General features: G+C 42.4%; 2 protein-coding genes across 3 annotated transcripts; both read right to left on the bottom strand.

Moving 5' to 3' along the window:
* Positions 1-13219: 13219 nt before the first annotated feature.
* On the bottom strand, positions 13220-14557 carry LOC309395979 (D(1) dopamine receptor-like; the record flags this gene model as incomplete). Its single annotated transcript, XM_081960691.1, has 1 exon — positions 13220-14557. The coding sequence occupies one exon, from the start codon at positions 14555-14557 to the stop codon at positions 13220-13222; it is 1338 nt and encodes a 445-aa protein (XP_081816817.1).
* A 15697-nt stretch (positions 14558-30254) lies between these two features.
* Positions 30255-57162, bottom strand: CHMP7 (charged multivesicular body protein 7). 2 transcript variants are annotated; one of them, XM_081960799.1, is made up of 10 exons: positions 56760-57162; positions 51439-51613; positions 45674-45859; positions 43764-43897; positions 40985-41033; positions 40442-40561; positions 38681-38779; positions 37212-37272; positions 31877-32053; positions 30255-30416 (listed from the first exon to the last, which is right to left on the bottom strand). In XM_081960799.1, exons 1-10 carry the CDS (start codon positions 57047-57049, stop codon positions 30352-30354), a joined length of 1356 nt encoding a protein of 451 aa, XP_081816925.1. In that variant the 5' UTR covers positions 57050-57162; the 3' UTR covers positions 30255-30351. The 2 variants fall into 2 exon arrangements, with proteins under 2 accessions (XP_081816925.1, XP_081816924.1); XM_081960798.1 differs by having other exon boundaries at positions 31877-32056; positions 56760-57161.
* Positions 57163-72089: the final 14927 nt, after the last annotated feature.

The following is a 72089-nucleotide window of genomic DNA, read 5'->3' as shown; positions in this document are numbered from 1 at the left end:
TTTTGAGCTCAACTATAATCACAAGTCGAGGACTACCTGCATTATCTATTTGTCTGGATGCCCACAGAGACAGAGGAATGCCACATCCTTCTTGAGGGCTTGATTTTCCAAGACAAGGAAGGCTTGTTGTAGGGCAGTGTTAGGGATCACCTCTAGCTCTTAACTGAATAAACCATAGTTAGTTGTGAACAAACCATCAAGGAAACCCCACTTTTTTCTAGCTATGGGGCAGTGACGGCTAACGTTTTTGTGCCGAGTGCCGAAAGCGCTTGCACCCATAATGCGATGTGCGTGGCTACCCGCGCGCCCTGCCCCCCCGCGCATGCACTCGCAACCCCCACATGCGTATGTGACCTCCCTGCATGCACCCCACCCCATGCATGTACCCCATCCCCACACATGCGCACGTGACACCCCCCATGCGCGCCCTATGCCCACATTCCCGCACAACACTGGTTGCACACGCATGCACCCTGCCCTGCACATGCGACCCCCGCATGCATGCATATGACCCCCACATGTGCACCATGCTCCCCCCCCCAAATCAGCTGGCCGACAGCATGCACACATGCACGGCGGAGCTGAGCTGGGGTGGCAGCTCATGTGCCTGCAGAGACGTCACAGCTATAGGGAGTGGGGAAGGGAAGGAGAGCGCTCACCAGACCTGTGCTCCTTCAGAGGGGCTCTGAAAAGAGGCTGAAGACTGAGAAAATAGGCAACTGGTTGTAGGTAGCCGTAGGGCCAAAGATCCCCCACCCTTGCATCAATCAGGAAGGGAGGGTGTGGTCTATGGCACCCAGCTCTTCCCCACGTTTGAGCATTCACCACTGAGTGGCAATCACCGCTTTAAGAGAAAACTTACTCGATCTTCAGTTGGTAAAGGGTCATCCCTCCAGCGGTTCTGAGCTTTCTAGTTGCTGATCTCGGCATTGTTTGCTGGGTTCTAGAAGGCCCATTGTCTCCCTTAAAGGGCCCGTGGCTGAATTCGCACGGAGCCCACTTCCCAGCAATGGAGGTTCAACTAAGCCATCCTTGCAGGTTAGGGGTGTCCAACCTTGGCAATTTTAAGACTCGTGGACCAAATATGTATAAACATTTGAGTTAAGATATCAGAGTTAATATGGATTATACTTGATGACGCTAGAAGAGATGCACAAAAACCTTTTGTAACCAACTGATACACTTTCTACAGTATGTAAAGAAGGAGGATTTTTATCTTTGTTTTGAAAATTAAAAATAAATAAAAAAGTTTTTTGGGGAAAAAAAAGACTTGTGGACCTTTTTTTAAAAAAAAAGGTTTTTTTTAATTTTTCCTTTCAGATTCACTCTTAGATATACATTCTTACAATTGTTATTTAATATTTGTCAATTCAGATCATTTTCAAACCTGTATATTTCACATTTTGATATTTTCTTATTTCCCCTCCCCCTATATTAATCATGTGTCGCCTGAGATACTTATTTCACGTTTTCTTCCTTTTTCTTTTCTATTTATATCTTTTTTCAAGCCACTCATAAAATCGCCCCCGTGTCCTGTAGTACACTTGATTCCTCCTTGTCCTTTATTCTCAATGTCAACCTGTTCATTTCTGCGTAGTCTTAATTGTCAGGCCTGCAGTTATATTCCTGGACTCTGATTTAATTCTGCATGATATTTGGAACACTGACAGTAATACCTTCTTTATTACCTCCCCTCCCGATGGGATTTTGTTTGCTTTCCAGTTTCGTGCAAACACAATTCTAGCTGCTGTTATTATTGGTACAATCAAATATGAATCTTCTTTACTGTATTTCTCTGGTGGAATACCCAATAAAAATGTCTCTGGCTTAAACTCCACGGGTTTATGTATCGTTTTCTCTAACCGTGTTTGTATTTTAACCCAATAGCTTTTTGCATGTGATTTGTGGACCTCGACTCCCAGAATTGTCCAGCCAATTGGACATCCCCGCTGCAGATTATTCTATCCAGTATTCTGAATCGTGCACTAACGGCATCATTGGATTTTCTTGACCTGCTAGATTGGGGGTGTCAAACTCCAGGCCCACGAGCCGCATCCAGCCCACGGGATGCTTAGATCTGGCCCACGGGGCCACCCTGGAAACAGCAAAGGGCCGGTCCACGGTGCTTCTGCCAGCTCTGTTTTTGGCTGCAACAGCCTCCTGCAACTCTCTGCAGCAAAAAAGGAGCTCAGCAGGGCGACATGTGGGGCTGGGGGGATCCATTGTATCCAGGTGAGGAAGTCAAGACCAGGGAGAGCACCAAACCCTTGTCCTCCAGAGGAGCCTTGCCATGTTCTGGTGGCTTCCTTCCTTCCTTCCTTCCTTCCTTCCTTCCTTCCTTCCTTCCTTCCTTCCTTCCTTCCTTCCTTCCTGTTCTTCTTTCTCCTTTCCTCTTCATTCTCCTTTCTTCTTCCTTCCTCTTTCCTTCTTTTTCCTTCCTTCCTTCCTCCCCCTCCCTTTCTCCCTCCTTCCTTCCTGTTCTTCTTTCTCCTTCGCTCATTCTCCTTTCTTTCTTTTTTCTTCTTCCTTCCCCTTTCCTTTTTTCCCTCCCTCCCTCCTTCCTTCCTGTTCTTTCTCCTTCCCTCTTCATTCTTTCTTCTTCCTTCCCCTCTTTCCTTCTTTTTCCTTCCTTGCCCTTTTCCCATCTTCCCTTCTTTTTCTTCGTCTTTACTCTTTCCCTTTCTCCTTTCCTGTCCCCTTCTTGCATGCTCAAATGCAAAAAGGGTAAACAATTCTCCTTTTGTTTTGTTTTGCTTTTAGTTTGTTTTGCTAGGCCTCTGACAGCAAAAATGGAGCCCGGAGGAAATGCACGCGGGGGGGGGGGCAGGCCCCATTTTCGGCCTGGACGGCCTCCTGAGGCCCTCTCCATTTTCACTGGCAAAGGCACCCGCAGGCCGATCCTTCGCCATTTCCACAGCTGCCCCACAGGCCAGAATTAAGCACCCTGTGGGCCGGATCTGGCCCCGGGCCTTAGGTTTGACACCCCTGCTCTATATATTGAGCCCTGAAGCACCTGTGGAAAAAACAGGACCTAAATATAATGGGTCCATTCAGGGGTGGGATTCAAAACATTTAACAACCAGTTCTTTGCCCAGTTGCTAAGTGGGCGTTACCATGGTGGGCGTGGCCTACTTAGCCTCCTGCACCATGGGGGGGGGGGGTGAATTTTTGTCCTCTCCAGGTTCTGGAGTCTTTGCTTGAGCCTCTGGGAGGATGAAAATGGTCTCCCACGGGCTCCAAAGACCCTCCGGAAGCCAGAAACAAGCTGGTTTCCAGACTTCCAGAACTTCCGGGAGGCCATTTTTCCCCTCCCAGATCCTCCGCGCAGGCCCTGCACTTACCTGGAATCCAAAACGGGCCACTTGGAGACTCCTGAGAGGGGCAGGGTGGGGTGAGCGGGGCCAGCCAGTCCTTGCAACTACTGGTTGAGCAAACCAGATGTAAAATTAGCATCCAGTTCGCCCGAACCCATCCGAACAGGTCCAAACCGGCTGAATCCCACCCCTGGGTCTATTATTCATTCGCAGACATCCCCCCCCCCCGCTTCCCAGTTTCCTGTGGCCTTTTCGGAGCTTATCAAGCAAACAGCTGAGCCTTTTTTATTCCACCCTGTTGCTGCCATGCCTCCCTCTCCGAGGTTCAATGCAGGAGACGCCTTGCCCTCCGCAGGTTAAGTGCTCTGACTCTCTTCCTCTCCCTGGACTGGCGCTGATTGCCAAAAATTAACATACAAATTGCGAAAGCCAATCTTGTGATTGCATGAAGCGTCATTCCTTTAAGCGGTCAAGACCTTCAGCATCTTCTAGATTGACTTGCCTTGGCGTCTCTAGTTAACAGGTCCTTTGCATAAGCGTAGTTCCTTTTCTTCCTGATGAGAAGAATCTCAAATGTTGGAAAAGAACAGAAAATTAGTGTGAGAAGCTCGTGGGCTTCTGGAGAGCTACTTGATTTCCAGTGCCAGACAATATTGTTTGTCTTTTTCCAGCCCTCTGTCTCATGAAATCATGCTGCTTTGGGGCTTGTGGGCAGTATTATCCAATATACCTATATAAGTTACCCAAGTGGGAAAGTGACTTCCAAATGCCCCAACTGCTTTATAAACATTGGTTGGATTCAGTCATGGTCCTAAACTATGTAGGTTGAAATAATCAGGATCTCACAGAATAGAACATAGACTAATTAGATTGGAAAGGACCTTGAAGGTCTTCTAGTCCAACTTCTTGGTCAAACAGGAGACCCTATATCAGGGGTGTCCATGCTGGCTGGGTAATTCTGGGAGTTGAAGTCCATAAGTCTTAGAGTTCCCAGGTTTGGACACCCCTGCCCTATACCATTCCAGGCAATGGCTTGCTAGTGATAGAGCCCCATAACTTCTGGAGGCAAGACTTTCCATGGGTTAGTTGTTTACACTGTCCGGGAATTCCTTCTCACTTCTAGGTGGGATCTGTCTTTAATGATTTTCTACCCATTACTTCTTGTCCTGCCTTCATTTGCTTCGGAGAATAGGTTGACTCTTTCTTCTTTGTGGTAGCCCCTCAGCTAATGGAAGGCCACTATCATGTCACCCCTAGTCCTTCACTGCATGGCACACCATAAAACATAGGTTGCTAGCTCCAACAGCTAGGTTTATCCATTGGTCTAAGTCAGAATTACAGTATATCAGCCTTAATGTAGCTTATTATGATAGGTGAATGTAGACATCAGTATGATGATCCTGAGAACCAGGCTCTCAAACAAGACTGAGAGAATCTAAAAAAAACCATGGCAACTGACTGTTGTTAGTTTTAAAGTCGTGTCCGACCCATCACGACCCCATGGACTACGTTCCTCCAGGCCTTCCTGTCCTCTTATCATCCTCTGGAGTCCATTGAAGCTCATATCTACTGCTTCGGTGATTCCATCCAGCCACCTCATTCTCTGTCGTCCCTTCTTCTTTTGTCCTCAATCGTTCCCAGCATTAGGCTCTTCTCCAGTGAGTCCTTCCTTCTCATTAGGTGGCCAAAATATTTGAGCTTCCTCTTCAGGATCTGGCCTTCTAAAGAGCAGTCAGGGTTGATCTCCTCTAGGACTGACCAGTTGGATCGCCTTGCAGTCTAAGGGACTCGCAGGAGTCTTCTCCAGCACCAGAGTTCAAAGGCCTCCATTCTTTGGCGCTCAGCCTTCCTTATGGTCCAAATTTCACAGCCATCCATTGCAACTGGGAAAACCATAGCCTTGACTATATGCACTTTGGTTGGCAGGGTGATGTCTCTGATTTTTAGCTTGCTGTCTAGATTTGCCATAGTTTTCCTCCCCAGGAGCAAGCGGACAACTGGACCAAAGTTTATTGAGAAGTTTCATCACACATCCAAGTAACTTCGTCAAAATTAAAAAAATAAGGCAGAGAGTCATTGGAATGTACCAACTCTTGCCGCACGAACTGCAGGGGTTTCCCCCCAAAATGTATTGTAATATATTGATGAAAACTCAATCATCCAGGACGAAGGTGTCTAAAATAAATGTTAAATCATGGCAACTGAGAGATGCCAATGCTGGCTAAAGAATGTATGGGAGAGATTTCCTTTGAACTGGCAATTTCAATGGTTCCTTCAGACACATCGAATCTTGAATCAAACCAAAGCCACGGATGCAAAAATGAGAATAAATGAATGCAATTTTACACCAGCTCATCGTGGTGATGCTTGATATGTTTATGAGAATCCTTGATTTAGGTTTTGTTGGAAGAAATATCCATCTGGTTCAGTTCCAAGTGGGGAGAAAGACACTGGAAACATGGAGGCTGATTGGAAAGATGGTTTAATGGTGGACACCACATGGGTGCAACCACATGGGTTTTAGGTTCTGGGCAGCTGACCATCTGGGGTTGAGAAAGAAGAGAGTATTTATACCCTCTCTTGGGCCTTGCCCTTGAGCTTCCTGTTTCTGTGGCAAGGACATGTATTCTATTGGTTGCCGTCAGACTCACATGGGGCCATGTGGAGTCATGTTTGTCTGAATCAAGTTTGGTTGGAACCTGGGCTGATGTAATGTCCTTAGGAAGTTTTGCTATACATTATATATATATATATAAGTATAGATCTATTTCAATCTATTTATGTCTCACAGCTAGCTGATGAGACCTAAATAGGTTGAAATAGATCTATAATAGTCTCCCTTTATTTATTTATCAGCACAAATACAACATATATATAAACTTTACATCAGCACAAATACAACAACATATATAAACTTTTTATATATATATAGGAAGTTTTGCAATGCAGTGAGCCCTGCTGCTAGACGGGTTAATCCTATTTTGTCCTGGAGGGTCTTGTCTTAATCCCATCACCCAGTCCTGCTGAATGGGCACCAAATATCTGCTGGGGGCAGGGAGCTGCTCCCTGCTGCTTTTTGTCTTTTGAAAACACATTTCTCCTTTTCTCCTCCAGGGAATTATAATATTCGGCCTTTTTAATATTTCCTAGAATATTTCATTCTTCTGGAAGCGGGGTGCTAACCTTCTACAGTTTCCGTTTTAGTTTTATCCTGAACAGCAAAGTTCCAAAGTCTCTTCACCAAATGCTGGGCTCCACACTCCACTTTCTGGGCAGTGAGAAGGGGGCCATTTATAATCACCTTTACAATTCGTCTCTGGTCAAGAGGCATGACTCATCATAGTCTGACCTTTGTGTCTCTAACAGCATCGAGTCCAGCGTCTTCAGTAGCGGCAGCCTTAGATCCTCCAGTCCGTTTCCTGGTAACTGGGGACATTGGGGAAATGTCAAACTTGGTTAATTATGCATTCCACCCCCAACCCCACCCAAAAGTCTGAGCTGAAAAGAGGTCTGTGGATGGCTCAAAGCTCCTATAAAAGGCATCTCTTTTCCCAGGTGAATGATTGTTTCAGTACCTTCCCTCTAGTTTTGAATTTAGAAGCAATTTTATTTCTCTCTCAGGAAAACTACTTTCCTGAAGTAGCTCGGTAAATGTTCATATCTGTGTCTTATTAGCCTTTGTTAATACAGTATCCCGGTGGCGCAGTGGTTAGAGTGCAGTACTGCAGGCTACTTCTGCTGACTGCAATTTGGCAGTTCGAAAAAAAATACTGAAAATGAGAAGGTGAAGTTCTTGTGGGACTTTCAAATACAGACGGATCAGCATTTGGAACACGCCAGATATCATGGTTGTAGAGGGCCGAAACATACAATTTATTGGCATTGTGGTACCAGGAGATGCCAGAGTTGAAGAAAAAGAACTGGGGGAAAAATCACAAAATACCGCAACCTGTCCATCAAAACTACCCGATTATGGATGAAACATGTAACAGTGATACCATTATCACTGGGGCACTTGGTACCATGTCCAAGAATTTTATAATATACATCAACAATTTGCAGCTTCCTGCAATAACACCAGAGCAACTGTAAAAAACTGTGCTGCTTGGGACATCGCATATTTTAAGAAGGTACTTGGTTGATACCTAGGATGCTGGCAGCAAACCGTATCAACCATTAACACCAGTCAATGGTATTTGTGATGCAGTTTTGAATGTTCAGTTGACTGAGTTTCATGTTTAATGAATTAAGTATAATAGCAACAACCACAACAACTTGGAACTGGTTAAGATCAGGAGTACTGAAAAAAAAAGGCTTTATTTTGGCAGCTCAAGAACAAGCCTTAGCCACAAATTGCATGAAGGCAAACATTCAACATGTTACCACCAACAGCAAATGTCGCCTCTGCAATGAGAAAGATGAGACAGTCGACTATTTGATCAGTGGGTGCAGCAAAATTTCACAAACTGACTACCTACAACGCCATGACCGAGTTGCTAAAATCATTCACTGGAAATTGTGCTAGAAGTTTGGATTTGAGTAGAGCAAAAACCATTGGGACCATCAGGTTGAGAAGGTCCTAGAGAATGAAAAAGGCAAGATCTTGTGGGATTTCAGAATTCAGACTGACAGGCACTTGATCTACAACACACCTAACATAACAATAGTTGAAAAGAAAAAAGTTTGGTTCATTGACATCACAAAAGCTCGTGATGCGCAAATGAAAATAAACAGCAAGAAAAAAAACACAAAGTACTGGGCCTTGCAAATTGAAGTTGAGCAACTGTGGGGGGGGAAATCGAGTGTTGTCCTGATTGTAATTGGAGCCCTTGGAGCAATACCTAAAGGGCTACCTCGCTATTTGGAAATTCTAAATTTATCGGACTTGAACATTCTGACTATAAAAAACCACCCTACTTGGAACAACTAATGTCCTCCGATGTTACCTTAACAGTTCCTAGGTCCTTGGTTAGGACTCAAGCTGTTGAGCTACCAACCAGCCCCAAAGGCTGTGAATCTCACCAAAGTTTAACATAATAATAACAATAACAACAACAACAACAACAATAATAAATAAAATGGCTGTGAAAAGTAAAAAATGAATTGTATCCTAGAGAAGTGTGTGAAAAGTATTAGGGTGTGCCAGTTACCTTACATTAATATGCTCTGATACTGAGGAGTTAGACATTCTACTCCCTCTCCCCACCTGAAAAGAACTCTGTTCCAACTGCCAGTTGCCTCACATTCCATTACCGCAGTTCAAACTGGCAGATGTTCCACTCTTTCACTCAGGAGTGGCCTGGGCCTCCTTAAAGTACTAAACGTTGGTACCTCACCAAAATGTCTACACTTCCACCTATTGAACTGCTTCCGGACTCAAAGCAGCGGGAGTGATATTCCCATGTGTTTCAATCTCTGACCACCACTGAGGCCAACGGATTGTGAACCAAATTTCTCCTGCAGAGCCCAATCACATAGTTTTGTCACAAAGCACAGGTATCCAGCTAGTTAACAATAGTTTAAATAATAAATTATTTAAATTAGGGGAAGGATTCGATAGGCAGACAAAAATGCCAAATCCGGTCTGAACATCTGGCTGACTTTGTGACGAACCAAAATAAATTAATTATATCAATTAATGAGAGAACTTCAGTTACCTCCAGCAACTAAGTAGATTAGATCCGTCACAATAATGCAGCAGTAAAACCCTGGGACAATGTCTTCAGAGGGCCATAAAAATGCTTCAGCCTCCCACCCCAGCCATGCCGCAACCTGAAGACGATTAAGGAATGATGTTGTCATTCCCGTTCTGCAGTCATTTGTCCAGTTCTGATTATTTGGTCACTTTTTCCTCGAAGATGGTCCGAAGAAGAAAGTGAAAAGTGATCTTGTTGGTTTTTTGCAAATGATATTTAGCAACAGTGGAATGTCAAGAAAATGGAGCATAGGAATCGGACTCTTGAAATACTTTGTTTAAAAATGGTAGCACAATTGTCTCTTTGATGTCACACTGAATATGGAAAACAATCAGCTGTCCCCCTTTCCGTTTCTTTCCTCTTGCTACTCTAAATTTAGCAGACAGGATGAGCGTACATAAAGAGGAAATAATTAAAAGTCGCAGAGAGGAAAAGCTACGTAAAAAGGCATTGTTATTGAAATAAGGTACAGGGGTGTTATTAACAGCCAATCCAAATCAAATGTTCAAAAAACATTAAATTCAGGGCTGAACTAGACATGTGTTAAACTGCGCGTGCTCTGGTTTCTTTAATCAAACTTTGAAGAAGCTACATTTAGTGTCATGAAAAAAACCATGGTGTTCCTTTCCTTTCTATTTCCTTTCCTGGTCTTCCAAGCAAACAGAGAGATTCCTAAGATCAACTATATGATGCCCCTTTTCAATATTTGCTTCCCCATATTGGTGGTACAGCAGTAAATAGTTGGCCTCCTTTTGTCTCTTCTCATTTAATGAAGTTTTGGGGGGATTCTTTTATGAGAATTTTCCTTTGCAGCCTCCTTCATCTTACAGTCCCTCTTACAGAACTAATCTTTGAGAAAAGCATTACTGAAATGAACAAAATGTGACTGCTTCCCCTTCGCTTGAGACTTATTCAATAATATTTTTTTAAAGTTCCAGTTTCAAAATGGAAAAGTGGACCTCTTATCTGCTTCATGTGCTGGCACAATGCCACATCTCTCTCTCCCAGTCTGTCAGAAATAGCCTGGATTTGAGAAAAATAATTATTAGGATTTCTAATATTGATGGTGGTGCTTCTACCAGCAATGCTTTCCTCTTGCAGACAAGAGTCTGGGGTGTACTATGTGATACATGTTCAATTTGCTTCAAAGGTGTTTTGGAATTGATTAGACTAAATGCATGGAAAAATACTCCCTGGGTCTATGTCAGGGGTGTCCAAACTTGGGAACTTTAAGACTTGTGGACTTCAACTCCCAGAATTCCCCAGCCAGCATGGACACATATTAATTTCCTTTCCAAAGATCAGGAAGCTTAGTTGAGATATGGCCCTGATGTACCACTCAAAACCCCAAATCTGAGCCCAGATCTTTCTGGAAACTTCAAAGCGATCCTTGATAATGTATGACATTTGACAGCATGTTATAAAAAGAGTTTGTTGTGGTATGAAAAAGGTGTACAGCATCATAACTACCAGAGGGGGTATTCAGCCAGTTCTGACCAGTTCTGGAGAAACGGTAGCGGAAATTTTGACTAGTTCGGAGAACCGGCAAATACCACCTTTGGCTGGCCCCGCCCCCATCTATTTGCTGCCTCCTGAATCCCAGCTGATTGGCTGGGTCTTCTTTGGTTGCCCTACACAGGAGAACAGAGCTGGAAAACAGGTTGGTGGAGTGGGGAGGAAATTGGGATTTTACAGTGTCCTTTGGCTTGGTGGGCCAAACCCACCAAGCCACGCCCACCAAGCCACACCACACCCACCAAGCCACACCCACAGAACCAGTAGTAAAACTTTTTGAATCCCACCACTGATAACTACCCATCTTACCTGAAGAACCATTATTAAACCCTGAATTTTTTTTCAGTCACATTCTCCTGATTCTCAAGAGTCAAGAACGAATAAATAAGAATTAAAAAGGAGGCAACCAGCCACAGAAAGTTTGTCCAACTCTTGAATGAAGGAGAAGCAAGAAATGACGACACCTTTAGACTTCTAGAAATAGAATAACAGAGTTGGAAGGGACCTTGGAGGTCTTCTAGTCCAACCCCCTGCTTTACATAATACTGTATACAAAATACTTCACACAATACTGCCTTTCCTACACATTCATCATGACTCTTTTGAGATTAACATAGCTTGTGTTTTCTTCATCTAACAATACCTCTTTTCTCCTAGCTGGTGCCCTCCAGATATTTAGTTTACTGCTTTATTTAGAATTTTATTTTATTTTTTGCCTGCAGCAATCAAGACACATGACAAAGCTGCAACATTATTTGACCATATTAACTATCACATATCGCATATCAGCTATGTGATGCTCTCCCAGCCCATCCAGAGGACAGTAACTGGTCCTTTTAATCCCACCGTAAAAATAAGAAGTTGGAGGTGAGTTTTGGATACGAAATAGTCCAACTTTGCTTACACATGTTCTGTATATGTCTCATGCGTGCAGACTTTATATATTTAAGTTATAAATAACATTTACTCCTTTTCATCATAAGGACAGTTGAAATCACACATTTTTAATTAAAACAAGACACTAAACCAGTCAATTTCGGTGATTGGTTAGTTGTAATTTCTTCCCAGGGGACAGGAAAATCTTTCCCCTATCTTCTTTCTTCAAAGAACTATCTTAAAAATGATCCTGTAGATAGAACCTAGTTTGGTGTTGGCATGTCAAAAGATGTGAAAATTATCTACAATCTGTCATTTAAGAACTGCGACTGACTTCAGGAAAAACAACCTTCAAAATGAAGGCAATGACACAAACCAGAATTACTCTTCATTAACACAGCATATCTCTAGTTCTTGCAAACCCTGTGGAAATTATCATCCAGTAGGGTCATTGTGTAATTCCAACCTCTATCTATAGGTAAGGTACAGGTTCCCCTCGCACATATGTGCTAGTCATTCTTGCCTCTAGGGGGCAGTGCTCATCTCCATTTCTAAGCTGAAGAGCCAGCGCTGTCCGAAGATGTCTCTCTGGTCATAGCCAACATGACTAAACACCGAAGGCACACGGAATGCTGTTACCTCCCCACCAAAGGTGGTTCCTATTTTTCTACTTGCATTTTTACATGCTTTCAAACTGCTAGTTTGGCAGAAGCTGGGACAAGTCACAGGAGCTCACTCCGTTACGCGGCACTAGGGATTCAAACTGCCAACTTTTCTGATCGACAAGCTCAGCGTCTTAACCAGTGAGCCACCACATCCCATCTATAAATCAGCTCAATAAAATCACGTATTTTGGAAGTTATGTCCTAACGGCCAACATTTCTATTTTTTCCTTTTTTAAAAAAATGTGGTATGAACCAGATTTCATTTTAAGTCATGCAAAGAACTGCTGCACGAAATTTACATCTATTCATAAGAGAGAGAAAACACCATTTTTAGAGTAATCTTCTCTTTGGTTCTATCTAATGATTGAAGATTGTCAGCTTCATAATTACTAAAAATACCAAGTAAAGTCTTGGGACACTTTAAAAGCCAACTATTTATTTTGTCATAAAGGTTTCTGAATAATAATTCCTCACATACATGATGTAGTCCTGTGGTCCATGAAGCCTCATGCGATAATAGCTTTTAAAATGCCACAAGACACTTTTTTGTTTTGTTTTGCTGCAACAGACAAACATAATTATCCCACTAGAGCAGGGGTGTCAAACTCAAGGCTGGGGGGGTGGGGTAAATCTGGCCCGCGGGATGCTTAGATCTGGCCTGAGGGGTGCTTAAATGTGGTCCACGAGGTCACCCTGGAAACAGCCAAAGTCCGTCTGCAGTGTCTCTGCCAGGGAAAACAGAATTCAGGAGGGTCACATGCGGCCCTCTCGATCTCTGTTTTTGGCTGGGACAGCCTCCTGCAGCCCTCTGCCAGCAAAAGCAGAGCTCCATTTTCACTGGCAGAGGGCTGCAGGAGGCCGTCTCGGCTGAAAAAAGGATTTCAAGAGCCCGTTTTTGCTGGCAGAGCGCTTGGGCCACAGGCGCCTCCAATACAAGTGACGTCAAGCTGGCCACGCCCACTCTGCCCCCCTCTCCCTTCGAGGTCAAACACAACCCAGCTGCGGCCCTCAATGAAATTGAGATTGGCACCCCTGCTCCAAGTCTAGAAATACTTTCTAATAAGATACATCAATATTTGTTTTCAATGAGATAGATATACAAAATGATTTCATTAGGCCCGATCCCTTTTCTCCTCACGCGCAGCCACCCATTTCATCCAACCCACGGAAAAGGTTCATGTTCACTGCTTCCGTCTCCCTCTGCATGATCATCCTTGGTTCTCCCATCATCCAACGCATTGGTGGCAAAGGGAGTGATCTTCTCCAGTGAGAGATCTGTTTCATACTCCACATGAATAATGGCCGACAAAACAGCTGCGCTGCTACCACGAGAGGATCGAGGGGCCTTGTCCAACACCAGATCCTCCTCCTCCTCTCCTGGGAGAGTTATAGCATGAGGGAGAAAGTGTGGGTAACTTAAGGTCCCGAGGTCTTTCTGGCAAGTGGTGTCGTGGTGGTAGGAAACCAACTCATTGCTGAAATTTACGGTCTCCACAGCATTGCTGGGACACAAGCGACCGCAGCCCAAGATGGCTGAAAAAGCCTTCCGGAAGTCCGCATTGAAGGCATAGATGATGGGATTGAGAGAGGAGTTTGCCCAGCCAAACCAAACAAAGATGTTGAAAGTGGTATCGCTGATACAGGGGAGCTTCCCGGTCTTCTGAAGGTCGGGATCGCAAAAGGGCACAATGCAGTTGAGCACAAAGAAAGGAAGCCAGCAGAAGACGAAAACTCCCATGATGATGGAGAGAGTCTTCAGGACCTTGGTTTCTTTTCTGAAGGAGTTCTTCAAGGAGACCTTGTGAGAACATTCACTGCTTTGGCAACTCTGGGCATGTTCCACAGCCCTCTCCAGAGAAGAGATCCTTCGTATCTGTCTCTGGGCAATGCAGAAAATCCGGGTGTACGTCACTATCATGATGGCGACGGGAATGTAGAAACTGATGAAGGAGGAGGAGATGGCATAGGTTCTGTTGAGGCTAGAGTCACAGTTGGCTTCGAGGGTCCAGGTGAGGTTGGAGCCTGATCCCTCACTAGGAAGGAGCTCCCCGGCTTTGTGCCATCTCAGATGGACGGGTATGAATGAGATCAGAACGGATAGCATCCAAGCCACCCCAATCATCACAGAAGCTACCCATTGGGTCATCTTCCGTTCATAGCAGAAGGGGCTGGAAATGGCCCAGTAGCGGTCCATGCTGATGATGCACAAGTTGAGGATCGATGCTGTGGAACACATGATGTCAAAAGCCACCCAAATGTCACAGAAACCCCCAAAAGGCCAGAAACCGGCCACTTCGACCACCGCTTTCCATGGCATCACCAGCACAGCCACCAAGAGATCCGAGACAGCCAAGGAGATGACGAAGAAGTTGGTCACCTTGGAGCGCAGGTGTCTAAATTTGATCACTGCCATGCACACCAGCGTGTTGCCCAGTAAGGTGAAGAGGATGAGAAGCACTAACAAGGCAGCCATCACCACACGCAAGGACATTTTGGTCTTCTTAACTTGGCTTTTCTTCATGAATGAATCATTAGTCGTGGGGGACGCTCCGTCTCTTCCTCCTGAGAAGCTGAGTCCATCCATGTCTACCTGGGAGCCTTCGGTGCCCATGATGCAGTGTGTGCCATCCACTACATCCTTGCTCCTCCAATAGTCACCACGAAGCCCAGCTTCTCCACTCGCATTTCAGAAACAATCACCCCGCACTCCAGGACTTTCCAGGCTCACGGGCACAACTTGAGCTAAAAGAAGCGGCGTTCAACATTTCGCTCCTTTTCAAGAGTCCAGCAACGAGCCAGACATTCTCTCTTTCGCTGCATTTTTGCTTCCCCACCCCCTCTCCCCGGGATGCCACTCTCAGCCAGCTAATTTTCACCTTCTACACTTTTGGCAGAGGGGATTCGTCATGCAGGCTCTCCTTCAGCTCGCTGCTTCCCACCTTCCCCACAAAACCCATCACTTTTGTCTCCGCTTGGCAAGAGTTTAGCTAGAGCTTAATCTGTTTTCTGCTGCTCAAGATGGGATGGGGTAGAGCAAGACCGGGAGATGCAGAGAGGCAGAGAGAGAGGGAGAGAGGGAGAGAGGGAGAGAGGGAGGGAGGAGAGAGAGAGAGAGAGAGAGAGAGAGAGAGACTGGTTTTCCTCCCCCTTTTTTTACTGATGTTCCTGCTGCTGATGCTAGAAGCTCTTTCTTGCATTTGAGCTCAACTGTTGTTGCTGTACTTCTGCTGGTCACCCCATGCCAAGGTGCTTCTGTTCAGGTGAGGTTCAGGTTACCTCTTTCTTCACGATTATCAGGGGGCTGAGATGAGGCGTGTTCTGCAGAACCGAGGGCCTCTCCCAAAAATTAAAAATAAAAAGCGAAGGAGTGGAAAAGCCAGCAATTAGAGGAATTGCAAGGATTCCGAATCTTTTGATTTAACGTGAAGGCATCAGGATGGAAATTCTTTCAGGAACGATCTTCTCTTTGAAGCAGAGCAAATGTGGAAGTCAGAAAAACTGCAGGGGTAAGAAAGGGCTTTGACCCAAACTATTGTCTTTGTTATGTTTTGGGTGGGGAGGGGATATGCAGAAATGAAGCATCGCCCACCCACCCCCATTTCTCTGCCCTCTGAGCCCCAGCTCATTTTCAAATCCTCCTTTTCGATGACTTTCGTTAGAAACAAGTCATTTGAGTTGAAGGAGGAATTCTTTGCTTTGACAGGAATGGATACGTATATTTTCGCTTTGTTGGGAAAAAGTATCTCATCCAATAGCTAGCCAATGGACAAAATCAGGGATCAAATTTCTCTGAGAGTTGACTATTTCTGCTAAAAGGAAAAAAAATCTTCCCTGCCTTTCAATCAGTCTGTTTTACTCTCAAGTGGCTTTATTTTAACATTTAACCAAGGCAGGTTTTTCTTATAAGGCAAGCCAGACAGTTCAAGTTTTACTCTCTACAGCAATAGAACCAAATCAACTATTAAGAGTTCCAACTTTTGAACCTCTATGGTAAAATTGGCATGCAATCTATATATAAAAGTGTGTGTGTGTGTGTGTGTGTTCCAGCATAACTCTGGAACGCCTCAACCAAACTTGGTACACATATTTCTTACCCTCTGGAAACAAATACTGTGGGTAAGACGCCCCTATCACCCATTGGGGTGTGTGTTCTGTTAAGATACAGCCTGTTGTGCCTTAAAATGGCTTCTACTATAATGCCTTAAAATGGCTTCTACTGTACAGCGCTGTGGAGTTGCCATGGTAACAGCTTCACAGTACTCCACAAGGGGGCTCCCTCTGGTAAGGGGGAAAATCCAACATTAGAAATTGCAGCGACATTCGTGGAAGGAGGGTTGGGATAAATAAATACCTGGGCAGGGCCGGATTATCAGCTAGTAAGCTATTAAAAAAAACGTCTATTTATAACATCAATTTCACTTGCAGGAATGCCTTCAATGTTTCACACACGTCCCATTGGGACTATATAAAGCATGCAGTGGAACTAATCACATTTTTATTAACGTCTGTTTTGTGTCTGGTTATGACCCTGGAAGCAACTATGGGAAGCCTCATATTACTGCCATTTTGTGAGTGTGCCCGCCACCCACTCTTAAAGTAACAAATGTGCTGTTGGCCCAAATCAGTTTCTTTACACCAACTATAGAATGTGTAATGATATAGTAGCACCTTCCCTCCCTTCCTGTATATTGATGTCCCTGTTCATATCAAGAGATCAGAGAAAGACACCAGTGCATAGGTAGTCCCCAACTTATGACCAGTCACTTAGCAACTTTTCAAAGTCACAAGGGGCCTCCACGGAGTTACTTTCAACCCGAATTCAAAGTTCTGATGCCCCCTTCCTATAGGAAGACGTGATTGCAATTTAGGCACTCAATAACCAGTCCACATTTATGGCCATTGCCATGTCTCTCAGCCACATGGCCACAATTTATGTCATTTTTAAAATGGAAACTGGCATTTACGTCTATGGAGATTCTCCGTCATCCAGGTCATGGTTGTCCCAAAGGTGCTATTTTTTTCAAGAGGCAAGTGGACTTTCTCTTTTTTTCTTTGAAGACGTTTCACTTCTCACCCAAGAAGCTTCTTCAGCTCTGACTGGATGGTGGGGAATTGAAGGATTTATACTCCTTGTCGACAGCTGGTTTTTTGCGTTCTGCAATATAAATCTTTCCATTCCTTTGGATTGGAACCATTATTCCTTGTCTGGCCTTTGGGTACCTTGGAAAATAGCTTGACCCCCTTCTCTCTGTGGCAGCCCCTCAAATATTGGAACACTGCTATCCTGTCTCCCCAGGTCCTTCTCTTCACTAGACTAGCCATGCCCAGTTCCTGCAACCGTTCATTGTATATTTTAGCCTCCCCTAATCATCCTGGTTGCTCTTCTCTGCACTTTTTCCAGTCTCAACATCATTTTTTTATAGTGTGGTAACCAAGACTGGATGCAGGACTCTAGGTGTGGCTTTACTAGACTCTAGAAAGAGTGCAGAGAAGAGCAACAAAGATGATTAGGGGACTGGAGACTAAAACATATGAAGAACGGTTGCAGGAACTAGGTATGTCTAGCTTAAGAGAAAGAAGGACTAGGGGAGACATGATAGCAGTGTTCCAATATCTCAGGGGTTGCCACAAAGAAGAGGGAGTCAAACTATTCTCCAAGGCATCTGAGGGTAGAACAATAAGCAATGGGTGGAAACTAATCAAGGAGAGAAGCAACTTAGAACTAAGGAGAAACTTCCTGACAGTTAGAAGAATTAATCAGTGGAACAGCTTGCCTCCAGACCTTGTGAATGCCCCAACACTGGAAGTCTTTAAGAAGATGTTGGATAGCCATCTGTCTGAAACGGTATAGGGTTTCCTGCCTAGGCAGGGGGTTGGACTAGAAGACCTCCAAGGTCCCTTCCAACTCTACTGTTGTATTGTATTGTATTGTATTGTATTGTACTAAGGCTTTATAGAGTGGTATTAGTACCTCCCTTGATCTTGATTGCATCCCTCTGTTAATGCAACAGGACTGCATTTTCACTGATCCGGCGACAGGGAACTTCAGTGGCTACAACATGATGCTTTTGTTCTCCTGCCATCAGGTCTGCCAGGGTGATTAAAACAAGCCCATCAACCTCAATTCAAGTGCATGTACCTTTTCAAATTAACGGTCCATGTTTGCTAGTAACTTCAGCAGCGGTCCTGCAAGGCTACGCCATTGTCCTCCCCTAAATGGGGTTTTAATTCCATGAAGCAGCAAATGAAGAAGCGAGCTTTTAAAAACATTTTTTTGCCTCTTCCCCTCGGTTGCTTGGCTTATCCGCGCCCTCCCAAATTTCCCTTTGTGATGAGTGGCCCGTTTAAGGCATTGGTTACTCTCTCCATGCTCTTTGCAGCCTGAGAGAGCCGAAATGCCAACCTCACAAGGCATTTTAACGTAATCTGTTTTCCTCCTGAACAAAGCAGGGATGAAGCCTGCATTACAGGGTTGATGAAAAAGGAGAGAGAGTCATCAAACATTGCACGATTGGAGTACGATAGTTTGGCTCCCGGGCATTTTTTTTTGGTCTGAAAGACTTGAAACACAAGTGTAAAGGAATAAAGAATGGGAAAACCATAAACCAAATCCGAATTCATTTTTCAGGTCTTCATAACACATCATCACTCTTTGGGTACTTAGCCCAACGTGGAAGCGAGGAAGACTGAAAAAGATGAGTATGCACAAGCTGTGTTGTGGTTGAATTGAGCTTGGAATCAGTTATTCATCAGTATTTCTCAACCTTGGCAATTAGAAAAACGATGGACTTCCACTCCCACAATTCTATGCTGGCTGGGAATTCTGGGAGTTGAAATCCACACATCTTCAAACTGCCAAGGTCGAGAAATACTGAATCATTTCCAAGCATTTATTTTTATCAGAGTGATGTGGTGGCCTAGAGGTAGAGCACTCACCGTACAATCAGGAGGCTGCAAGTTCAATCCTAGGTAGAGACATATACTGTATTTTTTGGAGTACAAGACGCACCCTTTTCCCTCAAAAAAGAGGCTGAAAATCTGTACACAGAATACAGCATTTTTGCCTCCCAAAACTCTGCCCCCTTCGCAAAAATGGCCGTGCAGAGCCTTTAGGAGGCTAATAGAGTGCTCCTGGGGGCTGGGGAGGGCAGAAATGAGCGAAAAATTGGCCTGCCTTTTGCTCAATTTTGCCCCCCCCCCAGCCTCCCAGGAGCACTCTGCAAGCCTCCTAAAGGCTATTCATGCCCTTTTTTTTGACAAAAAATAGGCCTGTTTTTGTGAAAAACGGGCTGTTTTTGTGAAGTCTGCAGAGTGCAAAAACTTTTTTAAAAAATTTGCCTCTTCAAAATCTTGGTGCGTCTTATACTCCTGTGTGTCTTAGACTCTGAAAAATACAGCATTTCTCTCTCCGGGCACACTGAGAATATATCTGCTGAACAAGACTTTGCATTGGTGATGGGAAGGTCATCTGGCCATTAAAACCCACTGCCAGCTCCATTCAGATGCCCAGACTCCACCCCGCACATGATTATGGGGTCGTTAAATGACCAAGATGATGATGATGATTATGTTTATTCTTATCTTTGAGATCAGGTCATAGAATCATAAAAGTAGAAGGGACCTTGGAGGTCTTCTAGTCCAACCTCAATTGTAATTGTTCAATGCATATGTGAAGCCGCTGGGGGAGATCATCCGTGGTTTTGGGGTGGAGTATCATCTGTACGCTGATGATACGCAGCTGTACATTTCCACCCCAGACCACCCCAACGAGGCTGTCGAGGTGATGACCCGGTGCTTGGAAGCCGTCGGGGTCTGGATGGGGGACAACAGATTCAAGCTCAACCCCTCCAAGACTGAGTGGCTGTGGCTACCGGCACCCCGGTTCAGTCAGTTGATTCCATCACTGACCATAGGGGGCGAGCAATTGCCCCCTGTGGAACGGGCGCGCAATTTGGGCGTCCTCCTAGATGCCCGGCTGTCAATGAATGACCATGTGGCAGCCGTGGCAAGGGGGGCGTTCCACCAGGTTCGCCTGGTGCGCCAATTGCGCCCCCTACTGGACCGGGATGCCCTACGCACGGTCACTCATGCACTGGTGACGTCTCGGCTGGACTACTGCAATGCCCTCTACATGGGGCTTCCCTTGGGACACGCTCGAAGACTGCAGCTAGTCCAGAACGCAGCCGCGCGGGCTATTATGGGGAGTACTAGGTACTCCCACGTAACACCGCTCCTGCGCGAGCTGCACTGGCTGCCTGTGGTCTTTCGAGTGCGTTTCAAGGTGTTAATTACTATCTTTAAAGCGCTCCATGGCTCAGGACCTAGGTACTTGCGGGATCGCATCCTACCACACACTTCCCTGCGACCAATTCACTCTCACAGGGAAGGACTCCTCCGGGTGCCGTCCACTAAGCAATGCCAACGGGCGGCGCCTAGGAGTAGAGCCTTCTCTGTGATGGGCCCAACCCTCTGGAATGATCTCCCCCCCCCCCCCCGATATCAGAACCACCACCGACTTCCGCTCCTTTCGACAAAAACTGAAGACTCACCTGTTCCGTTTAGCCGGCCTGGCCTATTTATAGTTTTATTCTGCCTCCTGGCAGATATTTTAATTGGGTATTTTTAGGGTATTTAAATATTGCTTTTAACTACTTTACTTCAGATATGTACAGTTTCTTATTGCCTCCTCTTTGTGTTTGTATTTTCTATTTATTGATGTGTTTTTATTTGACTGTACACCGCCCCGAGTCCCTTTGGGGAGAGGGGGCGGTATAAAAATCTAAATAAAAGTAAAGTAAAGTAAAGTAATTGCCCTAGTGTATGTTTTGTTTGTTCCCCATACTTTGAGCAGGGAATCTATGCAGCTTATGGCTGACCCCACATTTGCTTCCTGCGTTTATTCCTGCCTTTTTACTAAGACCCCGGTTTAATGGAGGTCAAAGCAAGATCTGTAGGGATTCATTTATAAAACACTTTAAAACCCAGCTTAACAAAACAGTTTCTGTCTTCATATATAAATATCGAGCCCCTTATTCAGAATCACCAGAAGAATGTTAGCAGGCAGCAGCCTTTCCTAAAAACTTTCACTGGAGCATTGTGAAATATTTTGATTAAAGGCCAATGTCCCAAAAGTGCTTTTGCCAAAAGGCAGCTGGACTTTCTTGATTTTCGGTCTCAGTTCTGAATAAGATTCTCAGGTGAGAAGCAAAACATTTTCAAAGGAAAGAAAAAAAACCCAAGAAAGTCCAGGTGCCTTTTGGGAAAAAAGCACTTTTGGGATAACCATGACCTGGACGATTGAGAAATTCCCTAGGTGTTAAAGGCTAATGTTACGCTATCAAGCACCTTTTAAGAATTTAATTGGAAGTGTGGCAAAAGCATAACCTTCAGGGATGAGATCCATGTTCAAGGAGGTTGCAATACACCTCACATCCCTAACACCCACCCTTCTTCCTGATTTGGGGACATCTACCTGCTTTCTAGCACCCACAATACTATATTTGCTTCCTTCCATCCCTATTTTTCTTATTCTGAGGTGGCGCAGTGGTTAGAGTGCAGTACTGGAGGCTACTTCTGCTGATCACCAGCTGCCAGAAGTTTAACAGATCAAATCTCACTAGGGTCAAGGTTGACTCAGTCTTCCCACCTTCCGAGGTGGGTAAAATGAGGATTGTTGGGGGCAATGGGCTGACTCTGTAAACTGCTTAGAGAGGGCTGTAAAGCACCGTGAAGCGGTATACAAGTCTAAGTGCTATTCCTTCCTTCCTTCCTTCCCTCTGCCCACTGACATCAGTTCAATCCTGACTGGCTCAAGGTTGACTCAGCCTTCCATTCTTCAGAGGTGGGTAAAAGGAGGACTCAGATTGTTGGGGGCAAGAAGCTGACTCTGTAAACTGCTTAGAGAGGGCTGTAAAGCACCGTGAAGCGGTATATAAGTCTAAGTGCTATTGCTATTTTCCTTCCTTCCTTCCTTCCTTCCTTCCTTCCTTCCTTCCTTCCTTCCTTCCTTCCCTCCCTCTGCCCACTGACAGCAGTTCAATCCTGACTGGCTCAAGGTTGACTCAGCCTTCCATTCTTCAGAGGTGGGTAAAATGAGGAGCCAGATTGTTGGGGGCAAGAGGCTGACTCTGTAAACCGCTTAGAGAGGGCTATAAAAAGCACCGTGAAGCGGTATATAAGTCTAAGTGCTATTGCTATTGCTATTCTCATTCTCTCTCTGTCTCTCTCTCTCCCCACCTCTCATATTCTACCTCCATTGCCCATCGGCATCTCACCCTGCTTTTCTACTTGGCATTTCAGATAAAGAGCTTTTGGACCTTTAATTTGCTCCTGCACTGAAATGCAACCAAATTATCTTTGCTGCTGTTGTTCTTTACAAGCTGTGGCATACTATGTACAGTAACTTATCACCAACTAATATAAAAGCACAATGTCTTATAGTATATACACAGTGTGTCCCCTGATTGCTTCTAATCAAACAGTTCTTTTTGAGGACATTTTAAATATCAGGATACTTTGCTAAAGAAAGCATCTTTGGTAAAGCCAACAAAGATTTAGAAACAACGCTTCTGTCCAACTGCTGCCAAGATGAAGGAAAGCTATAATTTTTCTCTCGCTGTAGCTTTGTTTGTCTTCTAGGACAAAAATATACCCTTTTTTTTTTACAACAAACAAGAAAAGACCTCCACCACTTCCTAGATTATTTTTCCCCTCAAACCCTAATCATTGACTCTTCTCGGGAAACATTTCTCGAAATCAGCGTGAGGTTTAAATGACTAAATCAATAACCAGATTAAAATTAATGACTAAAGCAATACTTGTAATTGCTTGGGACGAGAGGGCTTAACCTGAATGAATGGCTTTATTATACCGAATCTGGGTCTAGGGGGTAAAGTTAAGACATGGTAGAAAAGAAAGGTTCAAATTCCTGCTTTAAAAAATTGAGTCTACCAAATGTTCTTTTAGCCCTTGACTCTCTCTGAACCCAACTCAGCTTCTTAAGGTTGATTCATGTTAAAATGAGACAAGGTGAAGTCTCCATCGGGTTGCCCTCTGAGTGACTTCATAGACCCCCATCTATGCCGTTTTCCTGCAGTAGTATGGAACTGGTTTGCCCTCTTCAAGCATATTTTCTATTTTTTCACAATCTAGCATACAGTCATGAGCTTTTAGTGGTCTCTCATCTCTAGTACTCATCTGCTAAACCAGGGGTCAACAACCTTTCGGACAATAGGGACCACTAAATTCATAATTTTAAATCCCATGGACCACTAATATGATCTGTCAAATGACCGGATGAGTAGGCATGGCTAGGTGATCAAGGGACTGGGTGAGCATAGCCAATGTCTTTAGGGCCCCAATAGGAAGCAGTTGCTGGAGCTAAGCAGCCACCATGAGAAAGAGTTGGCAAAAGGACTCAGTCCAAATTGGATCTCACCGAGTAGGAAGCTCAGCAGAAGCACCTCACTGAGGACTACAAGCGTAGGCTTTCCAAGCAGAGGAAAGACCTCAGGGAGTGCAAGGCCAGGTACCGGCACCTGGAGGCTCAGTGGGCTGAGATGGTCAGCCAGTTCCAGACCATGAGGCAGTCCCACTGGAACAAGGCCTTCCACCTCTTCGCCACCACTTCCCTCCAGCCTTTGCCCAAAGCCCCTCACCAAGAGGCTGAAGCAGACCCAAGTCAGAATGTCTGCCCCCCTCTGCCCCACACAAAAAGACCCAGAAGGGGGACACTCACTGCAGCAACACAAGCATTCATTGCACGTATCCGGCCCAGGGGCCATAGTTTGACGATTTAGTGCAATATATTTATATTTAGTGTGATATAAAAAATGCAAATAATTTTTCTGCAGACCACCAAAATTTTCTCACAGACCACCGGTGGTCCATGGACCACCAGTTGGTGACTACTGTGCTAAAGCTTTTCAAGATCAGCCATGCGGGCTAGGTGTTAGTAATATTAAAATTTCATTTACGTGCCAATTTCATATTGGAGATGAGGTAAACTGAAGTGGGAGAATGGCTTAGTCAGAATGTGCCATCTCTATTATTATTTCAAATTGTATAGCCATTCATCTCACAATTATGGCTTTCACAAACATGGGGTTAAAATCAAATCAAAAGAACACAGCAGAAAATGTATTAATGGCAGCTAAAGACAAACCCAAAATCCATTATGTGGATATCCACAGGTAAAGTTTCTCCCACACGTGTGCTAGTCATTTCCAGTTCTAGGGGCGGTGCTCATCTCTGCTTCTATTTTTCTACTTGCATTTTTTACGTGCTTTCGAACTGCTAGGTTGGCAGAAGCTGGGATAAGTCACGGGAGCTCTCTCCGTTACGCGGCACGAGGGATTCGAACTGCTGAACTGCCGACCTTTCTGATCAACAAGCTCGGCATCTTAGCCACTGAGCCACCCCATGAAAGCCCATGAAACCACACCCATAGGCTCACCTAATTTCCCAATTCCACGTCCAAGAGAACATCCAAGGATTTCCAAAATCCAGCAGATCAGGATTCACGAATTTCAGAAGGCTCGGTGTTCTAAAAGGCAGATGCCACCTGAGATATTTTAGAAAAGGGGCAGGATAAACACTTGAAGAGCTGGCTTCTATAAATAATTGCTGAAGAACTTATAAAGGGAACTGGAATTTTGGTGCAGTGAAAGAACCCAATAATAGTAGCCGCAGCTTTATCTATTTTGGACAGCCGTGATCTGGGCAAAGCAATACTAGAACAAGGAATGATCTGCTCTAAATTAAGGAACTGGATGCTTAAGCAGATGAAGGAAATTAAATTCATCTGTCCTCAGACTACCTTTCCTGCATCAAAATGATGAGTCCCAATGCTAATATTATGCTAATTTACCACATAATTTTAAGTCTTCCCCCAATATGTTCACCAGAATTGCTCCCTGCTAAGCAGAAAGATATCTTGGAGAAGTGTTCACTATGGTGGAGCTTCATATTTTATACTTTGGCATTAGAAAAATCAAGCGAATATATGAAAGTTCTTAATTCATAATGCTCAAGAAGCCCAGGCATCCAAAGATGACAAAATGCTGCAGATTCTGAGCTCACCATTTCAACCACCCTGTTTTCCCAAGCTTTGTCCATGATCTCCTTAATATCTTCTATTCTGACAGCATAATTGTTTCTTTAGGCAAATATTTTACAATCCAGACTCCCCAAAACATGCCGGTTAATTCCCAGGAAAATAAGAATGTTTGCTCTCATTTAAAGCACCAAGTTAGAATAGTTTTGGTACACATTCTGGAAAAGCATTAAACAAAGCATCAAACCCTTGAATGCTAGTGGTGATATATGTACCCAGGGTAACATAAACACACTTATTTTTCCCATTTTCCAAGGGCCACTAGCACATTTAAACTTGCAATTAACCGTTAATCTCTTCTGCTCTCTCTTCTAAAAGAAAATAAAAGGACATTCTCTAGATAAATTGCCCTTTTAGTAACCAGGGCTTTATAATTTCTTTTTCTTCATTCGTCTTGATTACATTCGTTTTTAGGGCCAGAGCGTGAAAAATTACTGACCACTTCAGCGAGGCACAAATTGTTCGGCATTAACCACTGAATGCCTCTGCCAGCCTTTCTGAAGTAGCAAATCTTTCAGATCCAAATTCAGCAGAGATTGACATAAGACGACCTCCTTGTCTCTTACACAGATTAAGGGGAGAGGGGGATCCTCTCCTGCAGGTTGGATTGAACATTATGGTCCCCCCAAAATCTACCACTCGAAGCTAGAGAGAAAATAGACTTGCATTATCCCTTCGTAGAGTTTACATCAAGGAACATGGTGGCTCAGCGTCTAAGACGCTGAGCTTGTCGATCAGAAAGGTCGGGCTGTTCAGTGGTTCGAATCCCTAGCGCCGCGTAACAGACTGAGCTCCCGTTACTTGTCCCAGCTTCTGTCAGCCTAGCAGTTCGAAAGCACGTAAAAAATGCAAGTAGAAAAATAGGAACCACCTTTGATGGGAAGGTAACAGCACTCCGTGCGGCTTCGGCATTTAGTCATGCCGGCTACATGACCATGGAGACATCTTCGGACAGTGCTGGCTCTTCGGCTTTGAAATGGAGATGAGCACCGCCCCCTAGAGTCAGGAACAACTAGCACATATGTGCAGTGGAATCTTTACCTTTTAGAGTTTACATACATAATAAAAATAGAGCTATTTATTACAAACATTAACAGAGTATAAATAAATCCCTTGGAGTCAGCGGTATAGGCAGTCCTCAACTTACAACAGTTTAAGTTAGTGGTACTGAAAAAAGCGACTTATGACCGTTTTTCATACTTGCGACCATTGGTCACATGACCAAAATCTGGACAATTGGTAACTGGCCTGCATTTACGACAGTCACAGAGTGAACCCCTTTTGTAAACTTCTGCCAAGCAAAGTCCATGAGGAAGCTAGATTCATTTAACAACTGTGTCACTTACGTAACAATGGCAGCGATTCACTTAACAACTGTGGCAAGGAACATCGCAAAATGGGGCAAAGCTCACTTAACCAATGTCTCACTTAACATCAGGAATTTTGTGGTCATACGTTAAGGACTACCTGTATAAGTAGCTAATGGGTAGACGGCACAAATTCAGCTTCCTTGTAAATCTTATGTTTTTTAACCATTGGTTCTTGAATCCATAAAGTTTAAAAGCATGTCGGCATGTACATATCCACAGGAAGGAAGGATCTCTACCTGTTCTTTCCATAGCCAGCAAAAATTATACTCCAGAAAGACTCTAGAGTGCAGAGAAGAGCAACAAAGATAATTAGGGGACTGGAGACTAAAACATATGAAGAACGGTTGCAGGAACTGGGTATGTCTAGTTTAATAGAAAGAAGGACTAGGGGAGACATGATAGCAGTGTTCCAATATCTCAGGGGTTGCCACAAAGAAGAGGGAGTCAAACTATTCTCCAAGGCACCTGAGGGTAGAACAGGAAGCAATGGGTGGAAACTAATCAAGGAGAGAAGCAACTTAGAACTGAGGAGAAATTTCCTGACAGTTAGAACAATTAATCAGTGGAACAGCTTGCCTCCAGAAGTTGTGAATGCCCCAACACTGGAAGTCTTTAAGATGTTGGATAGCTATTTGCCTGAAACAGTATAGGGTTTCCTGCCTAGGCAGGGGATTGGACTAGAAGACCTCCAAGGTCCCTTCCAACTCTACTATTGTATTGCATTGCATTGTATTGTAAATGCAGAATTCCCCAGATTTGCCCCATCAGATCATCCCATTCATTTTTCGAAATATAGAAATGCAAATAGGGTGTAGCATTAACTATTTTGCCAACGGCAAAGGTAGTCCAGCACTGATACTACTTTTCCAAACAAAAAACAACCCCCAGGAATTGATTAATATGTACTGGGATGAGAATGGGGAATCATCTGATTCCTATATGCAGCATCCAATGTGGGGAACGTGTGCATAGTTAATCTCTGATGAAGTACAGAAACCGAATCCACATTGATTTTGCTAGACGAATAGCGAACCAGCAATGAAACCTATTCAAACTGCTGGGCTCAAATCAATGGTAGGGGCCCCCTCTGGCGTGGAGGGGCAGTGGGGATCGAATGGCTTGCCAGTGCAATGCTCAAATGAGATAAAATAGATGAAGGCATTCTAATCAAGAGCCACGGAGAACAAGATGCCTTTACAAAGCATGCGAACCTTTGGAAGCGACTACAATTCCTGTATACAGATGATTAAATAGCCATTGTTCGGGCCAGTGATATCTAACCTTTTTTGTTGCCGCGTGCCAAAAGCGGGCATGCCCATAATGCAATGCACACATGACCCACCCCCGGCACTCCCTGCGCATGAGTGTGAGCCCCCGTTAATGCATGCGTGTCTCCAGCTGGCCTGTGGGAGACGTGTGTGCATGCGCGGTGGAGCTGAGCTGGGGCGACGGCTTGTGTGCCTGCAGAGGGCCATGTGTCACCTGTGGCGCAAGTGCCATAGGTTCGCCATCATGGGTTTAGGTTTTGCCTGAGGTCCAGCAGGAATTCTCACCCAGAAACCCCAAAGGTTGAAGGAGTAATAATGAGTTAATTGAATATTGTTATATGGAATGACAAGAGGACTAAACTCCAGGATTCTTTTCACTCCTTTATTGTATCCTTGTTTGGAGAGAGAAAAAATAAAGAGGGGTGGAGGGACCTTTTTCCTCCCTTTCCTTTCTAAACCAATCGAGCACAAAGCCCTTAAAGTAACATAAACACAATTCTTGAATTTTGTTTAAACATGTGGTTTATGAATCACCCGCTTTGGGGGGGGGGGGGAAGAGAGCATGTTTTGTAGTGAACTTACAGGGCAAACCCTGACACGGATTTATTTATACGTTCCGTTTCTCCAATTTTAGCGGATGTCTTCCCTGTGAATAACGCCTCCCATCACACAGTCTAAATCAGTGTTTCTCAACCTTGGCGACTTGAAGTCCACAGGACTTAAAGTCGCCAAGGTGGAGAAACACTGGTCTAAATCAAAGCTCGCTTCAGAGAACAAAAGCAAAAAATAAATAAATCGTTATTCTCAGAAGAGTTTATGAACAGCGGAAATTTGTTAATCTTCCCCCCCTCCCAAATTATTCCGGCAGGTGCCGATGCACAAGTCAATCACCAGCTTTTCTTCGGTCCGTTTCTGTGGCCTGTTTCTACGCTGTCATTAAACAATAAAACACACAAACCGCTGCCTGGATGTACACAGGTGCTTTCTCACGAAGTGAGAAAAAGGAGAGGGAACCATTGCCAGTCATCTCTGGCAGGTCTAAGTGTGATGTGATTCAGCAGCTCTTCCACCATCTTAAATGAGTGTCTTCAAAGGTGACATCCTCCACCGTTATTGTTAATGGCGCCGAGACAGTGATCCAAACCGCTGCCATTGTTTAAACCTTATTCCAGCACAAGTGACGGAAGACCCTCTTGGATGTTAGAGGTTAAGTTAACCAACCCTCTGTGCATTCCTGATTCAAGAGAATAGCTTAAATCTCCCAGTCACTTAAATCTCCTAGTCAAGAGAGCTCTTCCTAACAAGGCGGCAATGTGAATGGCTCGCTTTGCAGCTAAACTGAACGTGTTTTAAACATCCTCTTCAAAAAGCAACAACAAAAATAACAGCCTCCTTAAAGTTCCTTTAAGGCAAAGTCAGTTTTGAACAAGGGCTGGCAACCTGTGGCTCTGGAGCCACATGTGGCTCTTTCATCCCTCTGTTGCGGCTCCCTGTTGCCGGTTGGCACAACAATTTTGAGAGGAGCTTTTGGTTTGGGGGGGGGAGGGGAAGCACAGCCTGCCAAAAGGAGATTCTATGGCAAGGGGCGGGTTTTCTGGTCAGCTCCACAATTGATAGGGCTTTCGGTTAGGACAGGTAGAGGAAAAAGGATGCCACGCTAGAAGGAGACTCTATGGTGGGGGAACCGGACTTCCAGTCAGCAGAGGAAATAGGACGCGGTGCTAGGAAGAGACTCTATGGTGGGGGGAACCGGATTTCCGGTCAGCTCCAGAATTGAAAGCGGGGGGCTTCTGGTTAGGACCTTTGTGGCTCTTTAAGTGTTTAAGGTTGGCGACCCCTGGTCTTGAAGTAAAGGGGATCCATAAGCTGAATTTTGTGTCGGCAGATGCTCCATACCTGTGGTAACAAAACAAACTCTAAAACCGTCAGACCTCAACCTTGGTTATCCCCAACCGTGCAAATACAAAGAAGAAATATAGAAAAATCATCAATATATATATGTTTGTGTGTGTGTGTGTGTGTGTGTGTGTGTGTGTGCGCATTTACTTGCTGCCTAGTGCAGCACACTGCTATCAAAGCCAGCTTCTTACCTAGTGCATCCACTAAACGGTTTTGCACAATTGCACAAAACAGCAGGGATGCCAGACAGAGTGTGACTTTATTGCCTTTTTCAAGTTGTCGCAATGTGGAGTTCCGTGAAGTGGCAAAGAAACCCTCAGGATGTGTGGAACGAGACGTCGTTAGGCTCAGCAAGACGTCAACTTGCCAGGGAACGAGCAACCGTGAGTGGCAATACAGGTGAATCAAATCAACCAGAGACACTGTAATTTGGCACTGGGGGAGAGGTGGGGCGTATGACAACAGAGCAATTTTCTGTGGAGAGGCTTGGATTGTCATGGCAGAATTCCCCGCCTGATAGAAAAGTGCAGTCTAGCAAGAAGCTAATAAGACTCATGTTCCAACAAGTTATTTTCCGAATTATGATCAGCAAAGTCAAAGACAACTTCACGGCACAAAGGAGGGTGTTGAGTCATTAAAGATGCAGCTCCAGAACTCTTTGGCGGTCAGAGGCTTTCCGGTCAGTCTTTTGTGCCAATTCTGCAATTAAAGCCAATGCAATGCACACGGACACACCCAAAAGAGAAAGAAAAAAGAAATGTGGTCAAGCACACTTTCAAACAGTACAGAGAAATAAATACGTATCATCTGATGTATTTCTTTGTTACTAGAGCCTCCAGCATCTACCATGTTTTCCTGAAAATAAGACAGGGTCTGATTTTCTTTTGACCCCCGAAATAAGCACTTGGCCTTATTTTCGGGGAGGTATTATTATTTTTGAGGTGCAGGAGGCAGCGAGCATGGTCACCTCATGGCTGCTGCAGTGTTGCAATATTTTGAGGAAGGGCTTATTTTGGGGGAGAAGGCTTATTTTAGCGCCTGCGCTCAAAAGCCCAATTGGCCTTATTATCCGGGGGAGGTCTTATTTTCAGGGAAACAGGGTATTAAAAATTGGATTACATGTTATTTTTACTGCCGTTCTGTAATGCATGATGTATGATGTACACACACGTCTAGATTGCTCTGTAAAAATAATGATAATAATAATAATAATCTTTATTGATTAGTCTATAGGCCATATCAAAGCACAAGGTCCAAACACATATCACCAATAAAATCCTATACGGACAATTTAAAATAAGAGTAGAGTAAAATGCAATAGCTGTAGGACAAGATACAATATAATTTAATACATGCATATGTAAAAGTAGAATAAAATGACACAAAATTATATTTCAGTGTCACCCTTACAATCTACCCCAATCAGTCCCACATATGCAGATCTCAACCGAACCATTTTGTTGTGCTTTGTAAAATGTTACTTTATTTGTAAGTTGTTTTGATAGGGGGATCCCATGTGGGTCCTTCGTTTGGTATATGGACCAAGGTACCTGCCTCTCACCCCCTTATACAAGCAACAATCCAGTAGGATGTGAGCCAGGTCTTCTCCCTCTGTGGAGGGGGTGGCGGGGGGGGCTGTTTTCGCCCTCCCCAGGCTCCTATAAAGCCTATAAAGCTCTAGGGAGGGCAAAAAATGGCTTTAAAAAAGGTTGAACCCAGCAGCTGACACGGCAACGCCTTGCATGCCCTGACAAATGGCTCCATAGGTTCGCCATCCCAGATCTATCCCATTGTTTTTTAACCTTAGCAACATTAAGACATGTTCATTTTGTTAGATGGGGCCCAGTGTTCAAGTCTATCAAGATCCATCTGGATCTTGAGCCTATCTTCTAAGGCAGTGTTTCTCAAACTTGGTGACTTTAAGTCCATAGCTGGCTGGGGAATTCTGGGAGTTGAAGTCCACAGGACTTAAAGTCACCAAGTTTGAGAAACACTGTTCTAAGGTGTTGGCTATTCCTACCAGCTTAGTTTCATTACTTGCTTAACAAAAAAAAAAAGGCTTATAAAATTGGGCATAAATCATGCAACAACTGCCTCGCTTAGGGATGGAAATTCTGGCCTCCATTAGACACAGGAAAGCTGTACAAGATCAAGCTTACCTCCATCTGAACAAGTGAGCTTCTCCAGCTCAGCTTCAAGCTCAGCATCTGTGAAGCTGGGAAGTCCTACGGAAGCTGGAGACAGTAGATTTTGTGGAACAGAAGGCAGGTACGGCTGTCTTTTGGGGGAGTCCATCAGAAGGCTGTCCAATTCTCTTTCAAGTTCCTCTGTATCAGCTTCTAAGGTAAGAAAACAAATTAATTGATCTCGGTCTTCATAGACATTGATTCACAGTCCAATGTAAGTTCAATGGAGCTTACTCCCAAGTATTTGTACATAGGTAAAGGTTCGCCTCGCACATATGTGTTAGTCATTCTTGCCTCTAGGGGGCGGTACTCATCACTGATTCAAAGCCGAAGAGCCAGCTTTGTCAAGAAGATGCCTCCGTGGTCATGTGGCCAGCACGATTAAATGCTGAAGGCGCACGGAGCACTGTTACCTTCCCATCAAAGGTGGATCCTATTTTTCTACTTGCATTTTTTAACATGCTTTCGAACTGCTAGGTTGGCAGAAGCTGGGACAAGTAACGGGAGCTCACTCCGTTACGCAGCACTGGGGATTCGAACTGCCGACCTTTCTGATCGACAAGCTCAGTGTTTTAGCCACTGAATCACCAAGTCCCATTTGTACATAGGACTGAAAAAATATAAATGATAAACTTGGTATTGAAGCTGAGCTTTGGGGTACAAAAATACACAACACATAATCTTAAATTCTACATGACAGCAAGAGTTTGAAACAACTGTTCTCAGCATTTTATAGTCGTACCACTGTTGTTAATGCAAACCTTGGTTGTGGTTATTTTTAAGCTTTCACATTGTTGGGGGGAAAAAAATCTAAGAAACACTGATCACACATTCAGATCAGGTACCAAGAATAACTGAAAATTGTCTTAAGTGGCTTTCTCATGCAAAGATAATCAACCCATATCTGACCACACAATCTACAGTATATGCTCATCCAAAGCAAAAATCTTAAAGCATGTAATTCATATTTAATAGAAGCATTTTTCAACCATGATTCTTACAATTAATGCATGTGCAAAGCAATTATGAACACCCATTAGGTCTTGAAGAAACACAGAAAGTAGAGGAATCACAATCATTAAAGCAAATATACCGTATTTTTCGGAGTATAAGATGCACCTATTTCCCCCCAAAAAAGAGGGTGAAAATTTGGGTGCATCTTATACACTGAATACAGCATTTTTGGCCTCCCAAAACCCAAACTCAAAAATGGACACGCAGAGGGTTGGGGAGGCCTGCCAAATGCTCCTGGGGGCTGGAGAGGACAAAAAAGAGCAAAAGAAAAGTGCGTTTTTTGCTCGTTTTCGACCCCTCCCAGCCCCCAGGATCACTCTACAAGTCTCCCAAAGCCTACCCATGGCCCTCTTTTTTTGCAAAAAACGGGGTGTGCAGAGGATTTGGGAGGCCTGCAGAGGGCAAAAACATTTTTTAAAAATTTACCTCTTCAAAATCTTGGTGCGCCTCATATACCGGTGCGTCTTATAGTCCAGAAAATACGGTAACATTATTTAAGCCAAACAACTTTTTCCCTAATAAAGATGGTATTCCTTTATGGGTAACCTGCTGGGTTCTGTGTGGAAGCAGTAAGACAGACTCTACCAGCCATGGATTGGCTTGTTCCTACTTGCTCTACCAACAGACTTTGTCAGGAAAAGGGGAGTTTATTCTGATGAGAAGTCTGAACTGATTGTTTACAGGTGGTTTTTGAAATCACGCCAAAGGTTGCAGACTGCCGTAAAGAATAAACGTCCTAGATAAATACTTCACAATCACAAATTCAACTCATCTGGGGAACGAGATAGACATTAACACAGCAGGCCCGCTGAGGTAAAATGGGCCTATACATTCTCAAATGATCCATTTGACAAAAGAAATTGCTTATCCAATATTGAACTGTCACCTAATGAATATTCTGCAAACAAGGTTAAGAACTTCATCCACAATTTTAATTTAATCCACACCACATGTGGACTTTTACAAATAATACTGAAAAGGAATCTCCAGAGAGCAGGAGAGTGAAATGTAACCTTGAGAGAAAAGGACATAATTATTACCGTGTTTCCCCCAAAATATGACATGCCCTGAAAATAAGGCCATGCCAGAATTTCGGAGTGGGCAAAAATATAAGCCCTCCCCCGAAAATAAGCCCTAGTGAAGAAGGGGTGGGTATGGCCAGAAGAGGCGGCACCGCTTCCTTTCCCCGATCACCTCAATCGGATCCCTTAATCGGATCAGCTGATCTGCTCCATTCACGAAACAGCTGATTTGCAGGTGCCCTCAGGCCTCTGCCTCCAGCAAGCGCTGGTCACTTTTGCAGCCAATTGTGGCTGCAAAAGAAGCCGGAGGTCAAACGACACAACCCACTTGCCTCACACCCTCCTTACCTAAGGGTGACAGTCACAGCAAACAATTCCGTCCACGGAACAGGAAAGGAAGGCATGGAAATCAATACACGTGGGACATCGGAAGAAGCCCTGCAAGGAGACGCCGCTGCCGAAGTGCAGGAAATCTCCCCCCCCCCACCTTCAGAACAGGGTAAGAGCAGGAATATCCCCCTACACGTTTTTCAAGCCATTTGCAAAAACGCCCCCATTTCGAGCCCTCAATGTGAATATGCAGGTGAGAAGTGACCTCCTGTAGGCATGGAAATCCATACACCTGGGACATCGGAAGAAGCCCTGGGAGGAGACACCACTGCCAAAGTGCAGGAAATCTCCCCCCTCCCCACCTGCAGATCGTCCTTTCAAAGAGGAGTTTCACCAGGATGAAGAGGTGGCTGACGGCGGCGTTTGTGTCTCCTTCATCCTGGTGAAACTCCTCTTTGAAAGGTCGATCTGCAGGTGGGGGGGAGGGAGATTTCCTGCACTTTGGCAGTGGTGTCTCCTCCCAGGGCTTCTTCCGATGTCCCAGGTGTATGGATTTCCATGCCTACAGGAGGTCACTTCTCACCTGCATATTCACATTGAGGGCTCGAAATGGGGGCGTTTTTGCAAATGGCTTGAAAAACGTGTAGGGGGATATTCCTGCTCTTACCCTGTTCTGAAGGTCAGCACAGACTGAGAACAGGATAAGAGATAAATCCACCCTTCCCATTTTTCAAGCCATTTGCAAAAACACCCCATTCTGAGCCTTTAGATTTTTCCAGGATTGCAGGATTTGAAGGCTCGGAATGGGGCATTTTTGCAAACGGCTTGAAAATCGGGAGGGGGGATTTTCCTTCCTCTCACTCTGTTCTGAAGTTCAGCACAGACTCAAAACAGGATAAGAGGCAAAATCCCCCCCCCTTTCCTAGCAATCGTTCTTTCCTTGGGATCTCAGCGCAGACACACATCCCCCAAATGCTCTATCCGAAGCCTTCAGCTTTGCAATCCGTGCATCTCTGCAGAGCTCCCAAGGAAAGGACGGTGTGTGTGTGTGTGTGTGTGTGTGTGTGAGTGTGTGAGAGAGAGAGAGAGAGAGAGAGAGAGAGAGAGAAAGGGAGAGAGAGAGATCCCTAACCCACCCACCCCAAAGCAGCCACATCCCTCCACTAACCTGCTCTCCTGCTCCATTCTCCACTGCCATGTGCAGGGCAAGAACAGTAGTTTGTGGGACTACTTCCAACTTTGTGAGATTTTTATTTTTTATGAGAAGTTGGAAGGTATTTTCTGGTATTTTTTTTACCATAGTTACACAGACTACCATAATTTTCAGAGTATAAGACACACCAAGGTTTTAAAGAGGCAAATTTTTAAAAAAGTTTTTGCACTCTGCAAACCTCCCAAAACCGGCCTGTTTTTTATCAAAAAAAAAATTTGCCTCCTGAAACCCTGCCCCCTTCACCAAAATGGCCGTGCAGAGCCTATAGGAAGCTTATAGAGTGCTCCTGGGGGCTGGGGGGACAAAATTGAGCACAAAACGGCCCATTTTTTGCTCATTTCCGCCCTCCTCAACCCCCAGGAGCTCTCTGAAAGCCTCCTAAAGGCTATGCAGGCCATTTTGGTGAAGAGGGCAGGGCTTCGGTAGGCAAAAAATGCCGCATTCAGTGTATAACACGCACCCAGATGTGTTATACACTGAATGCGTAAGAGTGTAAGAGAGAGAGAGAGAGAGAGAGAGAGAGAGGGAGGGAGGGAGGGAGGGAGGGAGGGAGGGAGGGAGGGAGGGAGGGAGAGAGAGAGAGAGAGAGAGAGAGGATCCAACTTCAGAGAGTTACCATATACCAGGACTGGCGGTGGTGTGTTCTCTCTGTCTCTCACACACAGAGAGCTTTGCTCTTTCACTCTCTCTCCCTTCCTTCCTTCCACTGTGAGGTTTTGCATGGAGGAGCAGATCACTTCCTGCAAGGTTGGCCTCGGCACCCGCTTCGGACGGCAAACGTAAGAGCTTTGCTCTTTTTCTCCAGAGCCTTTGAAATCCGCCCCACCCCACCCCTCTTTTCTGCCATAAAATTCTGGGCTCTGGCAGAATTCCCCGCACAGTTCCCAGGGAGGGAGAAGGAGCGAGAGAGGAATGGGGAACAAACGGAAAGGACGCCTGGACTCGCAGCGCTTTCTTTTGTTTACACGCTGTGTCTCCTGAGAGTCCCCATAGTGAAGCCGTCTGCCAGGAGGGCGAAGAACAATCAGCTGTTAGGCAGCCAGCCAGCAGCAAGGTCTGCCAGCAGGGCAGGCGAAGGCCAGGGCGCAAGGAGAACTTGGGTCATTGCGGCCGCAGGCAAGCAGGGGGTGGGACGGAGAGGGTGGGGCCGATGGGCTTGCTGCATCCAGCACCTGAAAAATAAGACCTCCCCAAAAATAAGGCCAAGCGCCCTTATTTCAGGGGTCAATAGAAAATAAGACCCTGCCTTATTTTCAGGGAAACACAGTAGATTAAGAGGAAAATGTGTAATTGACCAGACACTTTTAGTCAAGAGTTCAAGAGTTCTTATGCATTACAACTGTAAACAGGACATATGCCTATAACCTACAGCAGGGGTGTCCAAACTTGGGAACTTTAAGACTTGTGGACTTCAACTCCCAGAATTCTGGGAGTTGAAGTCCACAAGTCTTAAAGTTCCCAAGTTTGGACACCTCTGACCTACAGTGAAAGCTATACAAAAAAAAAATCTGTTACTGGCAGAATTAATTTCGTTCTTTAACAAATCTGTTTTAAGTGTGCTGTAGAGCAATGTTTTTCAAATTTGCAACTTTAAGACCTTAAAGTTGCCAAGTTTGAAAAACACCATACAGAGAAAGCAATTGTAACTTTAGGAAAACTGCATTTCTCGCGTGTGGCTTTTACGCAGAAAGATGAATCAGAAGACAGCAGGAAGCAAGTTTTGACTCACCCGAGCCGTTGATTGCCACGCCTGCTAAGGTCTGAGCTACTTCATCCTGGGTATCGCAGAGCTGTGGGAGAAGGGAAAATTTTAATTACAGATATGTGCTGAATTTTTTGTGCTATAAGATGCTCTGGACTATAAAATGAACATTAGAGCTTTAGAGGAGGAAAACAAGGGGAAAAAAAATCTGCCTCTGCCTCCCAGCATCCATCCGGTATTCATCCGGCTAGCGTCCTTGCGCTTCCACCACTGCCAGAGAACACGGGAGCCTTCGCTGCCGAGCAGCTGATTAGCGGTTGGATCGGCCACCCGGAATACCGCAGTTCAGCTATTCTAGGCAGCGGGGATCGGCGCCACCTATCGCCGTTGAGCGCTGCCTCTGCCGATCGCCATTCCGCGGCGGCAGCGAAAGGCGGCAATCCCCGCAGCCTAGAACAGCTGATCGGCGGTATTCCAAAAGGCCAGTCAGCTGCTTGGAAACAGCTGCTTGACAGTGAAGGCTCCAGCGTTCCCCGACGGTGGGGAACCAACACCCCCCGCCACCTGAATATTCACTCTATAAGACGCACCTACATTTCTACCCACTTTGGGGGGAGTGGGAATGCACCTTGTAGTGCGAAAAATACGGTAATTAGCGTACAGCCTGGAGGACAGAAGGGAAAGGGGGGGGGGGGACATGATGAAACCTTTAAACATATTACAAGTGTGAATAAGGTTCTAGATGACAACATTTTTAATATTAAGCAAACATCAAGAACACAGGGGCATAACCTCAAACGGACAGAGGGAAAATACTTTCATGCTAAAAAGTATTACTTCACAGAAAGAGCAATGGAAGCTGGGAACCAACTTCCAGCAGAGTTGGTGGGTGAATCATCAATACTGAGTTTAAACATATTTGGGATAAACACGTCCATCATCTGACAAAAACTAATTAAATAAGTATAAAAATAAAGAACCTCAAAGGGCAGATGGATTGCTAGATTTTTTTTCTGCTGTCAGTTTTCTATGTTTCTATATGTTTTTTATTTTACCCGTGTATGTCACCTTTGCATGAGCAGCAGAGGTAGTCCTCGGCTTATGACCACATTTTAAGCCCAACGTTTCTGTTGTTAAGTGAGGCACTTGTTAAGTGAGTTTTGCCCCCACTTTTATGACCTTTCTTGCCACTGTTAAGTGAATCATTGCAACTGATAAGTTAGTAACCCGGCTGTTAAGTGAATCTGGCTTCCCCATTGACTTGGCTTGTCAGAGGGTTGCAAAAGGGGATCGGCTGACCTTGGGACACAGCAACGGTTATAAGTATGAATTATTTGCCGAACGTTTGAATTTTGCTCACAAAATCATGGGGATGCTGCAAAGGTCGTAACTGAAAAATGGTCGTAAGTCACTTTTTTCGGTGTCATTATAACTTTCAATGGTCCCTAAATGAACTGTTGTAAATCGAGGACTACCTGTACCCACTTCTAACATACCTCTTGAATCTGATCCACGAGACTCTCTGCCTTTTCCACAGTTACATCCTTCATGGACAACTTCAGAGCTCCTAGTCCAGCCTGGTAAGCATTAAATACCTTTGGGGCAAGAGAGAAATCACACTTATTTGTTTTTTATAGTACTAGCCGATAACGTGCTGTTGCCCAGGTACTTATTTATAGAGGGAAAATGTCCGGACCAAACGTAATTTCTAATGTTGGATTTTCCCCCTGACCAGAGGGAGCTCACTTGTGGAGTAGTGAAACCATTACCATGATAACTTCACTGCGTTGTACAATAGAAGCCATTTTATGGCAGTATAGTAGAAGCCATTTTAAGGCACAACAGGCTGCATCTTAACAGAACACATACCCCGAGGGGTGTCTTACCCCCACAGTGTTTGTTTCCAGGGAGTAAGTCATCTGTGTACCAAGTTTGGTTGAAACTGCTTGAGGCATTCCAGAGTTATGCTGGAACATACACATACACACAGGTGTGTGTGTGTGTGTATACCTGGCTCAGCTGATAAGGAGGAGAGCCTGTGGCTTAGTGGCTAATACATCTGCCTAATATGTAATACAGCCCAGGTTCGAATCCCAGTAAAGGTATGGCTAGCTGATGAGAGCTAAATAGCTTGAAATAGATCTATACTAGTCTCCCTTTATTTATCAGCACAAATACAACATACATACATACATACATACATATAAAAATTTGTGTTGTATTTGTGCTACATATATATATATATATATATATATATATATATATATATATATATATATATATATATATATATATATATATATATATATATATATATATATATATATATATATATATATATATATATGTGTTTGTGTTATTTTATCAGCACAAATACAACACATATATATATATATATATATATATATATATATATATATATATATATATATATATATATATATATATATATATATATATATATATATATATATATATACACACATATACATATACAAATGCAACAAGAATATGGTTTTCTGCCTGGAAGGCTCCTAGGGTGGAGCTGAAAGGCAAAAGGGAAGCAGTATGTTCCCTCCCTATTTGGGCATACCAGGTGCTTGACATCATAATACTTAATAAGTAAATAATATAAATATAAATAATAATATAAATATAAATAATATAAAATAATATAAAATAATATAAAATAATATAAAATAATATAAAATAATATAAAATAATATAAAATAATATAAAATAATATAAAATAATATAAAATAATATAAAATAATATAAAATAATATAAAATAATATAAAATAATATAAAATAATATAAAATAATATAAAATAATATAAAATAATATAAAATAATATAAAATAATATAAAATAATATAAAATAATATAAAATAATATAAAATAATATAAAATATAAATATATACACACACACACACACACACACACACACACATATACCAGATGACTGCTGATTTTAGACTCCCTTGACAACAGTTCCAAAGTGTGTTGAGCGAAATATTAAATAGTATGACTCCCAACACAGCACTGTGCCATAAAACAAGCAAATGTATTATGAATTAGCTGCTGAAATGCGAAATCCAATACATATATTGTAAAAGGAGAGCAGAAAAGAAGAAGAGTTATTCCTTGTTCATAAGACAATGAAAGTGAGGTCCTCTGTGGATTAGTTAAGAGTGCTCCTGAAAGAAAAAAAATGCTAAAACTCCCCCAAATAAATGTCAGGCAATTAAGAAATACCATTTGATCGGTCTGGGAGGCATATATCCGATCTAGGATGCCTTGCACCACGTCCAACTTGGAATGAAGCTCTGCAATGCGCCTTTCTACTCTTTTTCTGGACTTCAAAGATCTCAGGGCCTAAGAGCAGAAAAAGCAGACTTTATTCAAAAGATAGGAAAAAAACAGGAAGACAAGACTGGGCAAAGTGGTGCTGGGTTGGTCAGATAAGAGACAGCATAGCCCACACCTGCATAATGGGCAGGAGGCTAAGCTATTGGGCTGTGACAGTGAGAGGAATGTGACTTTGCACTTGAAGGTTCTGTTAATGTAGCTTTGCAATCAAGTAGAACTAGTTTATTTAACCCTGTTTCCTGTAGGATCTACCAGGTGAGTCTATTATTATTAGCGTTTATAGCGCTTTATAGCGTCTGACAAAAACTGACCACTGTCTTAACAGACTCTAAAAATTCATGACCAGAATTTTGGAAATCTGCAACGGGGCAGTTTGGAGATGAACATACTGATTGGGGCACCATGTACCTGACTTCCATCAGTACCTACCTGCTGCTTCTTCCCAGCTTTGCAGGCACTCCGAGCTCCCTCTTTATACCTGAAAAAGCAAGAGATGAGCTTGTCTATTTTTCAGACTAGGAATAGCTACAATCCCATTATTCCCTCTGTATCTTCGACCCAGCTCACTATAACTAGAAGGCAATTACAAATAGGCTCCCCTCAACACACACACAGATTTTTTGGCATCTGTGTATTATTCAATTATTATTCAATAAGGGTGGCTCAGTGGCTAAGCTTGTCGATCAGAAAGGTTGTCAGATTGGCGGTTCAAATCCCTAGTGCCGTGTAACGGAGTGAGCTCCCGTTACTTGTCCCAGCTTCTGCCAACCTAGCAGTTCGAAAGCATGTAAAAAAGCAAGTAGAAAAGTAGGAACCACCTTTGGTGGGAAGGTAACAGCACTCCGTGCACCTTCGGCATTTAGTCATGCCGGCCACATGACCACGGAGACATCTTCAGACAGCGCTGGCTCTTCGGCTTTGAAATGGAGATGAGCAGCACCCCCTAGAGTTGGGAACGACTTGCACATATGTGTGAGGGGAACCTTTACCTTTTTTTTTTTTTTTTGGTTTTTCAACATTTATAGGGAAAAGGGTAAATGGACAGGTATACAAATTTTGGCAGTTGTAAAATGTGACAGGCGCCCCTCCCTCCATACTCATAGTATACATTTATATATAATGCATTGGTATATAATTGATTACAATCAGCATATTAGTTCTATTACTAAATTCAATCAGATTAGACATTACAGTATAAAATCCAGATATAATTCCATTATCACTTTCGGTCAGTTTATAATAATATGATTTTCTTGTTTATTTTTGTGATCTGAGTCTTCTTGCTATTGCCCCATCTCCCTCCACTGGCAGAGCTCTGGCCCCTCCCGTGTCCTGCGTGTCCGTTGTAGTGTCTCGTGTTTTTTCTAGGAGTGTTTTGTTTTTTTCCATAAAGGCATGCGCCTCTATGGGTGAATTGATTCTAATTCTTGTCTCCTCCCAGAATATCAGCATACCTTCAGGCATCAACCATCTAAACCACACCGCTTTCTGGTATAATTTATTCGCTAATTGCGAATAATTCTTCCTTTTTTCTCTAATCTTCTTAGGGATCTGCTTCAGAATGGTTATCTCCATATCATGGTATGTCAATGCTTGCCCCCTTTGTACACCCAGAATTTCATCTCTTGTGCTTTTTCTAAGAAATTTAATGTGAACCTCCCTGGGTACATTGTGTGTTCTAGCATAAGCTGAGTTCACTCTATAAACCAGGTCTATATCCCACCCCATCTGTTGTTTTTCTTTGTGTGTGTAGTCAGCCAGGATGTTTGTCATGATGTCCCTTATGTTTTCCCCATCTTCTTCTATAACATTTTGAAATCTAAGGTAATAGGACGTTCTCTCAAATTCTATTTTCATCTGTTGGATGTCAAGATCTTTGTTCCCTTTCTGCACAGCTTCTACCCTCCCCCTCACCTCCTCCACCCCCCCTTCCACAAGATTCAGTCTTTGTGAGTTCTTATATATTTGGGCTTGATTTTCTTTAATTTCATCTTTCATTTCCCTTAGCTGTTTCTTGATTTCCTCCTGGCCCTGTAAAATTTGTTGAAGCATTTGTTGAAAGTCCATCTCTGTAGTCTTAGGTTGCATCAGTTCTGTTATCTTTGACTGTGTGGCTGGACTGGATGTTGCGGATGTTGGAGCAGAAGTGGCAAAGCCAGGTTTTCCAGGAGGTGGTCTTTTAGATGCCATCCTTTATAACGTTAAAAGTTCAGTCCAAATATAAGATAAACAGTTAGAAAAGAAGGGTAGCCAGGTGAGTCCGGGAGCAGAAGAACCAGGCAGAAGAGAATCTCTCTAATAAGTCTGGCAATAGATAGAAAATTTCCCCTAGAAAGTTTAAAAAATACCAATCCACAAGAGATTCCTCTGGGAGACACGGAGACAAAGACCGGAAGCCTGAATTTTAAAGGTGGAGTCAGGTTTCACAGTTCATAAAGACAACGGAAGTGTGCCATCTTGCCCTGCCAGTTTTGGGCACAGAGGCATAACAAAGTTTTAAAAAAGTTCCAAAAGTCTTCAAATCACAGTAATATGTAGAATTAAATTGAAAAGAAGATCATCTCAGCCTGGGTGAGGCTTCATTCGTTGGCTCTCCCCCCTCCTCCTTCCCCGGGGGCTGAGAGCAAAATTGTTCCTCGCCGCTTGTCCAAGGGGGGGGGGAAACCCCTCCCTCCAGCCGCACCTCCAAAATGCTCCGAAAGTTATTTTAAGAAGCTGAGTAATTCTTCATGCAGAATAGGAATGAAGAGAGAAGCAACGTCACCGCACTGCAGCTGCTTCCTTCTATTGTTGCATTCTCCAGTCGGCTTATAGCGAGGCGCGAGGCGCAGGAACGCGAAGCGCCCTCCGAGCTTGCTCCCCGGTGCCTTGGGCGTGCGAGAGACCTCCCGCCGGCCGCCGCCGCTGCAGGAGTCCTCCGCGATGCCGCCCCTCCGGCAGGACCCCTCTGCGGGGTGTCCTGTGCCCCCCAAGGAGTGGGGAAGCCCACCGGGGAGCCAGAGCGGGCAAAGAGCTGGCTGTCGCCGCCGCCGCCGGAACCGGAACTCACCTTTTTATTCAATTATCAATTAAACTGCTTTCATAAACCCTGAGAACTGCCATAATTTGACCCTCTTTCAGAATCAGATTGTTTTTTTCCTGAGTAACCTCTCACCTGTGCCATAATCTGAGGTTTGTACAAAGATGAGTGACACACACCGCATATTACCTCTCTGCTTCCTGTGTCAGAGATTCCACTTTCTGTGACAACAACTGTTCACTCTGCATCAACTGATAAACCCCAATGTCTACATCATTCATTGGGGAGACTTTTGCATGAAGCCCTCGGGCGAATTTCATTATCTGAAAGACAATATTATTTGATGTTAAGGCTCATGATATCATCAAATATTTTCTGTTATCATAAAAGAGAATCTGATTTGGGGCAACTCACATTGCAGCCCTGGTCAAAAGGGCCCAGCAGAGATTGTACTACCTGAGACTTCTCAGGAAACGGCAACTGAATGAAAAAACTGCTGCTGAGCTTCTACCGCTGCACCATAGAGATTATTTTAACTCTCTGTGTCTGGTTTGCCAATTGCACAGCGGCAGATAGGACAGTGCTCCAGAGGGTCAACGTCATTGCCCAGAGGGTCATTGGTTGCCCTCTCCCCTATTTGGAAGAGCTTTATAGCTCCCGCTGCCTTAAGAAAGTTCAAAACATCCTTAAAGATCCATCTCATCCTGGGCACCCTTTCTTTTGAACTATTACCATCTGGCAGACGGTACAGGACAATAAAAACAAGGACAGATAGGCTGAAAACAGCTTCTGTTCCAAGGCAGTAAATATATTGAATACTACTGTGTAGTGCAATATTAATGCAATATCAGGTTTTCAATTTTAACTATATAGAATGTGAAGGATATGTATTTGTGTTTTTATAGTTATAATGTACACTGAAGATGGCATTTAATTTCGTTGTACAATGTGCAATGACAATAAAGTAAACTAAACTAAACTAAACAAGAATGGCCTTTTAATAAGACAAATAAGATTTATGATTGTTCCTAAAGGGGCACAATGGCTCAATGGTTAAAGACACTGAACTTTTCATCTGGAAAGCTGACAGCCTGAGTTCGAGATCCGAGCACCGTGTGATGAGGTGAGCTCCCATTATTTGCCCCAGCTCCTGCCAACCTACCGGTTCAACCGCATGCAAATGCGACTAGATAAATAGGTACCACTTTGGTGGGAAGACAACAGCATTCCGTGCACCACAGCTTAGTCCTGCTGGCCACATAACCATGGAAGTGTCTTCAGACAATACTGGCTCCCTCAGCTAAGAAATGGAGATGAGCATCACTTCTTAGAATCATACATGACTAGACATGGGAAACCTCTACTTCCATGTTGGCGAACCTAAGGAAGTGGCATGCAGAGCCATCCGGTGCGTGATGCGCGGCCTCGCTGGCTCCTCTTCTGCTTTCCTGTTCCCGCGAGTGTGTTGGCCAGCTGGCTTTTGTGCGCGCCAGAGCGCCGAAACCCAGAAGAGCAGCATTCCGTCATGCATTCATGAACTACCAGGTTTCCAGCGAGCGCATGTGAGACAGCCAACTGTTCATCGGGCGCTCGTACATGCCGGAAACCGGAAGTTTGGGTGCCAGTGGTTGCATGCACGATGGAACGCTGCTCTTCCAGGTTTTGGAGCTCCCGCATGAAGACCTGATAGGCCACGCGTTCCAAGCGAGATGGTTTTGTGTGCCATTTCCAGCACATAAGTTGGCACGCGGTGATGTAAAAGGTTATTCTTCACTGCTCTACCTTATTCTCTATGGCACCAGAGGGCAGGACAAGAAGTAACAGTTGGAAGCTTTTTAAAGAGAGATCCAATCTAGAAATAAGAAGAAATTTTCTGATAGTGAGAACAATGAATCAATGGAGTAGCTTGACTATTGTGGGTGCTCCATCACTGGAAGTTTTCAAAACTAAAACTGGGTAATCATTTTACTGGGGTGGTATAAAGATCTCCTGCCTTGAGCAGGAAGATCACCGGGTCCCTTCCAGCCCTATGATTTTATTATCTATGGTTTCTTAAAGAGATAGGATCCCTTCCTGAAGCAGACAATTGGGTGCCATACCTTATTACCATTCTGTTCCAGGACAGTGACCCTCTTCTCCTTCTGCAATTGGAGCAGCACCAGACAAAATGTTCGCTCATCTGGACAGATGCTGGTGCATAGGGATCGCAGCTCAGACAAACCAACAATAGGATGGGATGAAAGTGTGGAATTCTGGTAGAGATTATAGACGTCTTCGGCCTTCTCCTAAAAAATGCAAAGGCAAATATTTAATATCCAACTATGGCTAAAAAGAAAAGAAAAAACAGACAAGACATCATTACAGGTGATAGCATCTCACAACTATCACTTACAATAGAAGGCATAATAAAATGCAGATCACTTCTGAAAAGGCTTACAAAGAAGGGACTGTCTAAATATAGTCACCAGAAGTCAAACCTCAAAGGAAATATTTTTTACAACAAATATTCTGTCATTCATACCTATAAAGCTTTTACTTGTTCATGTACTATGTATATTAGATCACAGCAGAGGAATCTACCTATTCTTAAATTATTGTCATTCCAGCTGATCGGTTAAAGGACTATAAGAACAATGCTTGTGTATTTATCTTTATTCTTTTAAAGATTATTAGGATGAAGAAAAAGAACCACTTGGGTTTTTTTAAAGTGCTGGTCTTACACTTTTTATTTCGTGCAAGTAATTTCTTGGAGACAAATCTTACTGGAGGATCATAAGATGAATAAGAAGTTATTTCTGAAACCAATATATGTCTGTCAACAATGTAAGTGTTTGAAAGTTAACTTTCCAGTTTCCCTCCTTTATATAGATCTGTTTAATGTGGCATTTTGGACAATATCATCTTTCCTAAAGATCCTGCTGTCAACATCTATGCATCAAACTGAACAGAATAACAAGAGTTGGAAGGGACCTTGAAAGTCTTCTAGTCCAACCCCCCACCCCATTACAGGCAAAGGGTTGTCCAATCTCTTTTTAAACACGCCTAGTTTTGGAGCACCCAAAACATCTGGAGGCAATCATTCCGCTGATTAATTGTTCTCATTGTTAGGTCACTGTCCGATAACATGACAACTGGATAACTATGGGTTGCATGATAGCAATATCCCAGTATTTGGGGGGGTGTCACAAAGAAGAGGGGGTCAACTTATTTTCCAAAGCACCAGAATGCAAGGCAAGAAACAATGAATGGAAACTAACCAAGGAGGGAAGCAACCCGGAATTAAGGAGAAACTTCCTAAGTTGAGGACAATTAACCAGTGGAACAACTTGCCACCAGAAAGGGTGGGCGCTCCATCACTGGAGGTTTTTAAGAAGAGATCGCCAATAACAAAAGCAGGGGATTGGACTAGAAAATCTTTAAGATCCCCTCCAGTTCTATTCCGATTGATATGTCACCTCTATAGAAATAAGCTGAACTATAGCTCTTCCTCCACTTTCTGAAAAATTTCTCCTAATTCCCAACCCAAACAATCTTAAACTAATGTTTTAATTCTATGCATCTGTGCCTTCTAGATAAGCATTGTTTACAGGCACTAAAACTGCCTTTTTTCAAAATGTGCCATTTAAACGTTTAACTGATATTATAGTTCTACAGAAATCTCATTAGCAAGATGTATATTTTTGTGAAGTTTCTCCAGTATATTTGTGCAAGGAAAAGCATTGACTCAGACTGCAAGTACCTTACGGGAGGAGAGTGAGTCAAAGCTTTGCAAGGAGCTGCATTTGCAGGGTTTCATCGGTTTCTCAAAAATTAATATATTTTTGTCCCACATTGTTGTGGAGCAGTGGTGGGTTCCGGATCCATCCAGTATGGTTGCAACGGGGCCCAGCGTCCTCCACATGAATGCGCGCAGTGCATGCGCATAAGCGCGCAGCATGCACATGCATCCTACCCTCCAGCAAACGCCTCCACGGCACTCCAGCTGCTCAGCGGAGGGTTGCACAGGCGCTGTATGTGCTGTGCGCGGAAGCATCGAAGAGTTTAAAGACAGGTAAGGATGACGGGCAGGCCCTCTGGAGCATCACACTGGAACGGTACCCAGTGCTCCGGGCAGGCACCGGTAGGCCCATACCGGGGCATTCCGCCTGCAACTCACCACTGCTCTGCAGATGCAATAAAGTATATATAAAAAGGATGTGAATCCAAACAGTTTCCTAATAAATTACCATGATTGCTGCAAACATTTCTTTTGCTCAGCTCAACTTTTCTTCTTATGCTGCATGGCACATTAAAAAAAAAATCAGCTTTCTACTTTGATCTCAGTATATTTCCCCAAGGCTATGAAGAAAGGTCCCTCTGTCAAAAAGGTAGCCACCACAATGGGTTATGAGACAGCATGATCAAGATCAGACCCTCCATGTCCTAAATAAAATAAAAACACCAAACCATCAAGAAATAAGACAGATGAAGCCCTGGGTGTAAGATAATCAGCACTCCCGAATGTATATTAGGCTGTGGAGTATAAATCATCATAAATTAAGTCATAACTTCTAAGGAGAAATTTCCTGACAATTAGAACAATTAATCAGTGGGAGCAGCTTGCCTGCAGAAATCATGGGTGCTTTTAACACTGGAGGTTTTTAAGAACAGATTAGGCAATGATTTCTCTGAAATGGTATAGGACTTCCTGCTTGAGCAGGGGGTTGGACTAGAAGACCTTCAAGGTCCCTTTCCAACTCTCTTATGTTGTTATTCTGTTTTAGGCTACGGGACCTTATGTACTTTAGCCATAGGTTATTCATAGTTTTAAATTTATTTCTGAAATGTATATAGTCAGAAATGTTTACAGAGGGTTTTTTTGCTTATTCACATGACAGTAAAATAATTCTGAACCCTAAGGTCAGGGACTAACTTTTTTTCCCACAGGAATCATTTGTTTGTATATAGACTAGGTTCACTTCAGGTGACGCAGCAGTACTGTTGCACCTCTTTAAATTAGGGGAATAGTATAGGAAAAAAGTACATCAGTATGTTTTTTAAAGATGCTCTCTTTGTATTGGTTCCTATTTATAGCATTATTGCACAAACACAATTAATGCAGACTACATAACTCTCATAAATCATGCCAACTGGGTTCAGATATAATGCTAAGCCATAAGGCGTGGTTTATAAATTGCAGCAATTAACACATGCTCCAAGCAACCATTATTTCCTACCATCTGACGTGAGCCTAACCAGACAGAGAGTGAAATAGCAACAGGAGTCCACCATAGACTATAAATAAAGCCCGGGATCTGATTCATTTATACAGACTTCAAAAATATCTGCCTCCAAACAACCTTGGGTAATTTACATTATTAAAAGCCAGAACAATAAAAGACACACTGCAGCAACATCAGTTAGCAAGGATTGAGGCTTTGAGGACAGCAAGAGCCAGATTTCCCTTAACATCTGAAGCAGGAAAAGAGGAGGAGGAAGAGGAGGAGGGCAGACGGAATTGTTTCTAGATACACATATATAGAACAAAATAAATCTCACAGGGACACACCAGTACCCTACCCCAAAACCTGAGAATAGACAATAGTTTTCAGTGCCTTTCAGTATATCATCAAGGTGGTAGCCTTATGAATCTCTGGGGGGAGATTCTTCCCTGGCAGAGAAGGCACGTCTCCAGAGTAATAGTTCAAAAAAAGGGTGCCCAGGATGAGATGGATCTTTAAAAACGTTTTGAACTTTCTTAAGGCAGCGGGAGCTATAAAGCTCTTCCAAAGAGGGGAGAGGGCAACCAATGATCCTCTGGGCAATGATGTTAACCCCCTGGAGTGCTGCCCTATCTTTCACTGCGCAATTGGCAAACCATACATAGGTGCAGTTCCAGTAGATGGCATCGTTTAACTGTGGGGACCTGAAACACACCTACTCTGCACAACTTTATTAGGTAGGCTTGGGCTTATGCAAACGGGCACATGTTATGTATCAGGCTCACAAGAAATATTGTGCCTTCAAGAGTCACAAAAACACCAACACATACCCAAACAAGCAAGAAAGATTCTTTAGAAGTCTTCCTGGAAATAATGGCGAGGAACAATTTGACGTTTCTTATGTAAATATCAAACTCCCTCTATGAATTTGCATCTTTACCTAGTCAGTATAGAATTAGCAAGATAGAAGGTACTGACAGGAAGAAATATTTAAAAAGTTGGGGTTTAAGTCAAGGCATGGAAATGAATCTCTAGGCATTTAAACTCATAGTTCTGAGGAGTCAAGGACAAAGCTCAAGATAGAAGTTGCTGCTACTGCAGATACTGAAGAAGCTTTAACTGCAAAGAAGATAAACTATTCAGGATCTAAGAATTAAACTTGACTAAATTATTAATTCACCTATTAAATCTTATCTTTTTCTCCTGCCCCTACAAAGTAAAATAATACTTGTTATTCATTTCTCAACCTTAAGTGCGGGAAGGCTCTGGCAGAATGTTTTGATAATTGCCCTGTCTGATCTCGGACTCCCTGCTTCCAACCTTGCCAGCTGCAGCCCTCATGCCAAAACTAAGAAGGAATGTCACGTTTCATAACAAGTTCAGACAGAAGGGATAACAACAGTGGAATGAGGAATCTTCATCTCAATAGACACAGAATGCCCAGTGTCTTCAGAGGACACACCTAGCTGCTTAGAGTGCAAAGCAAAGAAATACATTCTCAATGCAATATATATATTTTTAAAAAACCATAAGTTTTGTTTTGCAAAACTGGAGAGAGATGGTTCTGGCATGTTAACCTATTCAATTAGAGAGAATTCTGACAGTCCCTCCTCAACTTTCTGCCAATCTACAAGTATATAATTTATTGAGTAAAGATAGTCCTTGAGAGAATCTCATTGACAACAGGAAATGAGTTGTTTCCTGCAGGTGACATAAGATATAAAATAGCATGCCACTGGAAATCCCAAATAAATATATTCATTCTTAAGACCACTCTCTCTATATATATTTTAAAAAAAACAAATCAGTAAAATGAGGCTGTGTTTGTAGTATAGCTTGCCTGTGTAGGTTGGCCATATGTACCATGAATTGTACACTTAAAGGTAAAGGTTCCCCTCGCATATATGTGCTAGTCATTCCTGACTCTAGGGGGCGGTGCTCATCTCCGTTTCAAAGCCAAAGAGCCAGCGCTGTCCGAAGACGTCTCCATGGTCATGTGGCCGGCATAACTAAACACCAAAGTTGCATGGAACGCTATTATATTCCCATCAGAGGTTGTTCTTACTTTTCTATTTGCATTTTTTAACATGCTTTCAAACTTCTAGGTTGGCAGAAGCTGGGACAAGTAACGGGAGCTCGCTCAGTTACGCAGCGCTAGGGATTTGAACTGCCAACCTTTCTGATCGACAAGATCAGGGTCTTACCACTGAGCCACCCCTACACTTAAGACCGTCTTAACTGCATTTCTCTGAACTGTTTGCAACTTAGTTCAAATAGTGTAAAAATATCAAACAATATATAAGCAGCTAAAAAGTCAGCATGGAGAAAACCCATAGTTGCAAAAACACAGTAATACCAAAATACAGTGTGACAATCACAATAAAGAGCAACAAAACATTATCAGTAGGACTATTAAAAAAAAAAATAGTTGGGAAACTCTTATATAAATTACTTGTTGGGTCCCAAAACAGCCTAGTGTTAGGTGGCAGGCAAGTCCCTCCAGGAAGGGATTCCCGGAACAGGGTGCAGCAATGGAATAGGGGGAGGGAGGGAGATCTATTTTGAACAGGAAATGAATCTTACCAAAAGCAGTAAGAAAAAAAGATCTGCCTTCCCAATTCACTCACAATATCTGATCCACAAATATGAATCACCGACGTTACCTTAAGAATTTCCACGTAGATCAGGACCTCCTCTTCCTCCGGCATTTTGCTGTCACCTAATACGCTAGACAATGTCCACTTCAGGGGTTTCAAAATGAAGATTCCCACGCCCCAGGAGATCCAGCTACTGTCCACACTAGACATGAAGTCAGATTCTCTCTGCAGTTTGCCCCGTCTAAAGAAATGAATGAAAAGTAATGCGTTTCAGAGAAGCCAAAATAAATACAATTCACACAATCTGCAAAAAGATGCAATACAATACAATACAATAGCAGAGTTGGAAGGGACCTGGGAGGTCTTCTAGTCCAACCCCCTGCCTAGGCAGGAAACCCTATACCGTTTCAGGCAAATGGCTATCCAACATCTTCTTCAAGACTTCCAGTGTTGGGGCATTCACAACTTCTGGAGGCAACTTCTGTTCCACTGATTAATTGTTCTCACTGTCAGGAAATTTCTCCTCAGTTCTAAGTTGCTTCTCTCCTTGATTAGTTTCCACCCATTGCTTCTTGTTCTACCCTCAGGTGCCTTGGAGAATAGCTTGACTCCCTCTTCTTTGTGGCAACCCCTGAGATATTGGAACAATGCTATAGATAAGCCAGGATGGTCTACTACCATAGGGCAGTTTGAAAAGCTACACTATGGCTTAAAATGATCAGGCCACTGCTGTTAGAGAGAAGGAGATTATCTGCCCACGGGCTCCTGAGAGTAAATAAGGCTACAGTAAGAAAAACAAAACATAACTGACTGCAGGAATCCATATATCTTTTTTTAAATATTTCTTTTATTTTAAATACAAATAATACATAGTACATACATCTAAATTTTAAAGAAGGAAAAAAATACAAATATTACAGTGCGCACATACACACACACACTCGAGACCTTTTTTTCTTACATTTCTTCTTCCTTTAACAACTAAAAGTTATACAATATATTCCAAATGTGCCCTTATCCCCTCCAAAACAACATATATTCTTGAATAGGTTTATCCCCTTTGCCTTCCACCAACACTGTTTTATGAAATCCCCCAAATTTCATTATAATTGTTTGCTTTAATCATCCCTTTTTAAATTTAATTTCTGTTGTTAATTTATCATTTGTTGCCATACTCCAAGTTACATTATACCACTCATTTCTCTGAATATCCCAGCTTCATCCCCAACATTTAGCCATCACTAATCTAGCTGCCATTATCAAATTTACAATCAATTCCTTTATTTCATTTATATACGGTTTTACCACAGCAACAATAATGCAATCCTTGATGGCATATCTAAATTTACATTCAAAAGTGCTCTAATTTCTCTAAATACCATGTCCCATATTTTTGTGCACTATCCCAATCCCACCACATATGTTTACATGTTCCAACTTCTTTCTTGCACCGCCAACAAATATTTGTATATTTACCATCTATTTGATTTAATTTATGTGGTGTTAAATACCACCTCCGTATCGCTTTATATCAATTTTCCTTAATTCTTATATACTCTTTTATTCCAAATATTTTCCAATGATTATCATTTATTTCTCCTAAATGATTCCCAAATTAATTTTAAACCTTTTTCCTGCTCTTCTAATTCAGTTAATATTCTATATATTTTCCCAATTGTTCCTTTACCTATATATTCTTCATTCATCTCACATTCCTTTATAATAATTTCAAATTTTGTTAACTGTCTATCTTTCTCCTCAAATCTTTCTTCTACTTTTATCTATTTCTCTATTTGTATTAAATTCAACCAATTTAATTCAATATCTGATAAAAACGTTCTTTAGCTGTGTTATATTCTTTATCTTATTCTTCCAGTCTTCTCATTTATATATCTGATTTTCTTTTAGAAAACTTAAAAAAAGGAATCAATATTTCTAATCAAAGGTTTCTTCCATTTATCTTAGAACACACATCAACAATGATTTTTTTTTATTTTTTCCTTAATATACACGGGAATCTAAAAGGAGTGGAGAGAAATGGTTTAATGTCATGCAAATAGTTTTCTTTCATCCATGTGAAAGTGAAGCATCAAAAATGATTTGCCTGGATTTTTATTTTTCATTCTCAACTTCCATAACACAATGTGTTGCCCAAGCATATACTACATGATTTGGGGATATTACATTTTTTGAATGCTGAGTTGATTAATTTTCTTCTTCAACGTATGTAACTCTTGTAATCCTGTTGCAGCTATTTTGAAACTCACCTCCTTTTCTTAACTTTTTTTAACTCGCCATTTTCTTTAAAACAATTTTAAAAACTTTTTAAATGATTAAACTGCCCTTCTTTTACATATGTTTACTGTGTGGTTTTAAGAAGCTCAGTTTCTTAAAGTATTTAACATATCGTGTTTGGATGAACTGTCCTAAAAGATGGAGTATCAATGTAATAACAACTTTAAATAGTAACAAAGTTTGGATTAATTTAAAATTGTTACATTACAGCATACTATACAGGATATTTATCAGAACAGTAAATAATCCCAGTTAGCAGAGAAAGAGAGAGACAGAATTCAGTGGGAAAGAAATCATGTTGCCACTCAATTTGTAACATTTCTTCCAGCAAAAAGCAAAGTTTGGCAGATCCATCAAATACACAATTGGATAGGCAAAGTTGTTTCCCTTCCCTTGCAAACAAAGCTGAATTTAGTTATTATTTGATGAAATAAATTCTTAACTGCACAAACCACACATATAAAATTGCAGGTGACAATTAAGATACAATGAATGATAAGAGTTTGAGTGGAAAATGCCAAGAACAAACAAAAGGGGGAATTCCACATGCTAACACACTTAAATCACTGAGCGAATACTTTTTGTTCAGGAGAACTTTTTTCACTTTTAAAAATTACAGAAGGCTCCAAAAGGTTTTTGTTGGCATGGCTTCTATTTATTGATATTTACTAAACTAAAAACGGATATGTATTTGTAGAACATTTACTGAAAAAACAATATTAAAGTAAATTAGATATTAACAAATTTTTCAGGAAGAAAATAATGAGAGGAATGACAATAGCTTACATTTTTGCAAACATCTTCAATATTTGGCAAATAATTTTGGTTTCAGTGATCCCTCAGGGATCTTGGGGACAGACAGACCCCCAGGAGTCTTTGAAAGACATTTTACATTTCTATAAAGATAAATCTGCCAAATGTTGGAAGTGTAATCCACCATTGGGTTGGTTGGGTTCATACTATCAAATGTGGTGGACTTGCCCAAAAGATAAAAAATATTTCCACTTGGTTGGAAAAAATAATAAAGCAGCATATAGACTTGAAAACAGAGTTTTTGTTGGGCATCCTACCGGACAAATATGATAAAAAGGCTATATATCTCATCTGCCAAATGCTGGAAATGTAACATACTACCACATGAGATGGACATGTAAGAAAGCAAGAAATTACTGGGAGAAAATTCATAATTGGTTAGAAATGATAACTGAGCAACATATTGAGTTCAAACCAGAAACGTGCCTTTTAGGTATATTGTCGGAAAGTTATGACAAAGCAACCATTTATTTAGTGTTACATATATTGATGGCAGCAAGAATTACATATGGTATATATTGGAAAAATGTGAACACCCCATTGGATAACGATATAATTAGGAAAATTTTGGACAGTGCTGAAATGGATAGGTTAACCTTAAAAATTAAAGATAAAGAAGACTCAAAATATTATAGGAAATGGAATAAATTTTATGAATGGATAGAGACAAGAGGTAGAAATGAGAGTGAAGTTTACTAATGTCAATAATTGTTAGTTTGGAAAACAAAGATGTATAAAACTATGGATATAGTATGGAAAAATTATAAATAAGCTAATGTAATAGAAATTTAGTTAAAGCTCTTTTTCTTTTCTTTTCTGTCGTATTACTGTAATTACTGTCAATATAGTACTGTTATAGTTATTATCCTGTTTCCCTGAAAATAAGACCTCCCCGGATAATAAGCCCAATCGGGCTTTTGAGCGCATGGGCTAAAATAAGCCCTCCCCTGAAAATAAGCCCCCCTGAAAATATTGCAACACAGCAGCAGCCAAGGTAGCTTATATGTTAACATTTACTATTGATTTCTCTTTGGCTTTGTTTTATTTGTAATTGTTTTCCCGACATGTCACTGTCTTTTCATATGTGTGTGTGTGTGTGTGTGTGTGTGTGTCTGTGTGTGTGTGTGTCTGTGTGTGTGTCTGTGTGTGTGTGTGTGTAACATTAATGTGGAGATAATTTGATGATGTTATGTTTATTGCAACTATATTAATATATAGTTATATTATTAACATTATTGTGCCGCATATAATAACAATTGTGTGGATTTATGACTGTTTAAATAACTCTACCCAGATCACACATTGTCTGACGGAAATGGAAAGCAATACTGCCAACCTGCCTTCCACTGAGGACCTGTATGCTGCATGAGTCAAAAAGAGGGTGGTGAAAATATCTACAGACCCCCTCACATCCTGGACATCAATTGTTTCAACTTCTACCCTCAAAACGACACTATAGAGCACTGCACACCAAGACAAATAGACACAAGGACAGTTTTTCCCCGAACGCCCAAATAATTCCCTCCCCACTGTCAAACCATTCACTAAGGCTGCATTACTATTACTATTAGTCTTCTCATCGTTCCTCTCACCCATTCTCCTTCCACTTATGATTGCATGACTGTAACTTTGTTGCTTTTATCCTTACGATTTATATTGATATTGTTTCCTGATTGCTTATTTGTACCTTGTGACTATCATTAATGATTCTTCATGAATGTATCTTGTCTCTTTATGTACACTGAGAGCATCTGCACCAAAGACAAATTCCTTGTGTGTCCAATTACACTTGGCCAATAAAGAAGTCATAGTCAGTCTTAGTCTTACAGTCATAGGCTTAGTCTTACAGTCTTAGTGTCTTAGTCTTATAGTCATAGTCTTAATCTTAGTCTAAGACTAAGTCTATAGAAACAGATGTAAGAAAGGAGGAGATATAAAAAGAGGAAATATTAATGTGGAGAGAATTCGATGATAAAGATGTTATATATTATTGCAACTACATTAGTATAGATTATGACTGTTTAAATAACTATACCCAAGATGGAACCCACTGTCTGATGGAAAAGGAAAGTAATAGAAATAAAACAAATAAAACGTGGGAATAAAAAGAAACATATTTTAAGAAATAAAGGTTATATATCTTAAAATGATATGAGGTCAAGTACGGCCTCCCCTTCTTCGAAAAAAGCAGGTCTTGGAGTGAAACTGTAGGAGGCCATCAGCACATGCTCAGAGGCACTCTCGCCCCCCTCCCGTTCCCCCCCCCCCGCGGGCCTCACCTGAGCAGCTCGCGGAGGACGGTGCCCAGGCTGAGAGGGACGCTCCCCCGGCGCTCGAAAGCCTGCTGGAGCTCCCTCAGGCAGGTGCAGATCCCTCCTTTCCGTCTTCCCCATTTCAACACCAGCTCGCTCCAAAAGCCCATCTTGCTGTCCCACTCGGTGGCGTTAACCTCCCGGCTCTGTTTGAAAGCCGAGAACAGAAACGCCATGCGTTCTTCATCCGTTTCCCACTCTAGCGGCAGGTCCCCTTCCGGGGCCGGCGCGACCCGCGCCTCCTCCGGCGAAGACATCTACGCGAGCCCCCGGCTTCTCTCGGCCTAGCTACCCCTTCGCCTGAGCGGGCGTTCTCCCGACAGCAAAAAGCGCATGCGCGCGGAGACAAAAACTGTCGACGTCACTGGGAGCGCAGAGATAGGAAAAGGGCAGAGGTTTTAAGTGGCCCGCGTTTTTCAAACCCAATGGAAGGCAACTGAGAACGGGCGTCTACATAGAGCTACGAAGAAATGAAGATAAGCATCTCCTCTTTGCCCAGGCTGAACCTGAGTAGTTCTGATTTCAAAGACGAGAACAATTCATATATTGCTGCTGAACCACGACAAAGTAGTGCGTGTTCCATCACTGGAAGCTTTCAATAAGAGATTGGACTGCCATTTGTCAGAAATGGTTCAGGGTCTCCTGTTTGGGTGGAGTGGGGGTTGGACTAGATGACCTACAAGGTCCCTTCCAGTGTCTTTCGACTCTGTTACACTGTTGTTTCATCTGAATCCTGTGATTCTTTTAAAAGGAAAACTATTAAGCATTAACATTTATCACGTTCCATTATACTTCTATTGCAGGCTGAAAAAGGGCCATGCAACAACAGCCTTGCAATGTTGATCGTTGTTAATTACTGCAGTTTAAAACATGGAAAACCATTTTTGGTCCATCCCAAAAGTGCTTTTTCAAAAGGCAACTGGACTTTGTTTTTTGTTTTTTCCCCTTGAAGACATTTTGCTAACTCTGACCTGTCTTTGGTCTTTTTTTTTTTTTTTTGCTCCCTTTTCTATGAGGCTTTTAGTGAATGTTCTCCTTCCCCTCCCCACTTCCCACAGCTAGATAAAAGTGGAGTTTCCAAGAGTCTTGGCCAACCTAACCATGGTTTATTCAGTTAAGAATCAGAGGGGATGCCTTTGGATTCCAGCCCTATATGTTAATCTGGGGCTGCAAGAGGGACAGCTGCTGCTCTCGATGTGCTTGCAGACCAGCCCCAACATTTATCCCCAATTCCCAGGAAAGAGTTCTCATTTCAGCCTTCAAGCCAAACCCAAACAAAACGAAAGAGAAAATGGAATTCAAACTTTTTGCAACGGTCCCTACTGAACTTTCACTGCGAAAGTGAAATGTGAAAGCAGAAATATTTAAGAACAAGAAACGCTTAAGAACAAACTGGCAAGAGGCGAGGGGCTCTAATCTGGGTCACAAAAGCACCAAGGGGAGCAGAAATCCAGCATGGTAATGTGGAAGAAATGGCCTTTTTTATTGTCCTTGGCTTCTCAAGGTCACTGAGGTGAGAGTACTTTTCGGCTTCCTCTGAACTCATGGTACAGCACAGGGACCGAGGGCGAGATTCAGTTTCCTGATTTGTTTTTCTTGCAAAATAACTTGCTTATTAACAACTGTGATCTGCAATGAAAACTGTTAGATCGGGTAATGGATAGGCACAAACAGGCTGAACGGTAACTATAGCTCTTTATTAAGTACAACAAGTGAGAACAATCCAGCCAAGGTTGACTCTGACAGCAGCCCTTTTATAGGGAGCTGTCAGACCCTTCGACCAATAGGATTAAACCTTTGTTCCCGCCAGAACAGAGGACCTTGGTGGAAACCACTGTAGTTAGAACAAGTATCTAACTCCCCTCCCCTCTTGGATGGAACAATCCTACTAGTTACATAGTCACGCAGGTAGGCGGGCTTTTTGGTAGCTCTGCCTGACCTGCGCAGTTCAGTTGGAGGGTGTTCTTCAGACAGGTCGGACGGACCTGTTTGCTCCGCAGCTCCGCTTGGTGGAAGCTCTTGGAACCTTTCACAGGCCGTGGCTAGAGCTTCTAGAGCCGGTTCGCTTGGAGCTCGCTGCGGGCCTGCAACATAACCAGGTAAGTTTCCCGGTACCCTCGGGCTTGAGCTGTCTGTGGAAGGAGCGAGTGTTTGCTCCTTTTGGGTAGGGCTTTGGCTAACTCTGTAGTTAAAGCAAGTAGCTAAGAAAATAGATCTTTGAATTTTATACATCCAAGGAATCTCCGTGGATGGAGGCCTTTTATTATAGACCTCTGCAGTGCTGATCTTACCAGGGCAGTGGCTAAATTCAGAGTTTCTACAGTCAACCAGTGACCTAAAAATGATCTTGATCAGTTAAGCTGATCCTGTATCCCTGACTCCTGTGTTATTTATATGAATGATTGATCATAATGAGCCTTGTTTGATAGTGAGTGGATGGAAGAGACAGAGATAGGCCTGATGCAATGCTCTTTATTACTGTACGAAGTTAAAACCCACCTCTCTCCTAGAAAAATGAAATATCCTGAGAAATATTGAAAAGGCGGAATATTATATTTCTCTGGATAAGAAATGGAGAGACATGTTTTTAGGCAGGAAACAGACTCACTCTTAATAGCCCCCCCCCCTTTTGTCGATTGGGCATTAAAAGGCCTGAGGCACTCTATTCTACATAACAAAGATATCCCCCTTCACCTCCAGGGTGATGGGATTAAGACATGATAGTATTAGCCATTTACCCATCTCACCACAGGTAAGATGTCACCTCGCCTTTTACAGGGAGCTGTTAGCCGCTTCAGTCAATAGGAACAAACTATTTTTTCCCTGCCATGGTGACGGACCTGAGCGAAGCTTTTCTTTACTGGCTTCATTCCTTAATCTGGATACGTAACAAACCGATTTTAAATTTCTGCCCTGCCTAACCAAAAGTGTGCGGTCTTGGTTGCACCCACGTGTTCCTTTTTAATTATATCCATCTAAAAAAGATAAACGGTTTTGTGAACTTCGAGTGAATTAATGAGACCTTGAATGATTTGGAGAAACTTCACAGTGTTGTTGTTGTTGTTGTTGTTTTAATGTTGGTCCCTGCTCCAGGGACCATCAGCTCTACTTAAAGTGACCTGCGGAGACCTCCAGAACAAAGATTAGAAGCCACTGGTTTGGGCTTGGCTTTGAGACCCAAACATAAGAAGAAGAAAATCAGTTAAGAAAGATAGACAATTTTGGATGGGTAAGGGAAGGCATGTTACATGTGTGTTTCCTTTTGTTACACACATGCCTCTGGCCACAGCTTATGTCACTCACGCACTCACAGCCACAATCAGTTCGCTTTCAAACTTAACACTGAGACATAACCCAGTACAATTTTAAATAACAGCAAAATTTGACTTGTTACAATTGCTTTCCACACAGAGTCATCCATAACTTACCCACATCTTTACAATAATACAATACAATAGTAGAGTTGGAAGGGACCTTGGAGGTCTTCTAGTCCAACCCCCTGCCTAGGCAGGAAACCCTATACCGTTTCAGACAGATGGCAATCCAACATCTTCTTAAAGACTTCCAGTGTTGGGGCATTCACAACTTCTGGAGGCAACTTCTGTTCCACTGATTAATTGTTCTAACTGTCAGGAAATTCCTCCTTAGTTCTAAGTTGCTTCTCTCCTTGATTAGTTTCCACCCATTGCTTCTTGTTCTGTCCTCAGGTGCCTTGGAGAATAGCTTGACTCCCTCTTCTTTGTGGCAACCCCTGAGATATTGGAACACTGCTATCATGTCTCCCCTAGTCCTTCTTTCTCTTAAGCTAGACATACCTAGTTCCTGCAACCGTTCTTCATATGTTTTAGTCTCCAGTCCCCTAATCATCTTTGTGGCTCTTCTCTGCACTCTTTCTAGAGTCTCCACATCTTTTTTACATCGTGGCGACCAGAACTGAATGGCGTATTCCAAGTGTGGCCTTACCAAGGCATTATAAAGTGGTATTAACACTTCACATGATCTTGATTCTCTCCCTCTGTTGATGCAGCCTAGGACTGTGTTGGCTTTCTCACCCAGGCACCTCCAGGTCTGGATTCAAAGCTGAGTGAAAAAGAGTGGGTGGGCTTCAAGACTCCTTTTATCACCCTAGTTGCTTTCTTGATTCACAAGACTGGCCACCACTGATGGGATTTGGGGAGGGGGGCCGCTATGTATTCAGGCCAGGCTTTTGTTTGATTTGGGTGACATTCTTGCATTGTTTCTTTAAGGACTGAGTTCTTTATCTGTCTCCTGAATAGACAGGACGTCTGGCTATCCCTCTGGCTATCCCTCTTGCTTCGTCTTTAGGCGTGGTAGCTTCAGCCTAATTTCACACTTTCCCTCCTGGAACCGAAGCAAACAGATCTGATGAATTCAGAATGTCTCTTAGCATTTTTTATTTTTTGCTGGCCTGGGCTGTCAAAGCAGTTTTTATCCATATTCAAAAAATCTATATTTTTGCAACGCCTTGATTGCTAAAAACTGCAGAGATAAACTAATAAATGGCAACAGAAGCAATAGGAAAATAGTTAAGGGTAACGTAAAAAACCAAATTAAAAAGTTGCATCTGAACAATTCTTATAAGAAACAGGGTGGAGGGGGGGGGTTTCCCCATTTTTTAATTGATGTGTTATATCCCACGTTTATTATTTTTTAAATAAATAACTCAAGGTGGTGAACATATCTAATATTCCTTCCTTCTCCTTCTCTTAAAGACTTCTTCTTAAAGTCACCCAGCTAGCTTTCATGCCTCAGGTAGAACTAGAACTCACTGTCTCCTGGTGATTGCCCTACAATCACCCAGCTACCTTTCATGACTAAGGCAGCCCTAGAAACTCTCTCCTGTTGATTGGCTTAAAGTCACTCAACTAGCTTTCATGTCTCAGGCAGGACTGCAACTCACCGTCTCCTGTTATTTGGACCCAAATCACTTTTCATGCCAAAGACGGTACTAGAACTCACTATCTGCTGGTTTCTAGGCCAGCGCCTTAATCCCTACAACCAACTGGCCAGATTCATCATGAGATATGAAGATCCTTTGTACCAGCAGTTTTTATGCATTTATTCTGAAACCAAGTTATAAGTGTTCCCAAAGAATTGCTGTCATAGAGAGGGTTAGTTCACCCACAAAATGGTTGTCAGAGTGTGTGTGTGTGTGGCCAATCACAAAATAGTCATTTCCAAAAAGTGATGAAATTGCTCCACAGCATTGTCCTTAACAACAACGATCAACATTGCAGAGCTGTTGTTGCATGGCCCTTTTTCAGCCTGCAGTAGAAGTATAATGGAACGTGATAAATGTTAATGCTTAATAGTTTTCCTTTCAAAAGAATCACAGGTTTCAGAGTCGAAAGACACTTTAACAGATTGGAAGGGACCTTGTAGGTCATCTAGTCCAACCCCCTCACCCCACCCAAGCAGGAGACCCTGCTCCATTTCTGACAAATGGCAGTCCAATCTGCCCTTTCCTCTAGCCATCCAGCATACGTAATCTATTTTTGTGGGGAAACGCTATTGGCTATTTTGAGGGGAATCATAATTCAGTGGAAAGTGATGGGAAAATGGTTCTTGTAATCCAGGCGGAGTAGGAAATGTTGGATTTTAAACGGGCAGCTCTTCTTATGGTATGGTTATCGGGATGATCATTTTGGTGGGATCCAGAAATGTGTTAATGTTTAATGTTGATTTTTTTTTTCAAATGATTTAGTGTTGGGAATAAATGAGAAATGTAAAAAAATGTATACTTTTTTTGCTTTGGAAGAACAGTGAGCTGTTTTTTCCTATAACGAATTGTCCCATCCCTTCTAAAAAAAAAAGTGTGTCTTGATAAAACGGGGGGAATAAAATGGCTGTGACTTGGTTGAATATTCCGTGTGCTCAGAATTTATATTCATTCCTGAAATGTCTTTTTAAAAATCAAATTAAAATCAACAATGCCTAAGTGTACCACAGCAGCTGACTGAATCAAGTTACTCAAGAGCGGTGATGGCTAACTTTTTCTGGACCGAGTGCCCAAAGTGCGCCCGAACCCCCAAAATGCAATGCGTGCGCAGACTCCCGTGCATCTGCCCTGCCTCCGCACATGTGTGCATGACCCCCGCATTCACCCCACCCCACAAATGTGCACATTGGGGCCCCCGCCCCCCATGCATGCGCGGCAAAGACCCAAAGACCACCTGGCGGGTGGGAGGCGCATGCGTGGTGGAGCTGAACTGGAGCGCCCACTTGTGTGCCCTCAAAGAGGGCGCTGCGTGCCACCAGGTTTGAAATCACGGTTATAGAGAGCCGAGTGTAATTAGCCTCAATGAGAGATTTACATGTGCAAATATGTTAGGCGTACCTAGAACACGTTATTCTTCTTGTTTTACCTCAGTAATCAAAAGGTACACACACTGCCTCTTTGATGAAGGATGAGTAGCACCTCTGGCTTCCTTGTCTAAAGAGAACATGAGAGCTGGGTCCTTCCATAACTTCCAAAGTTTCAGGAGAAGCAACTGAAGAAGCCAGAGGGCAGGAAATCGGCAAATGGCACTTCCAGGGTAAAAGGTCTACTGGGTTGGCCAGTGTTTATCAGTGAGGGATGTTTGCAGGAGGAATCCAGAGAGCTGTATTGTTGAAATTCTGAGGATTTATTTCTGGAAGTAGCCTCAGCCAAACAGGACTGACCTGTAGTAAACAGCATGGACTCTGGTTGTCAGGGATCAGGGGAAATAGGCTACTGCTGGGTAGAGTTAACTCAAAGGAATGGCTCTGCAAAATTCACCCTTGACAGCCATGGAGAAGGTTCACAAGAATACAGAATAACAGAGTGGGAAGGGGCCTTGGAGGTCTTCTAGTCCAACCCATGTCCTCATTTTTTACTGGGTATGTCTAGTTTAATAAAAAGGACTAAGGGAGACATGATCACAGTCTTCCAATATCTCAGGGGTTGCCACAAAGAAGAGGGAGTCACAACTATTCTCCAAGGTACCTGAGGGTAGAACAAGAAGCAATGGGTGGAAACTAACCAAGGAGAGAAGCAACTTAGAACTGAGGAGAAACTTCCTGACAGTTAGAACAATTAATCAGCGGGACAACTTGCCTCCAGAAGTTGTGAATGCCCCAACACTGGAAGTCTTTAAGAAGATGTTGGATAGCCATCTGTCTGAAACGGTATAGGGTTTCCTGCCTAGGCAGGGGGTTGGACTAGAAGACCTCCAAGGTCCCTTCCAACTCTACTATTGTATTATTATTGTATTATTTCTAATGATTTATGAATGGGATAATTTACTCATGTACTCATTTCTGAAGATCATTTCTAATCATCTAAGTGCCTGAGCTCACTGTAACAGCATTGCCAAAAAGGCATTAAGAGTTGTTAACCTAATCTTACGACACTTTTTCTCCGGTAACATTGTATTGCAAACTAGGGCCTATAAAACCTTTGCTAGACCTATTCTCGAAGACAGCTTGTCTGTCTGGAACCCGCACTGCATATCGGACATTAATACAACCGAGCGAGTCCAAAGGTATTTCATGAGAAGAGTCCTCCACTCCTCTGCTCGCAACAGAATCCCTTATGCTGCCAGGCTCGAAATTTTGGGCTTAGACAATTTAGAACTACGCCGCCTTCTGTCTGACCTGAGCGTAGTACACAAAAATCTGCTACAATGTCTTACCTGTCAATGACTAATTCAGCTTCAACTTCAATAATACACGGGCAAACAATCGATACAAACTCAAGGTAAACCGCTCCAAACTTGATTGCAGAAAATACACAGAGTGGTTAATGCCTGGAATGCACTACCTGACTCTGTTGTTACATGCGCAAACACCCATAACTTTAACCTTAAACTATTTACTGTTGACCTCACCCCATTCCTAAGAGGTCTGTAAGGGGGTGTGAGTAAGCGCACCAACGTGCCTAGCGTCCCTGTCCTAATATTCCCTTGTATTCGAATTCATTTCCTGTGTTCATAATTATATTTGTTATCTTATATGTGCTTGACAAAGCAAATAAAATAAAATAAATAAACCCCCTGCTTAGGCAGGAAACCCTACACCACTTCAGACAAATGGTTATCCAACATCTTCTGAAAAACTTCCAGTGTTGGGGCATTCACAACTTCTGGAGGCAAGTTGTTCCACTGGTTAATTGTTCTAACTGTCAGGAAGTTTCTCCTCAGTTCTAAGTTGCTTCTCTCCTTGATTAGTTTCCACCCATTGCTTCTTATCCTGCTTTTAGGTGCTTTGGAGAATACTTTGACTCCCTCTTCTTTGTGGCAACCCCTGAGATATTGGAAGACTGCTATCATGTCTCCCCTAGTCCTTCTTTCCATTAAACTAAAGAACTTCTTTACTTGCACAACTTAAATTTCTGGATTCCCATGAAAGTAGTCCTCGACTTACAACAGTTCATTTAGTGACCGTTCAGAGTTACAATGGCACTGTCAAAGGTGACTTATGACTGTTTTTCATATTCACAACTGTTGCAGCATCCCCGTGGTCACACGATCAAAATTCGGACGCTTGGCAACTGACTTGTGCTTATGACGGTTGGAGTCTCCTGGGGTCACGTGAATTCTGGGAGTTGAAGTCCACAAGTCTTAAAGTTGCCAAATTTGGACACCCCTGATTTACGCCATACATGCTAAGATATTCAGTTATACATTACAGCCACCCCCTTTTTATAACATTTGATCCATACCTTATTTACAAAAAGAAAAAAAAAGTAACCTATTTCCAGCCGTGTTCGTTCGTGTCTATCTTGTACATTCTCACATTTATCATTTCATACATCATTCTAGTCTCCATTCTGTGAATCTTGGCTCACGCCTACTTTGGGCTTTTCCTTTTATATTCCAACCATCGATAAAATTTATCCCACACCTTTATAATATTCGGATTCACCTTTATTCTTCAATTCCCACTTCAATTTATCCATTTCAGCGCAGATCAAAATTACCCTAATTATGTCCCCTTCACGTGGAGTTTCCCTGTTTTTCCAATTTTGGGCAAAGACCATTCTTGCTGCCATGATAATATGTATAGTTAAAAAGATAACCCCCTTGTTGTATTTCTTGTTTATAATTCCCAAGAGAAATAGTTCCGGTGTGAATTCTATTCCCTCTTTGGTTATCTCTATCAACCACTTTTAGATATTCTGCCAGTATACTTTGGCTATTTGGCACGACCACCACATATGGTAGTACCTGCCTGGTTCTTGGTCACATTTCCAGCAGTTTGACAATAAATTTCTAAGCCTGTTGGCGATTCTTGCGGGCGGAAGGTGCCACCTGTAAAACATCTTATATAGGTTTTCCTTATACGGTATTGATAATGTTATTTTCCTGTTCCTTTCCCATCTGTCCAAAGGTAGATTATAACCAAAGTTTATCACCCATACAACCATTGTCTCCTTGACCTGTTCTTCTTCCGTATTGTATTCCAATAAAAATTTGTAAATCTTCTTTATCAATTTATCATTTGTCTCCAAAAGAATCCTGTCTATTGCCATCAACTCCCCACTAATACCCCACTCTCTCCTATCCTTTGAGTAGCATGATTGGATTCGGAGTAAAACCACCATTCCAGATCTATCCCCTGTTCTTTTAAATCTTACCTCAATCTTAATCTCCCTTTGTTATCTAGTATATCTTTTATAGGTGACCTGTTTTTCCTGATCAATGAGATTGGGATGCACTACTGCTTCTAGTGTTGGCAGCCAAATGGGTACCTTGCCATGGATTTTCTTCTTAAATTTATTCCATGTTTCTAATAACGCTTGTCTGATGAAGTGTCTTTGGAAACATTGATGTGCTATCTGTTTCCTGTACCAGAGGAAGACATGCCATCCTAGATGCAAATCATGGCCCTCAAGTGTTAACAATCTTATTATTTTTTAAATCAATGCATTCTTTTACCCAGGTTAGCGTTGCTGCTTCATGGTATAATTCCCATTCTGGTACACCGAAACCTCCTCTTTCTTTTACGTCTTGCAAAAGTTTAAACTTAATCCTGGGTTTCTTCCCTTGCCAAATGTATTCTATGTTATTTTGTTCAGAGTTCCAAGGCAATTTTTATCTAATTTTATGGGGATGTTTTGAAACAGGAAAAATAATTTTGAAAGCATACTTAGCAGGAAATACTTTCTAATCGCTTAAACAATTGAAGTCTTATGATGTCTGTTACAATTTGTTGAATAAGCTGAGTCATTGCTGTTTGCAAAAAAAGTGTTGGGTACGTGTCGGAAGGTTTTGTTTTTTTCCGGTCCTCTGTGAAAACATTGAACGTTTCTTGTTTCGTTTGCTTCGCTTTGTTATCATTGCACCACATACAATAAAATTAAATCTTCAGTGTACATCCTGAAGATCAGAATCTCAGTTGATCGGGAGGAAATGGGAATTTTGCAGTAACCTTTCCCTGCCATGCCCACCAAGCCACACCCACAGAACCAGTAGTAAAAAACAAATTGAATCCCACCACTAGTATAGGCATAAATTTGTATTTATTTATTTTGTCACGTGTATGTAGTGTATATTGGAGGGGGGGGGGACCCTTTGAGAGCTTGTATGCAAGGAAATTTCATTTTAATATGCATTCCGATTAGTGTACATTCAGAGTGACAATAAAGTTATTCTAAGTCTAAAGTTACAATGGCACTGAAAACAATTATTTAGGATTGTTTTTCACACTTCTGATAGCATCCCCTGCTGCTAGATAATCCTTTAATGTCCTGGAGGGGTCATGTCTTAATCCCATCACCCTGGAGCTGAAGGTCTTTTGTCTTGTAGATAGGCTGGCCCAGTCCTGCTGGGGCTATTTAGAAAGGTGGGGGCTTCTTTCCCAGAGCATGTTTCTCCTTGAGGGAAATATAATATTCTGCCTGTTAGAATAGAATAGAATTCTTTATTGGCCAAGTGTGATTGGACACACGAGGAATTTGTCTTTGGTGCATGTGCTCTCAGTGTAAGAAAGGAGAATAAAATATATTCATCAAGAAATAAAAGATACAACATTTAGTGATAGTCAAGGTTACTAATAACCTATCAAATCGTACTAGGAAAGAAATAAAAACAATATAAATTGTAAACATACAAGCAACATGGTTATAGTCATAAGTGTGGAGAGATAGATACTAGAAAAGAAGACAAAAATAATAGTAATACACTTAGTAAATTATCGACAGTGTTGTGGGAATTAGTTGTTAAGCAGAGTGATGACATTTGGGAAAAAAACTGTTCTTGTGTCTAGTTGTCTTGGTGTGCAGTGCTCTATAGCGTCGTTTTGAGGGTAGGAGTTGAAACAATTTATGCCCAGGATGTGAAGGATATGTAGATATTTTCACAGCCTTCTTTTTGACTCGTGCAATGTACAGGTCCTCAGTGGAAGGCAGGCTGGTAGTAATTGTTTTTTCTGCAGTTCTGATTCTCCTCTGAAGTCCGTGTCCATCTTGTTGGGTTGCAGAGCCAAACCAGACAGTTATGGAGGTGCAGATGACAGGCTTTTATAATATTTCCCCAAATATTTCATTCTTCTAGGAGAGGGGTAGGTGCTGCTAACTTTCTACACAGGACACCGTGGAGGACAGGGGAGCCTAGCATGCTATTGTCCAGGGGGTTGCAGAGTCAGACACAACTTAGCAACTAAACAATATTTATACACTGGTAATAAATTTACTGGTTGCTGCAGACTCAGTCGCTTTAGTTGCAAACATTTGACAAAGGCAGTTCCCCAGAAATAAGATTCTTTGTAGTTTTGCTATTATTTATATTTAGTATTCAGAACGAAACTTTGATTCTTCTCTCATCCCCAACAGAAGAGTCTCTCTCAGAACCATGCGTGTTGCTAACACTAACGCTTCTACCCAGGGGTGGGCTCCGCTACTGCCGGTTCGCTCAGGGACGTACCACCCATCCATGTGCATGCGCAGTACAACAAAAATTGCGAAGCAAAAAGTCGCTGCTGGGAGAACCCGTTTGGGGGGCGTGGCAGGCCTGGGTCAGTGCCGGTTCCAGCGACCCAGGCCGCCAAGCTACTACCAGTTCAGCTGAATTGGTCAGAACCAGTAGAAACCCACTTCTGTTCCTACGTCCTTGGGAAACTGAAGTTAGGGTATCGAGCGGGCTTACCTTGAAAACATAGAGCTGGGTGCAGTGAGATTTGTTTTTGAGTCAGTGCAGACACATGCAGCCTGTTGACTACTATTGCAGGTCATTTCCTGGGCTCCACATAACAGAAAAGGAACTTTTCTGAGGCCTCTGGAGTTGAGCAGCTAATCTTAGGTGTAGTTGCTCATACTGTATCTATCTTCCGATCAGCAAGTTTATATGAGTCATTTCTCAAGGCCAGTTTGGGGTTGGTTTTTGTAAGTTCTGTGGCAAATTTATCCCCAGCTGTGCTTCTGACATTCGGGTAGTCCTTTTTCTAGTTTTTATTAAATGTTTAGTTCTACTCTCAAAATGACACTGCACACCAGAACAACTAGGCACAAGGAAAGGTTTCCCCCCCGAATGCCATCACTCTGCTAAACAACTGATCCCCACAACCCTGCCAAATTATCTACTAAGTCTGTATTACTTCCTTCCTTCCTAGTACCTATCTCTTTCCACTTGTGACTGCAACCATGTTGTTTGTATCTTTAAAATTTATATTGTTTTATTTGTTTCCCAATATAATTTGATTGCTTATTAGTAACCTATGAGTATCACTAAGTGTTGTATCTTATGAGTCTTGATGAATGTATTTTATTTGTCTTTATGTACACTGAGAGCACATGCACCACAGACAAATTCCTTGGGTGTCCAATCGCACTTGGCCAATAAAGAATGCTATTCTATTCCATTATAAAAAGATTGTGTACATCATAAGAAATTTATTCAAAGAAAAAATATATAGTATATGTGATAAAGGAAAACAGAAGAGATAAAGAAAAAAGATTTTAAAAGATTAGGAAATGTGTCTACAAAGAACACAAAACCCCAAAGAGATTTTTAAAAAACCAGAAAATGTGTGAGTGCATAGGTTTTTCATTCTTGTTTTGCACATTCATACACTGTTCTCTTCCATTGTATTATATCCTTTTTTCTTTATTGCTCGCTTTTTCTTTATCCTGTACCCTGTTTTTTCTTTGAAAAAATGTATTTCTTATGTGGATAATCTTTCTTTTCAGGTCCATAATTATCATCTTTTCTTTTCTCTCTCTTTTCCTTTGTCTCTTCCTGTCTTTTATAAAGAAATTTCTACAAAATTATTCTTCCTAACCCTCAAGACTGTAAGTCACAAAATCATTTTAGCTTTTTTACCCCAAAAGTCACGTCTCAGTAACATATCAATAACAGCCTTTCTCTAATTAAGTCAGTTTGGCCATCTTAGCAAATTCCATCAACTTCCCCAGCTATTCCTCCATGATGGGTAATGCTAATTCCCCCCCCCTCCCATATTTGGACATTTGCAGGATTCCACATTCATTAGCCAAGGGACTTCTATTTGCTTAACCTCTGAAGCTTAGCAGCTGATTTTAGGTGTGGCTCTTCATATCTTTACCTCCTCCTCTGCCAAGTTTATATGGTTTGTTTCCAAAGCCAAGATTTTTCTAAATTGTATAGGAAGTTTCTCTCTAGAATACCCTTCTCATGTACTTGTCCTCCACTTATCTTTCATTGTAATTTCTCCCTCCCTAAATTTGGTTAGTTGATGGGTCTTTTTTTTTTTTTTAGAAGCTACATAGTTTTTAATAATTTATAATATAAAATGCAAACCTACAGAAGAAAATAGTGGGACAATAAGAGAGGGAGAAGGGAAGGGAAAGGTCTACGTCAAAGGGAAAAAAAGAAAGAAAAGACGTTGACTTCTGACTCCCTTTGATACAGTAGAATAAGTTAACATCAAACCTCAACTTTGTTGGAGATGCGGGTGCCTAGATGCTACCTTTTTTCATGTATGGTGGACCTGCAACAAGGTTAAAGCTTTTTGGATAAAAATATGGTGGGTTATGCAAAATGTATTGAAGAAAAGAATACAATTTACTCCGCAAATGTTTCTATTGGGTATAGCTAAGGATTTTACTAAAGGGGAAACAAAATTGGTTTTGTATATGGTCACAGCAGCTAGGTTGTTGATTGCGCAACATTGGAAGAAAGATTTTTTACCGACAATTGGTCAATGGACTCAGAAGGTGGCGGGGTTCGCCGAAATGGCAAAAATTTCAGCTTTTTTAAAAGATCAGAAGCAGGAGAATTATACACAGGAATGGGTAAAATGGATTGATTATATACAGAATAAATACCAGACTAGGAGGTATTATGTAGCCTTTAGGTAAGAATGTTTAGACTGATAGTTGATCAGAGTAAACAATACATGGGATGCTTGGAATTGTTAGAGTGGTGTATAGCGGAAGTCAGGGGGGGTGGGTTGAGTGGGAGGTGGGGGTGGGTTAGGGTGGAGGGTGGGGCAATATATATGTATAAATAAACTAGAAGATGGGATTAATGAAATATTGTTATTTTAAGAGAAATTTATATTATGATTTATATATGTTAAATTAGCTTAGAAAAAAAACAAACCTCAACTTTTTACTTTTACGTAGTAATATAAATTAGCCATTTCTATAACAACAAACCTATCTAATTGGTAAAGCCCAAAATCAAAGTTTCATTTTTTTCCACCTCAAGCCCAAAGTCCAGAAATGGTTTCCAAGTAGAACAAAAGTAAATGTGCTTTCTTTCTTTCTTTTATCAAAGCAATCAGTTTAGCCATCTCTGCTAACTCCATCAACTTTTGCAGCCATTCATCCATAGTGGGAATCAAAGTGTCCTTCCATTTTTGTGCATAAAGTAATCTTGCTGCCATCAACATACATACAGACCCACCTGTTCCAATTAGCTGGCTTAACTGATTTATAGTCCCATTTTAACCTCCTGGCAAACATCTTATTGGGTAGTTTTTAAGGGTAATTTTAATGTTTATTTGTATTTTAATTTAAATATTGTACAGTCCATATCCTACCTCCTCCGTTTACCTATTTGTATATTTAAGTATTTCTATATTTTGTATTCATACTGTTTTAATATGACTGTACACCGCCCCGAGTCCTGTTTAGGAAAGGGTGCGGTTTATAAATTAAAGATTATTATTATTATTATTATTATTATTATTATTATTATTATTATTATTATTATTATTATTATTATTATTATTATTATTATTATTATTATTATAACATCAAAGTTCCATGGTTTTTCCAAGTCTTTTTCCACTAAACCCAAAAGAAGATTTTATCTACATATTCACTTTGAGAAT

The sequence above is a fragment of the Natrix helvetica genome (assembly GCF_964273705.1).
Source record: "Natrix helvetica genome assembly, chromosome: 8".
Classification (NCBI taxonomy): Eukaryota; Metazoa; Chordata; class Lepidosauria; order Squamata; family Natricidae; genus Natrix; species Natrix helvetica.
This window is presented reverse-complemented; position numbering and strand designations above follow the sequence as displayed.

Excerpts from the sequence above, each read along its gene's own strand:
- CHMP7 (XM_081960798.1), bottom strand. The coding sequence starts at position 57,049 with ATGTCTTCGCCGGAGGAGGCGCGGGTCGCGCCGGCCCCGGAAGGGGAC. Across the intron at positions 38,780-40,441 it reads CCTCCCAGACCGATCAAATG|GTATTTAATGCTTACCAGGC; the intron begins GTATTTCTTAAT and ends CTTGCCCCAAAG. Across the intron at positions 37,273-38,680 it reads TCGTGGATCAGATTCAAGAG|CTCTGCGATACCCAGGATGA; the intron begins GTATGTTAGAAG and ends CTTCTCCCACAG.